Genomic DNA, 72,089 nt, shown 5'->3' with positions numbered 1-72,089 from the left:
AGAGAAGTTAAATTTTGGAATCTATTTTGTCAAACGATGTCAGACTTTTTGCCATGTAACAATGCAAGTTTACGACAATAAGTGAGGATTGTAGAAGAGCTGAGAAGTTCACTGATTTTGAAGTTAATATAAAATGTTTCTTATCGGATTTTGTGAAGAAGAAACGTTATTTTGAATACAATTTTCAAACTGAAGCATTTGTTCTGAGGATATTCCTTTATCAGTGCCTAATCCTCTTCCATGTCGTGTTTATTTGAACCCAATGAATATTTTTTTAAGGAAATCATTTTTCAATCAGAGTAAAAAAAAAATATTAATGTGCCAGAATCAGAGAAGTATTAATGTTTGTAACAGTTTCAATGCGGGCAGCACTGCACAACGTTGAGCCATATTCCGTATTTCCATTAGACATTTGCAAGGTTATTCATTTATCAACCAATCTACTGATATTATTGCTATGAAGCTATTTTACAGCCGGTATTGAACTTCGCTGTGCCGAGACAACATTTTCTGTGCCTACTGTGGAGAGAACAGAATACCAAGATTACATCCCTTGCGAGTCTAGAGCTAATGGAAATTTATTGCTGTGTTTATTTGCATAGGGAATTTTGTCAGTTTTTTTGTACAGAATCATAGGTCCCGGTGCTGAAGAGATCGGTAAATTTCAGAGGGATTGATCTCATTTAGGCATTGCTTACTGGTTTGCCAGACTAAGTTGTATGGTTTTCCTTCTTTCTTTTTTTTATTGCAGTAAAAACTGATTACGCATACTATATGCTCAACAACACAAACTGATTACGCATACTATATGCTCAACAACACATCACACAGTAAATTTGTGTATGACTAACATTTCACATTTCGTATTCATTCGCAAACAAAAGACACAAATATATTTTAAAAGAACGTTACACTTTTCAACTAACGCTGGTGCATATGGGCCACCGCAGAAGACGCATCCTTCGTGCACTCCTGCAGATTGTACTTCATCAGCGACGAAGTCTGGAATTCGCAGGCCTCCGCTACAAATGAGTGTTCATTGAGTGGAGACAAGTGGCCTTTTCATTCAAATCACGTTCATGCTCCATTGAGCAGATTGCCATTAGGGCTTACGACGTGAAACGTCAGAAAGCAAAGATCTGAGGCCGGATGCGGGATCGTTATAGTCTGGGGAATATTTTCGTAGGGTTCGCTGTGTGATTTCGTCATTAAGAAAGGCGCAGCTGATCAAGACAAATATGTATGTATCCTTGGGGACTATTCTCAACCATAAATGCAGTTTGTTTTCGCTTGGATCGATGGCATATACCAGCAGGACAATGTAACGTGGCACACAGCTCCCAGTGAACATGTGTGGTTCAAAGAGCAGCAGAGTAAGATTACCGTACTCTGCTGGCCACCAAATACAATCGAGAATCTGTGAGACGACCTCGGTGGATCTGTGTGCACCATGGATCCTCAACAGAGAAACCTAGCGCAGCTGTCCAAGGCACAGGTGTCTGCACGCCTACACATCCCTGTCGTTACCTTTCAGAGCCTCATTGGCTCTCGTCCTGCACGCTTCACAGCGGTAGGCGTTGCAGAAGATTTGTTATTCAGGCTTCTCACAGGTGGCCACATTAATGTGACAGGACAGTGAATGTGAACCATTAAATACAATAAAATCTGAGATTTACAGACTGGTAAATATAACACCAATCACAACTCTGGTTAATTCGTAGTATCTCCAACCCTCCACCGGAAAATAACGCAGAAGAGAAAATTGTCAAAGTTGGATCAGAGGTTTGTCCAACCATTAGGGAGTTCTAAAGAGTAAAATGATGGGCAAAACTTGAGAGGAATATGGTAGATATCGTTGACCGTGAAAGAAACGATATTTAAATGCAACGGGTGGCATATGTGGTAAAACTTACCTAAAAGCGTCACCATTTGGTGCGTAGTTTGCTCACAAAGTACATTAGTTGCACACGTAATATCGGTGATCACGGCACTCGCGTGCAACCACTCAGGTTGCGACCAGATTCATATTGGTGTGATTCTGTGCATAACTGCCTCGAATGAGAACTTTTTTCAGATGGGCAGGAGCGCGTGTCTCTTTTTAGTTTTATCGCCTCAGTAGTGTGTCTCCTCCGATGAAAGCGTACTTCCTGCAGCCTACTTTACTCTCTGAGAAGGCCACACTACCCTCTCCTACTGCTTTTTAGGTGGTGGGGCGAGGACGACTCGCCGACTCTTAGCTTAGTTACTCTGAAGTACGTAATGCCACCTGGACAACCCAGCGAAAGAAAGTCTTCCTCCGCAACAGCGTGTCTGCGAAACCAGTATGTTGGTGGGAAGTCACAGGTTTGCGATATACGCCCAGGAGGTGTTGACCTGTAATACCCCTAATGATCTTGTGGTTTAGTGCAAAGATAATCATCTTCAGCTATAGTTCAGGACTGCATGAAATATAGATGACAATTTAAGATAATTCTCATTTATTGTTTCGTCTCAGTCGCACATTTTTATTTAGGTTACAGGTCTCGATCGCCCAAGGGATGACGCAACCACTTATATCTGAAGATGATCCTGATTGATCGAAAAGCCGGCCGGTGTGGTTGAACGGGTCTAGGAGCTACAGTCTGGAACCGTCTGGAACCGCGCCACCGCGACGGTCGCAGGTTCGAATCCTGCCTCGGGCGTGGATGTGTGTGATGTCCTTAGGTTAGTTAGCTTTAAGTAGTTCTAGGTTCTAGGGGACTGGTGACCTCAGATGTTGAGTCCCATAGTGCTCAGATCCATTTGAACCATTTTTTGACTTATCGAAACATTATCTTAAGTGTTAATATACTTGCTAAATCTCTTATGACGAGTAAGTCGGCTATACTAAGGATTAGGATATGTGCATAGGGATAGTAATCTCTATTTCAAATGTGGTGAAGTCTGGAGTAATACGATGTGAAATGACTCTATACGTCCATGTTGTCACAAATAGTTGCGTAGCCTCGGCTGTTCTGTATAGAATATCAAATCAAACACCTTTCAGCCGTCTGAATTTATAAATTCTTACTTTGTTGAGGTACCAAAAACTGGCAGCCCAATAAAATAACAATTTGGATATTCTGACGGCTGGAGGATTTAACATTCTGATCGGAAATGAAGTTACACCAGTTACGGGATGATCTCACGTCCATCGGTAGGGGAAAGTTGTGGCACCTTGGGCCACTTTTCTGACTTGCACTGCGTCCAGTCCTTTAATAGAAGCTGGACGTTATTTTCTTATTCCATTTTGAAATAACAGCATTCACTTTATGTATGTTTCAGTCTTTTAAAAAAAATACAAAAATTACTTCGCTTGTTACAGATGTGGAAAACAGTTTGTGATGGTTCTTTATTTACGTGACCATTACGACACTCCAGCCCCAGTTCTCGATACCAGTAATATCGTACTACTTTTCTGCGAAGTAACAGACATATTTTTGTGACAATATTCACATTTGGTTTTATTAATGTATTGATACTCCGATGTATCGATATATTACAGTGATATGGTTCTTGTGTGTATTCATTTCTGTGAGACTGTCATAATCTTTGACTTACTTGTAACCGTTTTGGCTCGAATGCGCACAGAGCAGTCTTTGTTTCACTTTGCAGAAGTTAAGTTGTTATTTCGCTTTGTAAAAGAACAGTCAAGTCTTGTGTTTGATTAAAGTGGAAATTAAGTATATGAAGATTGATACAAAACTGTTTTCTTGATTATGTGACAATTAAGAAGAAGTATATGTGAATCGACAACAAGTTTAATAAAAACGTGGATCGTGAACACCAAGTCAAAAATTATATCTACCATACCATTGTTCTGATCTGGGATTGTTTGATCATTAAGAATTTCCCGAAAAACGCATTTGTTAGGTTTTCAGATTTTGCTAAAATACAGATCTGGACCTTCTAGCAGTCAAAATGGAATCACCCTAGAATCAACAAGATGAGCCATAACAACTTCGACGAAATCTACGTTGGAATCCATTCACGATAAGTACCTAAATTAATGACTTTTTTACAGTGACTTCATGATTTCCATTCTGACGACACCATCCACAGTCAATAACTTTGTTGTTGCCCGATAAAGTGAACATATGCTGCGTGATTATTAATCTGATTTCTAACCTACATTGCAAGTGATGGTATTGTTAGAAGTTCCAAGGTACAACACGCTCATGTAATTAGGCCTAATATCCTATCAAATTTAATACTGTTGCAATTGAAAAAATCTAGTCAGTACTGCATTTATAGTCTATATGCCAAATTATTAATCATCTACACACCACTTATCGGTAAATAAAATCGAATGAAGAAGAAACATTATCAGAAACCAGTCACAGGTTAAAATCATTTTGAAATGATTGGTAGCTAACAGAAATTTTCATTTTCAAGACAGGGGAAATAGCTGGGACATTAAAGAAACTTAGTTCATAGCAGATGTCACGTCTTCCATGGCAGGAGACCTCCCTCTGTTTCAAAGTACAACATCTACATCGACATGTACATTTATACTCCGCAAGCCACCCAACGGTGTGTAGCGGAAGGCACTTTACGTGCCACTGTCATTACCTCTCTTTCCTGTTCCAGTCGCGTATGGTTCGCGGGAAGAACGACTGTCTGAAAGCCTCCGTGCGCGCTCTAATCTCTCTAATTTTACATTCGTGATCTCCTCGGGAGGTATAAGTAGGGGGAAGCAATATATTCGATACCTCATCCAGAAACGCACCCTCTCGAAACCTGGCGAGCAGGCTACACCGCGATGCAGAGCACATCTCTTGCAGAGTCTGCCACTTGAGTTTGTTAAACATCTCCGTAACGCTATCACGGCTACCAAATAACCCTGTGACGAAACGCGCCGATCTTCTTTGGATCTTCTCTATCTCCTCCGTCAACCCGATCTGGTACGAATCCCACACTGATGAGCAATACTCAAGTATAGGTCGAACGAGTGTTTTGTAAGCCACCTCCTTTGTTGATGGACTACATTTTCTAAGGATTCTCCCAATGAATCTCAACCTGGTACCCGCCTTACCAACAATTAATTTTATATGATCATTCCACATCAGATCGTTCCGCACGCATACTCCCAGATATTTTACAGAAGTAACTGCTACCAGTGTTTGTTCCGCTATCATATAATCATACAATAAAGGATCCTTCTTTCTATGTATTCGCAATACATTACATTTGTCTATGTTAAGGGTCAGTTGCCACTCCCTGCACCAAGTGCCTATCCGCTGCAGATCCTCCTGGATTTCGCTACAATTTTCTAATGCTGCAACTTCTCTGTATACTACAGCATCATCCGCGAAAAGCCGCATGGAACTTCCCACACTATCTAGTAGGTCATTTATATATGTTGTGAAAAGCAACGGTCCCATAACACTCCCCTGTGGCACGCCAGAGGTTACTTTAACGTCTGTAGATGTCTCTTCATTGATAACAACATGCTGTGTTCTGTTTGCTAAAAACTCTTCAATCCAGCCACACAGCTGGTCTCATATTCCGTAGGCTCTTACTTTGTTTATCAGGCGACAGTGCGGAACTGTATCGAACGCCTTCCGGAAGTCAAGAAGAATAGCATCTATCCGGGAGCCTGTATCTAATATTTTCTGGGTCTCATGAACAAATAAAGCGAGTTGGGTCTCACACGACCGCTGTTTCCGGAATCCATGTTGATGCCTAAATAGTGAATTCTGGGTTTCCAAAAACGTCGTGATACTCGAGCAAAAAACAAGTTCTAAAATTCTACAACAGATCGACGTCAGAGATATAGGTCTATAGTTTTGCGCATCTGCTCGACGAACCTTCTTGAAGACTGGGACTACCTGTGCTCTTTTCCAATCATTTGGAACCTTCCGTTCCTCTAGAGACTTGCGGTACACGGCTGTTAGAAGGGGGGCACGTTCTTTCGCGTACTATGTGTAGAATCTAATTGGTATCCCTTCAGGTCCAGTGGACTTTCCTCTGTTGAGTGATTCCAGTTGCTTTTCTATTCCTTGGACACTTATTTCGATGTCAGCCATTTTTTCGTTTGTGCGAGGATTTAGAGAAGGAACTGCAGTGCGGTCTTCCTCTGTGAAACAGCTTTGGAAAAAGGTGTTTAGTATTTCAGCTTTACGCGTGTCATCCTCTGTTTCAATGCCATCATCATCCCGTAGTGTCTGGATATGCTGTTTCGAATCACTTACTGATTTAACGTAAGACCAGAGCTTCCTAGGATTTTCTGTCAAGTCGGTACATAGAATTTTACTTTCGTATTCACTGAACGCTTCACGCACAGCCCTCCTTACGCTAACTTTGACATCGTTTAGCTTCTGTTGTCTGAGAGGTTTTGGCTGCGTTTAAACTTGGAGTGAAGCTCTCTTTGCTTTCGCGGTAGTTTCCTAACTTTGTTGTTGTACCTCGGTGGGTTTTTCCCGTCCCTCACAGTTTTACTCGGCACGTACCTGTCTAAAACGCATTTTACGATTGCCTTGAACTTTTTCCATAAACACTCAACATTGTCAGTGTCGGAACAGAAATTTTCGTTTTGATCTGTTAGGTAGTCTGAAATATGCCTTCTATTACTCTTGCTTAACAGATAAACCTTCCTCCCTTTTTTTATATTTCTATTAACTTCCATATTCAGGGATTCTGCAACGGCCTTATGATAACTGATTCCCTGCTCTGCACATACAGAGTCGAAAAGTTCGGGTCTGTTTGTTATCAGTAGGTCCAAGATGTTATCTCCACGAGTCGGTTCTCTGTTTAATTGCTCGAGGTAATTTTCGGATCGTGCACTCAGTATAATGTCACTCGATGCTCTGTCCATACCACCCGTCCTAAACATCTGAGTGTCCCAGTCTATATCTGGTAAATTGAAATCTCCACCTAAGACCATAACATGCTGAGAAAATTTATGTGAAATGTATTCCAAATTTTCTCTCAGTTGTTCTGCCACTAATGCTGCTGAGTCGGGAGGTCGGTAAAAGGATCCAATTATTAACCTATCTCGGTTGTTGAGTGTAACCTCCACCCATAATAATTCACAGGAACTATCCACTTCTACTTCACTACAGGATAAACTACTACTAACAGCGACGAACACTCCACCACCGGTTGCATGCAATCTATTCTTTCTAAACACCGTCTGTACCTTTGTAAAAATTTCGGCAGAATTTATCTGTGGCTTCAGCCAGCTTTCTGTACCTATAACGATTTCAGCTTCGGTGCTTTCTATCAGCGCTTCACGTTCCGGTACTTTACCAACGCAGCTTCGACAGTTTACAATTACAATACCGATTACTGCTTGGTCCCCGCATGTCCTAACTTTGCCCCACACCCGTTGAGGCTGTTGCCCTTTCTGTACTTTCCCAAGGCCATCTAACCTAAAAAACCGGCCACCCCACGCCACACAACCGCTGCTACCCGTGTAGCCGCTTGTTGCGTGTGGTGGACTCCTGACCTATCCAGCGGAACCCGAAACCCCACCACCCTATGGGGCAAGTCGAGGAATCTGCAGCCCACACGGTCGCAGAACCGTCTCAGCCTCTGATTCAGACCCTCCACTCGGCTCTGTACCAAAGGTCCGCAGTCAGTCCGGTCGACGATGCTGCAGATGGTGAGCTCTGCTTTCATCCCGCTAGCGAGACTGGCAGTCTTCACCAAATCAGATAGCCGCCGGAAGCCAGAGAGGATTTCCTCCGATCCATAGCGACACACATCATTGGTGCCGACATGAGCGACCACCTGCAGATGGGTGCACCCTGTACCCTTCATGGCATCCGGAAGGACCCTTTCCACATCTGGAATGACTCCCCCCGGTATACACACGGAGTGCACATTGGTTTTATTCCCCTCTCTTGCTGCCATATCCCTAAGGGGCCCCATTACGAGCCTGACGTTGGAGCTCCCAGCTACCAGTAAGCCCACCCTCTGCGACCGCTCGGATCTTGCAGACTGAGGGGCAACCTCTGGAACAGGACAAGCAGCCATGTCAGGCCGAAGATCAGTATCAAACTGAGACAGAGCCTGAAACAGATTCGTCAGACAAACTGGAGAAGCCTTCCGTTCAGCCCTCCGGAATGTCTTTCGCCCCCTGCCACACCTTGAGACGACCTCCCACTCTACCACAGGTGAGGGATGAGCCTCAATGCGGGCAGTATCCCGGGCAACCACAGTCGTAGTCCGATCGGGGGATGCGTGGGACGAGCTGGCCGTCCCCGACAAACCCCCATCCGGACCCCCACAGTGATGCCCATTGGCAACAGCCTCAAGCTGTGTGACCGAAGCCAACACTGCCTGAAGCTGGGAGCGAAGGGATGCCAACTCAGCCTGTATCCGAACACAGCAGTTGCAGTCCCTATCCATGCTAAAAACTGCTATGCAAAGAACGTCTGAACTAATCTACAGAGAGCGCAAATTATCGACACAAAATTTAAACGGTTATTAAAATACAAGATTGCCTAGTAAATGCAGTAATGCTGCTACTTGCGCACTGCTGACACACTGCTCGGCGGCGGAAGGAGACTACGCGATTTTACACTATTCAGGTACTAAAACGCGATGCTACAACTCTCAAATACTATAATACGCCCGAAATTTATGAATTAAACAATGCAAGTACCAAAAACACGCAAAGAAAATAAGAATTAAACTATGTAACAAATGAGTGAGATAGGAGTATACGACTTGCTGCTGCAGCTGCTTATCCAACGGCGGCAGGGAGCACACTGACTGTGACAAACCGACACTGGCCATTCAAAACAAAAACAGAAGACAAAACGGCTACGCGAATTTACACTATTCAGGTACTAAAACGCGATGCTACTACTCTTAAATACTATAATACGCCCGAAATTTATGAATTAAACAATGCAAGTACCAAAAACACGCGAAGAAATTAAGAATTAAACTATGTAACAAATGAGTGAGCTAGGAGTATACGACTTGCTGCTGCAGCTGCTTATCCAACGGCGGCAGGGAGCCGACGAAGTATGTCTTAACCATCTGCATTTACATTACTACGAAAGTTGACTTAAAAGTAACTCTTCAACGTTTGGCAGCACTGATATGCGGCATGTAATGTATTGTTCCGTAGCCCCTTCTTTATGGAACCCTGCGCAGACGGTCGGTCAATGCGATTTAAGCAACGTGCAGTCATTCAATTCTTGACAGCAGAAGGTTTCACCCCAAAGCAGGTTCATTAGAAAATGAAAGCAGTTTATGGTGATTGTGTTGATGTGAGTACTGTGCGTCGTTGGGCGAGTTAGTTTAAAGATGCTGAGGCGGGGACATCAAACCACACACTTCACGTGCCACTGCAGCAGAACTTCAGAGACTGAATCTCACCAACGTACGGCATCCTCCACACAGTCGAGATTTAGCACCGTCTGACTTCCATTTGTCCCCGATAGTGAAAGGCGATCTGCGGGGACAACATTCTGCTTCTGATGACGACGTTGCGACAACTGTGAGACTGTGGTTGCGGAAACAGTGTGTCGACTCCTTCCGTGACGGCTTCAGTAAACTTGTTCATCGTTGGCAGAAATGTATCGAATTGTCTGGTGATTACGTGGAAAACTGAATATTGGTAATTAAAGATCACATTCTAAGGATTATTTCTGCGTTTGTTTTATTAAAATATTCCCATCCAAACCCAATTAACGAACGTGGACGGAACACTTTTCATTCAACCCTCGTAGTTTCCAGAATACGCACTATAAAACTCTGTCTGCTGACAGGTGTGAATATTAGCGAGCTGTCAGTTTAATAGGTCATACTTACAAAATACAAACACGAATTCTTTGCAGAAGACTGGAAAAACTGGTAGAAGCCGGCCTCGGGGAAGATCAGTTGGGATTCTGGAGAAATGTAGGAACTCGCAAATCAATATTGACCTAACGAATTTTCTTAGCAGATGCGTCAAGGAAAGCAAACCTACGTTTATAGCATATGTAGGCGTCGCCAAAACCTTTGACAATGTTCGCTGGAACACTTTCTATGAAATTCTGAAAGGAGCATGGGTAAAACACAGGGAGCAAAATGCTATTTACAAGTTTTACAGAAACCAGATGGCTGTTATAAGAGTCGAGGGGCATGAAAGGAAAGCAGTGGTTGAGAAGGAAGTGGGATATGGTTATAGTTTATCTCCAGTTTGTACAATGTGTACACTGAGCGAGCAGTAAAGGAAACCAGATAAAACTTTGGAGTGGGAATTGAAGTCGAGGGAGAAGAAATAAAAGCTTTGAGATTTGCTGATGGTATTATAATCCTGTCAGATATAGCAGAGGGCTTGGAAGAGCAGATGGAGGAAAAGACTGTTTTCAAAGGCGGAAATAAGATGAACATCAACAGTAGCAAAGCAAGGAAAATAGAATGTAGCCGAATTACACCAAGTGATTCTGAGGGAATTAGGTTAGGAAACGAGACGCTAGAAGTTGTAGATGCATTTTGCTTTTTGCGTAGCAAAAAAACTGACAATGACCGAGGTAGACAGGATGTAAAATGTAGACTAGCAACGGTGAGAAAAGCGTTTTTGAGAAAGGGAAATTTTTTAACATCGAATGTAGATTTAAGTGTTAGGAAGTCTTCTCTAAAAGTATCTGTATGTAATGTAGCCATGCACGGAAGTGAAACATGGACAATAAACAGTTTTTAAGTAGAAGAGGTTAGAAGCTGTTGAAATGTGGTGCTACAGAAGAATGCAAAAGATTAGACCGGTAGGTCGTGTAACCAATGAGAAGGTACTGAGTAGAATTAGGGAGAAAAGAAATTTGCGGCACAACGTCACTAGAAGAAGCGATCGGTTGATAGGACACGTATTGAGATGTCAACAGATCACCGATTTAGTATGAGAGGCAAGTGTAGCGGGTGGAAGACGTAGAGGAAGACCAAGAGGTGAAGACAGTAAGCAGATTCAGAAGGATGTAGGTTGCAGTAATTACTCGAAGATGAAGAGGCTTGCACAGGATTGAGTAGCACGGAATGCTGCAACAAACCACTCTTCGTACAGAAGATCACGACAACAGCAAACTCTGTCATTGAGTAGTTAACAACATCCCCCAAATAGCTTCGATGCATTAGAAAGCACTTAAATGCCTAGAATATTTACAAACGTTGCACAAAACACAACCTCTTGGCTCTCAACAACAAAAAAGGTAGAGAATACTTATTGTGGTATGTAGTACACATTCTTTCATGTGGTTTTAAAGTCAGTCACTACGTTGAAACAGCCACACTCTCTCCTACTGACGTGAATGGAATTGTTGCTTATTTTGATGAGCTTGTATTTGCGGCCTGTAGTAATTCATTGGTCACTTGGAAGAATAACTACTGTGCTGTGACAAGACAAATGTGGTATGTACAAATGCAGCACACAGTGCTATGTATTTGCTCCTTAAATGTAGGCTGCCACTGAACAGGAACCCAACAAAAGACTTGGCTGAACATCATGCGGGCTATCCCAAAGACTTCGAAGGGATACAAATGCGAGAAGCAGCCAGACGTAGATCCTATACTGCTCAAGCCATCTCACTGTGTGTAGTGGATCTCATGCACGCAAAATGCTGACTGGATGAATAAGTCGAAAAAAGAAAATGACAATAGAGGATACGTCAAATGACAACTAGTTCGACTTTAAAAGATGTAAAGGCACTATAGAGGCCTCTCTTAGCTTGCACTCGATAGCTGAGGTAGATTTAGTCGACCTACAAAGAATGTTCAACGTAAAATTATACGAGATACTGGAACCTACAAACTGTTGGGAAAGACGTGTATTAATTGGGGTGGATAAAAAGTAGCTGCAGTAGTGCCGTACTATGAAGGATGCGCATCATATGGCATGCCCGCTTTCTGTGTCTGACAGCAGAAAATCAGTTGAATGGAGCGGCGATGGCTGTGTGAGGGTCAACTGCTGTGTGTATTACCTGATAGTGCGGGAGCCCAGTTCAAGCACCCTGGCAGTAGGTTTGGGAAACAAAACCAACTCGGGTGGATCAAGACTGAAGTGGTACGTTGTCGCAGCGCACAGTAATGTTTCCTCTGGTACTGTATTCCATCATCCATCATGACAATGCACGATGCCGCACGGCGAACGTGTGCAGAGGCTCCTGCGTACGTCGGGTAGGAGATACTGGACATTCACCTTATTTACTCGACATGTGTCCATGCGATCATATCATGCTCGCCAATATGAAGGAACCTCTTCGTGATACATGCTACAACACAGGAGAACACATCATCCGTGCCACAGTGTGAACGTTAAACACATCGACAAAGATGGATGCGCTGACGCTATACGACGCTGTCCATCACTATGTGGGAGAAGGTGACTAAGACACGGGTCCATTATATCGAGGGCACATAATGCGGCGGACCTCTGTCTAGTATGAATCATAACTGTGCTTCTACTATCTTTTATCCAACTCATGTATACAAGATGTACAAAAAGCAAGACGGAACAATAAAAGGGGAAGACCATGAACAAAGAGGCTGGATTAAAAAGGATAGAAAACAGACGTTGTGTTCTCCGCTTTCTTTGATTTGTACATCGAAGAAGCGATGACAAAAATAAGACACAGGTGCAGGAGTGAGATTAAAATTCGTTGTGAGACGGTATCATTCACAGGATTCGCAGATGGGAATGCTGTCGTCAGTGTAATTCACACACACACGCACACACACACACACACACACACACACACACACACACACACACACACACACACACACAACTCGTTGAATAGAATGAATATCTAACGAGCACTGAATATGGACTGACAGTTAAAAAACCTCTTTTAAATTCCGGCTCTAAAGCTGGATCTCATATCTCTTCTATCCAGTAGGGCCAATGGCCACCACTGACGTTGGTATAGAGCTGTGCTCTATTTACTAAACTGAGATATGAGGAGCTACTCAGCTTCAGGATTGTCGGCAGTTTTGCCCACAGTGTTCTCCTGTAGTGTCTGGAAAATTATTGATTACACCCTAACCTTCAGCGTGCCACATAGGTAAAATTCAGAGGGTCTTGGATGCAGTAGAAGGAGTATAATGTCAAAAAGAAGACAAAGCAGTTTCCAGACCATCTTTTGAAACTGTACTTCTCCGGCGACTCTATAGGACTCCGTGGAACTCTTTCTGTTAACCCAAGCCGTAGTGGAAGGTTCTCTTTCACTGAAACCGGTTGTTTATTAAAGAATGCCTTTAGCAGGATCTTACGGTGATAAAAAAATTTTTTTTTTCCACTGCTTCCAAATTTCTGGACAGGCAACACGCCGTTAGTTCTTAGCTATGCATAACACCTTGTTTTTATGCGTCTCGGATGAGCGTCATATTCAGGGTGAGTCACCTAACATTACCGCTGGATATATTTCGTAAACCACATCAAATACTGACGAATCGATTCCACAGACCGAACGTGAGGAGAGGGGCTAGTGTAATTGGTTAATACAGACCTTAAAAAAATGCATGGAAGTATATTTTTTAACACAAACCTAGGTTTTTTTAAATGGAACCCTGTTAGTTTTGCTAGCACATCTGAACATATAAACAAATACGTAATCAGTGCCGTTTGTTGCATTGTAAAATGTTAATTACATCCGGAGATATCGTAACCTAAAGTTGACGCTTGAGTACCACTCCTCCGCAGTTCGATCGTGTGCATCGGAGAGCACCGAATTACGTAGGGTTCCAAAGGGAACGGTGATGGACCTTAGGTACAGAAGAGACTGGAACATCACATTACGTCCACATGCTAACCCCTTTTTATTGGTCTTTTTCACTGACGCACGTGTACATTACCATGAGCGGTGAGGTACACTTTCGACGGGCGTTTCATAGGACGTGGAGGACGCATAAATTGGCCAGCCCGTTCTCCTGATCTTACACCTCTGGACTTCTTTCTGTGGGGTACGTTAAAGAAGAATGTGTACCGTGAAGTGCCTACAACCCCAGAGGATATGAAACAACGTATTGTGGCAGCCTGCGGCGACATTACACCAGATGTACTGCGGCGTGTACGACATTCATTACGCCAGAGATTGCAATTGTGTGCAGCAAATGATGGCCACCACATTCAACATCTATTGGCCTGACATGTTGCGACACACTCTATTCCATTCCGTAATTGAAAACGGAAACCACGTGTGTACATGTACCTCACCCCTCATGGTAATGTACATGTGCGTCAGTGAAAAAGACCAATAAAAAGGTGTTAGCATGTGGGGCGTAATGTGCTGTTCCAGTCTCTTCTGTACCTAAGGTCCATCACCGTTCCCTTTGGATCCCTACGTAATTCGGTGCTCTCCGATACACACGATCGAACAGCGGAGGAGTGGTACTCAAGCGTCAACTTTAGTTTAAAATATCTCCGGATGTAATTAACATTTTACAATGCAACAAACGTCACTGATTACGTATTTGTTTATATGTTCAGACGTGCTAACAAAACTAACGGGGTTCCATTTAAAAAAACGTTGGTTTGTGTTAAAAAACATACTTCCGTGCATTTTTGTATGGTTTGTATTAACCAATTACACTAGCCCCTCTCCTCACGTTCGGTCTGTGGAATCGATTCGTCAGTAATTGATGTGGTTTACGAAATATATCCAGCGGTAACGTTAGGTTACTCACCCTGTATATGACAATTTACTATACAGATTAGTGAAGGCGCATTATGAGACCGTATAACAGCGTAGAGGTATTGAATGTATAATAGCAATGTGAAGCTGTTATTTAGTCCCACAAAAGTCAGTATTAGCTTTTACCTCCGAAAAATAGCGTTCCATTTTAAAATTATGACAGTTCCCATCAAAACAATGGAATCCAATGAAAAATAATCGTCCACCTGAGTCATAGGTCCGTAATTGGTGGTTTTAAAGGCTACTGATATCACTAGCCAGTGCCTTTACGACAGTAAATGAATCTCTGAAGCAAATTTATGAGGAGGAAACTGTATATGGCTCCGTCGTTGCATGTCACTATAGCTAGAATTTGACTTCCATAGTTATGACTCAGGTGTGGCATGTCGGTAAAGAGGTAAAAACTGATGGATTATTACTTCTCAGAAGCGGCTTAACGACGGTTTTCGTGTCTGTGGTAGTGACTGCTTTTACGATTGCCTGGTGATGGTCCTAGGTTTGGTATTTCTATCGGTTAGACGGCGACAGACAGATCGAAAGAACAGAAACATAAGGAAACATCAAATATTTTTAAAAAATTTGTTTCAACATTGATACCGTTATTTATATTGATTTTCTCCAATTATTTCTTCACTTTAAATTTTAATTTTGTCACTTTGGTAATACACAGCTCCCTAATACTTGCCAGTGATTGACTCTAGTGAAATCTTTGCTTTAATGATTTATATTCGTACTAAATTAATAAAGCTTCCATAAATTCATCAAAAAACTGGCTGTGAATCCAGTTCTTCGACAGCCGGCTTTCGCTGTCGAATGCGGAGATAAACGAGAGGAACATAAAAATGTCAGCACCGTAAGCTTGTGGGGGATTATGTGAGATTTATTACATTATACCGACGTCGATTTTACACCTGCTCTCGTCTCCCCAGATATACGGTGTGCTTCATAAACAGTATATCGTCGAAGTGAAGTCGCCTGAATGCTGATTGATAATTTTTGGATCTGTGCAGCTGCAATAAAAGTATACGCGTTACAAGATATATAATGAAGCGGTCTAGCAAATTGTAATGCACCACGAATTTGGTTAAACAACAGTAATGCAAACGTATACCTTAAAAGATCTGTTTTATGTTATTTTTCTCCAGAGTTCGCAACGTCACTTGCTAATCAACACCCTGTAAAACAGAAACGAGCATTTATGTGATACAGCAAACTGCGACGATACTTGTAAACCTGAGTTTCGAGACGCCCAGTAAATGAAACACATATGAATAACAGATGGTGTTATAGAAGAGATTCCTTCACTGAAATATGTTGTCGTTAGCCTACCAACGAACTGCCGATGTGGAAGGTATTACTGAGATCATGATGCTGGTATGGACCCCTTAGATATGTTGGTCTTCAATAATTGACTCCGTGAATCTCAACGGTTCTGAGAACCTTTAAACAGAACAAATAAACGCCACAATTTACTTTTATAGTTTGCATGATTTGTTTGTACCACTACTTTGGAGGAGAGAGAAAAAAGGCAGTTCGGACAATAGATTATTGATGGAAATGAGAAAGTGCGCAGTAGCTGAGGAAGCTATTCACGTATTTCTGCTTATGGTTTATCATAACACAAGCCATAATCATAATGATTTGGAATTTTTCTTGGCGTAGAGTGTAATACATTACATATAGGACTTATATTTCTTCCAGCGCTGTGCCGTCAGAAGAGAAAACATAATGCCCACATGCGAGAAGCTTGACAGTTTACTATTTATGTTAATGGAATTTAAAAAATAATAATAGGCTGTGTAAGATAGAATTTTATCGCACCGACCGTACACGTAAAATAACAGCTTATAGGGAATTTAAATCTGCTGTCCTGTGGTGGAGTTTTTTTCTTAAATACCTGTCACTATGAGCAAAATATCAAGGGGAAATTAACATTATGTTTTTTTGTAATTTTTTAAAATTTGTATTATTGTGTTGTTGACTTCAGCAAACATGGTTTTTCATTCTGGCATCCGCAACTCTGTCCACATAAGGGAGTTTTCAAATCGTTTTTACAAAATTCTAGTTGGGTAATCGGTTAATTGTTTTATTGTAGTTTTGTAGTAGAAGTAACTATAGTATCAGCATTTTTGTAGTATTTACTTCCTTAAAATTAAGTGACAGAAATAAGTAATTAACATAAAAAATTGTTATTAACAAAGAAAATGTTATTTGGGTGCCCTATTTTTGCTTCTTACATAGTAGGCTGTAATTGTGAAGCTGTCCTACCAAAGGGCAGCAAAAAGATGGAGCGAGCTACCTGCTTCAAAAATAAAATTATTTATCTTCCTAAAAAAAGTCCAATACTTATGGCAGACGACTTTAGCAATGTGCCTCCTTCGAAAGACCACTGACCGAATTTTAATAGCTCTAAAGAATTACTCGACCTTGAGAAAACTTTGCGGCTCAAGGATGCAAAGAAATTGAAATAATCCACTTCATTCACGTCAACTTTGGCCAGCCGAAATGATAGGATGTACATATCAGATAACATTTGTAAACGAGTGCGTACTACAGATATAACCCACTTTCCAGTCTCAGATAATTGTGCAGTATCTGTGGCGTTAAACCCACACAGACAACCTTCAACAATGTACTGAGGCCAACAGATGTAAAACACCTCCAACCTAGACGGTGAAGAATTACGTGACCTCAACACAATCAAGTAAACAAAAACATGGAATTTTATTTAATTATCCTTGGAGGACTAAACGAATTATCCAGTCTTACAAACGAGCTCGTGGAGATAAGGAGAATTAAAATGAAAATCATTAGCATCAAAATGTTTCAGTTAAATGGCCTGGAGATCAAATATAAAGCCAGCTTCATAGCAGAAACCGAAACAGTGCCCTTGTGTCACCTCATCGAAACATCAGAGCCACCACAGACACACATTTCTAAGCGAACTGCAAACGTCATAGAGTATGAATACGAAGGTATTACGAGAACCACTACTGCGTGAGTCTCACCGATGACGATTTGATAACTGAAAGCGTATACAGCAAAAGAGAGAAATCGATGAAGAAGACAATAATTTTTATAGCTGGTCTTATGGTGGATCAAGTATTTGACTTACGTGTGGCATCATCAGCCAACGAAGATCCAGGAACGGAATTCCCGAAGAGTAAACTGTGAGACAGCTTTTACTGATATGTTAAGTGATATAATTCGTAACTAGATTGGACCTAAGGAGGTAAAATCCGTAGCCAATTGCATTGCCGCCAGCTGTATTGCCGAATATAAACTGCAAAATAATCGCCAGAAATTTGACAGCAGGCTGACCCTGTTGCTTAAAACTGTAGTCAAAGCACACAAGGTTTACACCTCCAGAAGTATTATTATGTCCACTATATCTGAAATTAGAGCCGTCATTTTGATAGCCGATTCAACCACCATAAACTGCGCCCTCTTTTCGTCGGTTTCCAGAAAGCCTTAGATCGTTTCAGCCATCAAAACATAGCGAGAATAATGGAGAAAGTGAGATTAGATGAGAGTGTAATAAAAGTCATTTGTAATATGATCATGAACCATGGACCTTGCCGTTGGTGGGGCGTCTCGCGTGCCTCAGCGATAGTTAGTCTTACCGTACGTGCAACTACAACGGAAGGGTAGCTGTTTAAAGGCAAGACAAACGTTTCGTTCCTAAAGAGGGGCAGCAACCTTTTCAGTAGTTGTAGGGGCAACAGTCTGGATGATTGACTGATCTGGCCATCTAACATTAACCAAAACGGCCTTGCTGTGCTGGTACTGCGAACGGCTGAAAGCAAGGGAAAACTACATCCGCAATTTTTCCCGAGGGCATGGAGCTTTACTCAATGGTTCAGTGATGATGGTGTCCTCTTGGGTAAAATATTCCTGGGGTAAAATTGTCCCCCATTCGGATCTCCGGGAGGGGACTACTCAGGAGGACGTCGTTATCAGGAGAAAGGAAACTGGCGTTCTACGGATCGGAGCGTGGAATGTCAGATCCCTTAACCGGGCAAGTAGGCTTGAAAATTTAAAAAGGGAAATGGATACGTTGAAGTTAGATGGGGAATTAGTGAAGTTCTGTGGCAGGAGGAACAAGACTTTTGGTCAGCTGAATGCAGGATTATAAATACCAAATCAAATAGGGCTAATGCAGGAGTAGGTTTAACAATGAATAAAAAAATAGGAACGCGGGTAGGCTACAGTGAACAGCATAGAGAACGCATTATTGTAGCCAAGATAGGCACAAAGCCCATGCCTACCACAGTAGTACAAGTTTATGTGTCAACTAGCTCTGCAGATGACGAAGAGATTGAAGAAATGTATAATGAAATAAAAGAAATTATTCAGATAGTGAAGGGAGACGAAATTTTAATAGTCATGTTGGACTGGAATTCGATAGTAGGAATAGGAAGAGAAGGGAAAGTAGTAGGTGAATGTGGAATGAGGGTAAGGAATGAAAGAGGAAGTCACCTGGTAAAATTTTGCAGAGAGAATAACATAATCATAGCTAACACTTGCTTTGAGAATCTTGAAAGAAGGTTATATGTCGAAGAGGCTTGGAGACACTGGGAGGTTTCAGATACACCATAAAGGGTATGTCATAATTAATGGCGTAAAGGCATACAGTTGAAAGTACACGATACTAGAAGCAAAATAGTCTCAGTAAACATAGGGTCGAAAATGCATACCTTAAGAGCTACGAGCAATTTCTGATCTTCGATACCGTGAAGCAAATCTCTTCTACTGCAAGCTCATTGCTTTCCATATTTTGGTAAGTGATAAGGACCAAAACAAGAAAAAAATGCAAGCGTTAAAACTTGTGGGCACTTGTTCATTAGAAGAGTTGTGTTCTAAAGTACCGCAGATGAACATGTGCTCATAGCTCTTAAGGTCTGCATTTTAGAGCACATATTTACTAGACACTTTTTTCTTGTTTTGGTCCATAATATCACTTCCCAAAATATGGAAAGCAAAGAGCCTGCTGTAGAAGAGATTTGCTTTACACTATGGAAGATGAAAAATTGCTCGCAGATCTTAAGGTATGCATTTGTGGTCCTATGTTTAATGAGACTTTTTTGCTTCTAGTCTCGTGTACTTTTAACTGTAAGTGTGTACGCCATTAATTATGATACACCCCGCATAATGGTAAGACAGAGATTTGAAAACCAGGTATTAAACTGTAAGACATTTCCAGGGGCAGAACCGGAGGTTGTAAAGTGTTTCAGAAAGAGCATTACCGAGCGAGGTGGCGCAGTGGTTAGCACACTGGACTCGCATTCGGGAGGACGACGGTTCAATCCCGTCTCCAGCCATCCTGATTTAGGTTTTCCGTGATTTCCCTAAATCGTTTCAGACAAATGCCGGGATGGTTCCTTTGAAAGGGCACGGCCGATTTCCTTCCCAATCCTTTCCTAAACCGAGCTTGCGCTCCGTCTCTAATGACCTCGTTGTCGACGGGACGTTAAACACTAACCACCACCACCAAAGAGCATTAGGAGACGATTGACAAGTACGGGGGAAAGAAATATAGTAGAAGAAGAATGGGTAGTTTTGAGAGATGAAATAGTGAAGGCAGCAGAGGATCAAGTGGGTAAAATGACGTGGGCCAGTAGAAATCCTTGGGTAACGGAAGGGATATTGATGCAAGGAGAAAATATAAAAATGCAGTAAATGAAGCTGGCCAAAAGGAATACAAACGTCTCAAAAATGAGATCGACAGGAAGTACAAAATGGCTAAGCAGGGATGGCTACAGCACAAATGTAAGGATGTAGAGGCATATATCACTAGGGTTAAGATAGATACTGCCTACAGGAAAATTAAAGAGACCTTTGGAGAAAAGACAACCAGTTGCATGAATATCAAGAGCTCAGACGGAAACCCAGTTCTAAGCAAAGAAGGGAAAGCAGAAAGGTGGAAGGAGTATATAGTGGATTTATACAAGGGCGATGTACTTGAGGAAAATATTATGGAAATGGAAGAGGACGTAGGTGAAGATGAAGTGGGATATACGATATTGAGCGAAGAGTCTGAGAGAGCACTGAAAGAGCTAAGTTGAAACAAGGCCCCTCAAGTAGACAACATTCCATTAGTGCTACTGGTAGCCTCTGGGGAGCCAGCCATGACAAAACTCTTCCATCTGGTGAGCAAGATGTATGAGACGGGCGAAATAGCCTCAGACTTCAAGAAGAATATAATAATTACAATCCCAAAGAAAGTTGGTGCTGACAGGTGTGAAAATTACTGAACTATCAGTTTAATAATTCACGGCTGAAAATAATAACACGAATTCTTTACAGACGAATGGAAAAGCTGGTAAAAGCCGACGTCGGAAAGGATCAGTTTGGATTTCGTAGAAATGTTGGAACACTTGAGGCAATACTGTTCCTACGACTTACCTTAGAAGATAGATTAAGGAAAGGCAAACCTACGTTTATAGCATTTGTAGACTTAGAGAAAGCTTTTGACAATGTTGACTGGAACACTCTCTTTCAAATTCTGAAGGTGCAGGGGTAAAATACATGGAGCGAAAGGCTATTTACAATTTGTACAGAAACCAGATTACAGTTATGAGAGACGAGGGCATGAAAGAGAAGCAGTGGTTGGGAAGGTAGTGAGACAGGGACTGTAGCCTACCATCGATGTTATTCAGTTTTGTATATTGAGCAAGCTGTAAAGGAAACAAAAGAAAATCCATGGAGAAGAAATTAAAACTTTGAGTTTTGCTGATAACATTGTAATTCCGTCAGAGACAGCAAAGGACCTGGAGGAGCAGTTGAAGGGAATGAATTGTGTATTCAAAGGAGAATATAAGATGTACATCAACAAATGCAAAACGAGGGTAATGGAATGTAGTCGAATTAAATCAGTTGATGATGTGGGAATTAGATTAGGAAATGAGACACTTATAATAGTAGACGAGTTGTGCTATTAGAGGAGCAAAATAACTGATTGTGGTCGAAGTAGAGAGGATGTGAAATGTAGACTGCCAAAGGCAAGGAAAGCGTTTCTGAAGAAGAGAAATTTGGTATCAACAAGTGTAGATTTAAGTGCCAGGAAGTCTTTTCTGAAAGTATTTGTATGGAGCGTAGCCGTACATGGAAGTGGAACATGGACGATAAATAGTTTAGATAAGAAGCTTTCGAAACGTGGTGCTACAGAATAACGCTGAAGATTGGACAGATGGATCACATAACTAATCTGGAGGTACTGAATAGAACTGGGGAGAAGAGAAATTTGTGGCACCACTTGACTATAAGTAGGGCTCGGTTGGTAGGACATGTTCTGAGGCATCAAGGGATCACCAGTTTAGTACTGGAGGGTAGCGTAGTGGGTAAAAATCGTAGAGGGAGACCAAGAGATGAAATCACTAAGCAGATTCAGAAGGTTGAAGGTTGCAGTAGGTACTTGGATATGAAATATCTTGCACAGGATAAAACAGCATGGAGAGCTGCATGAAACCAGTCGCTCGATTGAAGACCACAACAACAACAATATGATCGCTCTGTGATACCCCTAGCTGTGGCTACCAGTGTTTTATTTTGCTAGAAGCTCTGCTTGATGCAGTTTGATGCACGCGAAGTAGCAAATGGTACAAAAGTGGAGCAAGGTAAAGCGACAGATGGTACTGTACATACCAGTCCAGTGGGAGAGTCCGCCAATTGTACTGAACTTCCGTTTGATTGGTCTGCGCATTCGAGTGCTAGGTGCCAAAACGCTAACTTTTCTTATTAATTATTTATATACTTATCATTGTGTTTAACCCAGTTTTAAGTATGGCAATCTCTCATGGTTAGCCTACGGGTCTATCGTTTTTCTTTATTAATTTTCACTGGTTTTGAGAAACATAAGAGTAGCGATAAGTGAACCGAAATGCTTCGGACACTTTCGGGTTGCTCTGGTACGCCTGGGAAACGAATCACTTCGGCTGCGCTAGTCAGACTGTTTCGGGCGTTCTTCAGAGCTGGGCTTGTATCTCTGTTTCTTGCGAACACGTTGTACTCTGTATCGGAAGTGGATAGGAAAGTTACCGTTCAAATAAGAAAACTATGTCGAGTGTTGTAAAAGACAGTATAAAATGTGTGAATATTTTAATAATAACCGAACAGTGAACATTAATGAGAAGTGTCGCCTATCACCATTGTGAGAACTACAGATCCTGGCCTCTGTATATGCAGAGACTAACCTGGGAAAGTGGCATCCTATAAAAGAACAATCACGGGTTCGAGATGACGGCATAGCAACCTCCGCCGAAGAAGATTCTACAACCGACAAGCTGTCTTCTGCACTGGGGACACAACTTTAGAAGACGACAGGTTGGTGGAAAGAATGGTCAGAGAGTCGTAATCAACCCCTCCAGATCTCCCCAGCTTCCAGATCTGACTTCCAAATGACGCATAATTTATAACTCATCGGGTTGTACCACGGAACAGTCTGCTCTTTATGTGATATCGCTGAAGTCGTTGATGCGCCTTTTAAAGGAACGTTGTCAGATATTTCGATGTTTACTTACATTATTAACTCATTTGAAATAAAAATTGCTATTGAAGGTACGTTTTAAAAACACGTTACATACTAATTTTAGGAACAATGGTATGAAGTTCACGTAGAGTATCTAATTTTGAGTTGTGTGTGTATCGAAGTAAATTTTATTAGATGCAGAACAAAGTTACTAGTTAAGAAATGCCGAACGTACCAAATCAAATATCCCATTTGGTTCATTTATAATTATAGCAAGAAAAAACAGCCGGTGAATAGGTTGAAAATAAAACAGTCACGGTTGTAACGTTATTTTTACTTAAAAATAATTTGTTTCCCCCTGTTAGGTACCATCAGATTATGTAAAATTGTGAAACGAAATTCATGGCGTCGTCTGGCAAAGCTCTATCTCGACCACATACACAGAAAAGTGTCTTGATGAAAATTCGGTAGTCAGAATAACTAAAAGGAACTGTGTGAGTCTTTGAACAGTTACAGCAGCAAGTAGAGCAGAGTGTAGAGACACGTGTACACCATACTGGCCTGTATGCCAAACGGCAGAGCAGGATAATCGTCTGTGACGCTAGTACCATGGCTCTACGCTGTGTTCTACTTGCTGATGTAACAAAGGTTCCCACAACTCCTTTTAGTTATTCTGACTACCGGATTTTCATCCACACTCTTTGATGCGCATGTGTTTGATATAGAGCTTACGCAGCCGGTGCAATGAACTACATTCGACAGTTTTTACATAATCTGACGTTGTGTAGCCACGGCGAAACTCGTTATTTTTATATAAAAATAACTTTATAACCGTGATCGTTTTATTTTCAGTATAACTATGAAAACCAGTTGCTGTATCAATCAGCCAACGATGGAATGGAGTGAATACTAGTATAGTCGATGAAGGTAAATCTGGTGATCGGAAGATATGATCTACGGTGAGGAGGGGGGGCAGGGGGGGGGTCAAAAAAAGGAAGTAACTTTGATTTTCAGAACAAAAACAGTCTCAGTTGCGAAATTACTTAATGTCACTGACGCGTTTCACCCTTTTGGGGCATCATCAGATTTTCTACAAAAAGAAGATACAAATGAATTTCATACAAATGGAGGAAAACGGGATGGTTCCATCTTGCTCGGCTACACGGACAAAGTGAACTAAAAATGATAAAAAAAAAGTGCGAAAAAGGAGCTGGATATGTGACCCATCAGTCATAAAACCTGAAATAATGTAAAATAAACACCAACGTCACCGGATACATAATCCATCGTGACTCATCTAAACAATGAACTGTACCTGGTGAAAGGAGAGAAACAGACAGATTAACACCTAAGTAGAAATGTGTGGCGGAAAAACTTACCACTTTTATCATATGTTACCTTGAGCACACTGGCCGGTTCCTCCGTGGCAGTACAAGATAGGGCCACGCTTACAAAACAGTGGAACAAGCCACACACGGCACAGTGTCTATATCGGCGCGCACACAAGCATTACTATGACAAGTTAGGCGCCGCGTATAGTGTAGCAAGAGGTACCCAGGTTGCGCTCGTGACCGGTTTATGGCACATCTCCGAAACAAAAAGTACGTGAACTAGTAATTAAAATGTACATAAGTAAACGAATGCAGACATGTAAAACCAAATAATTAAGTAAAATAAAAGTATCCACATATATCTGAGTAGTAATCAAACTACTCTGGGCGCGGGGCTCGAACACACTCATTTCTTAAGTTCTGAATAAAAATGACCAACAATGGCGGCCGAAGGCTTCCGTTACGAGTCACGCCCTATGTGCCAACGGCCTTGTCAAACAGGACGGAGGAACGAGCACAGATTCGGAGCAATCTCGTTCTTGGGGTAATAAACTACATCTGAGAGGCTAAAGAATCAGTAATAGTCAACTGCATGACGACGCAGATGGCAACAGAAACGACTACATTTTAGGCCACATAGTCTGTGCATAGGACATGCGGCCCGTAATTGAAAAACTGTCTTGATGACCTCTCTGTTGGCAAAAGACTCCGAAATAGTTCCCCATTTGTATTTCTAGGAGGGGACGCTACGGGATGCGACCATGCATAATAGATATAGAAGTGATGAAAGGGTAACATTTTACGAGTCGGAGGGTGGAATATCGGTACTCTGAACGATAGAGGGAACCTAGAAAATATGAAAAACAAAGCCTCTGGTTATGTATATTGTGGACAATGAAGTGAAATGGAAAGAAGATAAAGATTTCTGGTCAGAGAAGTATAGAGTAATACCAACAGCAGAAAACGGAGTAATATCAGCAGCAGAAAATGGTATAAAGGGTGTATGATTCGTTATGATTATGAAGGTAGGGCACGGCAGATAGTGAATTACTGTGAATATTTCAGTGATGAGATTGATTTCGTCAAAATCGACGCCAGAAACACAGTTCAGTTACACAGTAGAAGACGAAGAGAGAGAGAGAAAGTATATTAGATGTTACGTAAGTGGGCAGGCTTTCACGTCCGTTTTGAAGGTAAAATCTTCTTGATTGTTAGGCTGCGCCATGTTACCTATATATGATCGACGTTTCGACCCTTCTGCTGCGACCTTCTTCAGGATCTTGTGATCCCCACGATTAACTGAGAGAAATTCGTATGTAAAAGGAGATGATAATCTTATAATCAAAGTGAACAGGAAAGCGGCATTATTGGAGGGAAGGGAAGAAAAATTTACGGTAGAATATGAGCTTGATTAATTTCTACAATAAAATCTGATAGTAATAGCGAAAACATGGTTAAGAAATTGCGGCAGAAGTACGTATACAAGAAAATATCCGGAGACACATGAAGGGACCAGCTGGATGACATCATGGTCAGACAGAGGTTCTCAAACCAGATACTCGATTGTAAGGAGTACTCAGGAGCGATACAGACTCATATCACAATTTAGAAATGAAGAGCAGAATGAAGGTTAAGAGCATACTCAGGAAGAATGAAGAAAGAAGCGGGATACTGAGGTAATGAGGGATGATGAGATGTGTTACTGTTCTCTAAGGCTGTAGATACGACGAGGTGCCAAAGGTCATCGGATAGCGATATGACCATATACAGATGGCGGCAGTATCGCGTGTACTAGGTATAAAAGGACAGTGTATTGACGGAGCTGTCATTTGTATTAAGGTGATTCATGTCTAAAGGTTTCAAACGTAAATGTGTCCACACGACGAGAATTTACAGACTTTGAACGTGGAATAGTAGCTGAAGCTGGAATTTACAGACTTTGAACGTGGAATGGTAGCTGAAGCTAGACACGTAGGATATTCCATTTCGTAAAATGTTTGAGAATTCAATATTCCGAGATCCTTAGTGTGAAGAGTATGACGAGAATACGGAATTTAAGGCATTACCTCTCACCGTGGACAACGTAGTGGCCGATGGCCTTCACTTTACGACTGAGGGCAGGGGCGTTTGCGTAGAGTTGTCAGTGATAACAGACAAGCAACACTGCGTGAAATAACCGTAGGAATCAATGTGGGACATACGACGAAAGTATCCGTTAGGTCAGTGCGCCGGGATCTGGTGTTAATGGGCTATGGCAGCAGACGAAGGATGCCAGTGCCTTTGCTAAAAGCATGAATTCGCCTGCAGCGCCTCTCCTGGTCTCGTGGATCCTAGACGACTGGAAAACGGTGGCCTGGTCAGATGAGCGGCAATTTCAGCTGGTAAGAGCTGATGCTAGGGTTCGAGAGTGCCGCAGACCCACAGAAAGCCGTGGTCACAAGAAACCTGGCGGTGGCTCCATAATAGTGTGGACTGTGTTTACATGGAACGGATTGGCTTCTCCCGTCCATCGCACTCGATCATTAATGCTCCATATCACCGTACCACAGTTGTTCGCGATCGATTTGGGGATTATTCTTGACGATTCGAGCTAACGATCTGACCACATATCGGACATTTAGGACACGAAATCGGCAATACTTCCTCGTTTATGGACGGCTGTAGAGGCAGGAAGGCACTATAACCTCCAACGACGTGTTGACTCCATGCCTTGACGAGTTGCTGCACATAGCTGCGCGTAATGAGGTCCGATGCGATATTAGGGAGTATCCGCTGACTTCTGTCAAGTGAGTATATGTTGCTGTATCCTTACATTGACTCTCTATCCATTCCTGCTTAGCCGTTTTGCACTTCCCATCAACCTCATTTTTGGACGTTTAAATCCCTTCAACGAGCTTAATTTGTTCCATTCTTGTATTTTCTCCTTCCATCGATTGATCTTCTATCATATCGAAAGTTTGTCTTTACGTATATTTGATCCTCTGCTGCCTTCACTATTTTGCCCTCAAAGCTACTCTATTCCTTTATTATATTTCAGTAAACCGTTGCCTAATCCTCCCTCCGAAACTCTCAACAACAACTTTGTCTTTCAACTTATTCATGTTCTACTACGTTAATTCGCTTCCTTTTTGCCATTTATCGAGATTTAATATACCGCTTATAACCCATAATTGGATTTCAGTCAGCATGTTCCCCTGGGAACGTCTTACAGTTTAAAATTTGGTTCCGAAATAGCTGTCTTACCATTATACAGCCAATCTGACACCTTCTGATGGGATATCTCCAAGTCTCTTCCACGTATACAACCAACCGTCTTTGTTGACTCTTAGGCGATGATTAATTTATGTCCTATGCAGAATTGTACCAGGTGGCTACCCCTTTCATTCCTTTCCTCCGGTCCATATTTACAAGATATTTTTCTTCTCTTTCTCTTCCGCCACCAGAATTTCAGTCCCCCATCACAATTAAAGTTTCTTCTCTTATAAGTATCGCAATAAATTGTTTTATTTTCTCATAGATGTTTTTCAATCTCTTCATCGTCTGCGGATTTAGAGGGCTTATGAAATTCTGCTGCAGTGGTGAGTGCTTACTTCGTATCTATGTTCGCTATGATTAAGCGTTCGCTATGCTGTTCATCGTTGGTTATCCACATTCCTGTTTTCTTATTTATTATTACCCACATTTGATTTTGTATTTATAACACTGTACGTACCTGACCGGAACCCCTATTCCTCCTGCTCGGTGATGACTGGGTGTTGTGTGATGTCAAAAATGGCTCTGAGCACTATGGGACTCAACTGCTGTGGTCATAAGTCCCCTAGAACTTAGAACTACTTAAACCTAACTAACTTAAGGACAGCACACAACACCCAGCCATCACGAGGCAGAGAAAATCCCTGACCCCGCCGGGAATCGAACCCGGGAACCCGGGCGTGGGAAGCGAGAACGCTACCGCACGACCACGAGATGCGGGCTTGTGTGATGTCCTTAGGTTATTTAGGTTTAAGTAGTTCTAAGTTCTAGGGGACTGATGACCATAGATGTTTAAGTCCCATAGTGCTCAGAGCCATTTTTGAACCTCCTGCTCGGAACTTAGCTAATTTCTCCTGTCTCTAACGGCAACCTACTCATATTCATTTTTAAATTTTCCAACCTACCTGCCCAGCTTAAGGATCTAGCACTCCACGCTCCGTTCCGTAAAAAGCCAGTTTTGCTTCTCCTCACAACGATATTCTCCTGAGTAGTCGCCGCCCAGGAATTCGAATGGGCGACTATTTTGCCTCTGGAATATTTAACTCAAGTTGATGTCATCAACACTTAACCATAGAGTATAGCTGCAAGTCACCGATAAAAATTGAGCAGTAATTTCCCCTTGCAATCAGCCGTTCGCAGTACCAGCACAGCTATGCCATGTTGGCTGGTATTATAACGCCTTCTCCACCGCAACTACTGGAAAGGCATCTGTCCCTGTTCAGTGATGTTTGTCTGGCCTTTCGACAGATATCTCTCCGTCGTGGTTGTAGTCAGGGTATGGCTCTCTGTATCGTTGAGGAACGGAAGTCACCCCACCACGGCAAGGTCCATCGTTCATATGCGGGGTGGTCCATTGATAGTGACTGGGCCAAGTATCTCACGAAATAAGCATCAAACGAAAAAACTACATAGAACGAAACTTGTCTAGCTTGAAGGGGGAAACCAGAAGGAGCTATGGCTGGACCGCTAGATGGCGCTGCAATACGTCAAATGGATATCAACTTTATACAGGAACCCCCATTTTTATTACATATTCGTTTAGTACGTAAAGAAATATGAATGTTTAAGTTGGACCACTTTTTCGCTTTGTGATAGATGGCACTGTAATAGTCACAAACGTATAAGTACGTGGTATCACGTAACATACCGCTAGTGCAGACAGTATTTGCTTCGTGATACATAACCCGTGTTAAAATGGACCGTTTACCAATTGCAGAAAAGGTCGATATCGTGTTGATGTATGGCTATTGTGATCAAAATGACCAACGGGCATGTACCATGTATGCTGCTTGGTATCCTGTACTACATCATCCAAGTGTCCGAACCGTTCGCCAGATAGCAACGTTATTTAAGGAAACAGGAAGTGTTCAGCCACATGTGAAACGTCAACCACGACCTGTAACAAATTATGATGCCCAAGTAGGTGTTTTAGCTGCTGTCGCGGCTAATCCGTACATCAGTAGCAGACAAATTGTGCGAGAATCGGGAATCTCAAAAACCTCAGTGTTGAGAACGCTACATCAACATCAATAGCACCCGTACCATATTTCTATGCACCAGGAATTGCAAGGCGACTACTTTGAACGTCGTGTACAGTTCAGCCATTGGGCACAAGAGAAATTACGGGACGATAACAGAAGTCTTGCATGCGTTCTATTTAGCGACGAAGCCTCATTCACCAACAGCAGTAATGTAAACCGGCATAATATGCACTATCGGCCAAAGGAAAATATACGATGGCTGCGATAAGTGGAACATCAGCGGCCTTGGCGGGTTAATGTATAGTGCGGCATTATGGGAGGAAGGAAAGTTGGCCCCCATTTTATCGATGATCGATGGCGATCTAAATGGTGCAATGTATGCTGATTTCTTACGTAATGTTCTACCGATGTTACTACAAGATGTTTCACTGTATGACAGAATGGCGATGTACTTCCATCATGATAGATGTCCGGCACATAGCTCGTGTGCGGTTGAAGCGGTATAGCAAATTTCATGACAGGTGGATTGGTCTTCGAAGCACCGTACCACGGCCCGCACGTTCACCGGATCTGACGTCCCCGGATTTCTTTCTGTGGGGAAAGTTGAAGGATATTTGCTATCTGCATCCACCGACAACGCTTGACAACATGCGTCAGCGCATTGTCAAGGCATGTGCGAACATTACGGAAGGCGAACTACTCGCTGTTGAGAGGAATGTCGTTACACATATTGCCAAATGCATTGTGGTTGACGGACGTCATTTTGAGCATTTATTGCATTAATGTGGTATTTACAGGTAATCAAGCTGTAACAGCATGCGTTCTCAGAAATGATAAGTTCACAAAGATACATGTATCATATTGTAACAACCGAAATAAAATATTCAAACGTACCTACGTTCTGTATTTTAATTTAAAAAACCTACCTGTTACCAACTGCTTCGTCTAAAATTGTGAGCCATATGATTGCGACTATTACAGCGCCATCTATCACAAAGCGAAAAATGTGGTCCAATTAAAACATTCATATTTCTTTACGTACTACACGAATGTGTAATAAAAAATGGGGGTTCCTATTTTAAAAAACACAGTCGATATCCGTTTGACCTATGGCAGCGCCATCTAGCGGGCCAGCTATAGCGCCATCTGGTTTCCCCCTTCAAGCTAGACAAGTTTCGTTCTTTGTAGTTTTTTCGTTTGACGCTTATTTAGTGAGATATTTGGCCCAGTCGTGATCAATGGATCACCCCGTAGTGTTCAATTTAAAAGAGTCTCCCATATTTCAGTGGCTAAGTGAATACTATTGCTGAAATGCATGTACTGGCGTGACATACGCCAAATAATGTTTATATTATTGGTGAAACTGGGGCTGTGTGTTGCCTGCACACTTAAGTTTAGTCAGTCACTGTTGAGCTTGGTGTTTTGAACGTAATCGTGTCTTGTTGTATGTAAAAATGCGGTTAACTGTTGAAAAATGTATATTCATGATTGAAACTTATTTTGTGGTGAAATCTCATGATGCGTGTCGGTGAAAGCTCACGGAGAAATTTGATAAGGAAGCATCAGCGAGAAGTATTATTCCGAAGTTAACTAAAAAATTTCGATTAACAGATTCAGTGCTAAACAAGAAACGTGCCAGAGAAAGGACAGTTCTAACGACGCAGAACATTCGGGATATGAGAGCGGCACTTACATCTCCCCAAAAATCTGTGCGTGGATTGAGCGGGGAAAAACATATTTCACTTTGTTCAGGCGACACTAAAGTGAGCAGGATACTGCAAAATTAGCCATAGAGCATGCAGCTTTTCCGTGAGCTGAATAGTGCTAATTCTGTCTGAGAAGACACTACTGGCAAAGTTCAGACCCTCATTACAGGCAACATGGACATTTTAGATCAAGTGTATCTCACAGATGAAGCCTCGTTTCATCTTGGTGGGTATGTTGATAGCCGTAACTACGGGACCAGGGTTACTGACAACCGTCATACATTCATTAAGTTTCCCCAAAACCCACAAAAAATTGACGTATGTTCTATGGTTTCAAGGCGATGGATAACAGAACGTTGCTTTTTGAAGCAACTATGGATGCAGGCGTCTACCAAGACTTTATCAAACAGTACACAGCTTTACTACAAGAGGAAGAGTGTGACTACTAGTTACAAGAGGTCAACACCACTTGCCATACAGTTCACTGTACCATAGATAAGACACACGATTTTTTGTTGTTGTTAGAATCATTTCGACAGGGTTGTGGCCACCGCGATCTCCTGATCTTAGTAGTACAGACTCCTTTCTGTGGGGCAACTTAAAACATATTTACTATCAAAAACAGTCTTGATCACAATTTATTTATTACGGTGACCGGTTTCTACCACTACTGTGGTCATCTTCAGACCAGTAGTGACTCTCCAGCAGAAGGAGGTCCTTACTCATTGGTCTGAAGATGACCACAGTAGTGGTCGAAACCCGTCGCCGTAAGAAATAAATTGTGATCAAGACTGTTTTTGATAGTAAGTATTTGTAGTGATAGTAAATATTTGATATTGTAGTGATAGTAAATATTTGTATTGATTCTCCAGCAGACGGAGGTCCTTACTCATTGGTCTGTAGATGACCACAGTAGTGGTCGAAACCGGTCGCCGTAATAAATAAATTTTGATCAAGAATGTTTTTGATAGTAAATATTTGTAACACTTCGATCACTGTTCACTCCTACAATGTATTCAAAACGAATTAAAAGATATTGTTTATAGGGGCGATCTATATGCCCTGCAGGAAATTAAGACGAACATTAATAACACCATCAATGAAACAGACATTTTAAAGCTAACAAAAGTAGCCAGGAACATGGTGAAAAGTGCCTACAAGTGCTTAGAAAGGAATGGACAACATTTCCAGCACCTGCTGTTATTTATAACTTAAGATTAAAGTTTGTCAGTAAAATAATTGTTATAAAGCAAACGAAGTGATGAGACCTCCGTTAAGTTGAGCAACCTGTTGTAGATATACACTGAAACCTACCAGTTTGTTCACTTGTGTCTTGCTTTGTCACAAATGCTTGCGAGGCCTTCACGCATTGCGCGTGTAACTCTGTGTAATGTTTTACCCTCATTTGGTCCATCCACGACAACTTTCAGCTGATGAAGAATGTGTTGCCGGGAATTTAAATGTATGTTTTGTGTCGCTGCGGCACGTGGGCCAGGCTGCGGAGGATGACAAGTAGTTTCCATTACGGGCGGCAGTAGCCGTGGGCGCGGCGTGGCGCTGTCAGGGCGTCGCCCCCCCCCCCCCCCCCCCCGCCCCCTGGCCTACGCTGCGAGCTTTTCAGGCGCGCGTCGCCGCGACCGGCACCCGCGCACGACGGCGCCATCCCCACCCCACCCCCACACCGACCGCCCACCACGCCGGCGCCCCGGGCGGCGGCATCTGCTGCTGACAGAGCCACACTGCGCGCGCTGCCCTAGCCTGCCTGCCGCCTCCGGCCGTCGCCGTCTGCTGTGGACGAGCCCGTGGAAAAGGGCGCTAAAAAACTCAGCGCACGAAATTAAATCCCAGTTTTACGCGCCGGACCAGGAAAAATTTATTGGTAACGTGGAAACCATTCGTCCAGGGCAGCATGCGGTCTCTGCCAGCACAAGTAGTCCTTGTATTTGATGCTGTAACGCACTCTCTGTTACGAAACAGAAATCACAGATACAGTGAAACACAAAAAGAGATGAAACTTCCTGGCAGATTAAAACTGTGTGCCCGACCGAGACTCGAACTCGGCACCTTTGCCTTTCGCGGGCAAGTGCTCTACCATCTCAGCTACCGAAGCACGACTCACGCCCGGTACTCACAGCTTTACTTCTGCCAGTATCTCGTCTCCTATCTTCCAAACTTTACAGAAGCTCTCCTGCGAACCTTGCAGAACTAGCACTCCTGAAAGAAAGGATACTGCGGCGACTCTCTCGCAAAAAGGGCTCGGGAGAAAGATGGGCAGTGAGTCTTACTGTGCCAAGATAGTTTGCAAAATGGAATGCGGATGTTTTAATCAACTGTCAGGAATCGCAACAATTTATTATATTTTTTTACCTTATGTACTGAACAACAGAGCATCCATACCGACATATATGTCTATGCTCTGCAAACAATCTTTCTCCTAGTGTTAGGTTTGTGGGAAGAGACCAAACTGCGAGGTCATCGGTCTCGTCGGATCAGGGAAGGAAGTCGGCCGTGCCCTTTCAAAGGAACCATCCCGGCATTTGTCTGGAGCGATTTAGGGAAATCACTGAAAACCTAAATCAGGATGCCTGGACGCGGGATTGAACCGTCGTCCTCCCGAATGCGAGTCCAGTGTGCTAAACACTGCGCCACCTCACTCGGTGCTGGTGCTGAAGTGTCCTCCTGGTGCCATTATAATTTCCAGCCGTTCCTATTCCGTGGAAGATAGGTGTGTCAGCTATTGCGTAATGACCTTAGCAGCTCATGCATGAAACTTTCTGACAAAAATAATACAAAAGATGAAGATCTGTTAGGCAACGATCAGATACGCTATAGGGAAGGTGAAGTCTTCACAGATACAGTTTTGACTTCGTGACTGTAATGAAAGCAACACTTAAGAAAAAGAAGGCACATTCGTAAGATTTGTCGTCATAGATAAGGCTTCATAGACTGTAAAATGGAGCAAAATGTTGGAAATGCGTGGAGAAATGGGTTTAGGCTCTAGGGAAAGACGGATAAAATTCAATATCTGCAAGAACTAAGAGGGAGAAATAAGAATGGACGGCAAAGAATGAAGTGCTTGAATGAATATTTTCGTCTCTATTGTTCAGTCTACTTATCGAAGAAACAATGACGAAAATAAATTAATGTTCAGAAGTGGAATAAAAAGTCATCAGAAAACGACATCAATAATAAGATTCGCTGACAACGTTTGTAGCTTTGGTGAAACGGAGAGTGAATTGCAGGACACACTAAATGAAATGAACAGTCCAATGAGTACAGAGAGTAGATTGTGAGCAAACCGAAGAAACACGTAAGTAATGAGAAACAGAAGAGACCACGAAGGGAATGAGTTAACTGTCTTGAAAAGAAAATAACACATAACAGATGAAGCAAGGAGGACATGAAGAAACAGCCTAAGACATGCAACATTGAATTCCTGGCCAAAAATTCTCCTGGTGTCCAGCACCGGTCTTAATTTAAGGAATAAATTTTTAATAATATACATCTGCTGCAAAGAATCGCATGAAAGTGAGTTATGGACTGTAGAAACAATGGAAAAGAAGGAAATAGTAGCGTTGGGGAAGTGATACTACAGAATGAGATTGTAAATTATATGTATTAAAAAAGTAATAAATGAGTAGGTTCTCTGAAGATATAGCTAGGAGAAGTACTTACGTAACATGTTGACAAGACCGTCCAGAATATACACCATCCGTTAAAACATCAATCGACAGCATCTGTGGCATCTAAAAGAACTGCAGGCGGGACAGACATTAGAATACATCCAGGGAATATCTGAGAACGTTGAGTGCATGTTGTACTCTGACACGAAAACGTTAGCACAGGAAAGGAATACGTAGCAGGTATCTACATTTCGATAACCCAAAATAAATCCTGTTCCCTTTGCAAATGGGATGTGGCGTAATATGATACGAATACATCCAGGGAATATTTGAGAACGTTGCGTGCATGTTGTACTCTGACACGAAAATGTCAGCGCAGGAAAGGAATACGTAGCAGGTATCTACATTTCGATAACCCAAAATAAATCCTGTTCCCTTTGCAAATGGGACGTGGCGTAATATGATACGAATACATCCAGGGAATATTTGAGAACGTTGCGTGCATGTTGTACTCTGACACGAAAATGTCAGCGCAGGAAAGGAATACGTAGCAGGTCTCTACATTTCGATAATCCAAAATAAATCCTGTTCCCTTTGAAAATGGGACGTGGCGTAATATGATTCGCTTAGAAATGTGTGCGAGAGCGCGCTCTCAATAGCAGTGGGCTAGTCTGAGAAACGGAACAAGATTCTACAGATGACCAGCCTTATCACGTGGCTGTCCAAGCACACATACACAATGACTGACGTGTCGATTTTATGGGCGCAGGCCACATGCCCTGACTTCGCAAGGTTCTCTGAGTGTTAAGATACCACCAATTACCCATCGATAGTATACTTATTGGAAACTTGCTCCACAATTGCTGTGGAAGTAGAAAGTGCTATTGATATGCGGTTTTCACAGAATGTATTGATAGTCAGGGGCTCGTACTGTTATCCAAACAACCGATTGTAATAATGCTTAGAAACTGTACTTTTCGTGCAGACATAGACCTTTTAAATGGTACACAGCCTTTGACATTATGAAATTAAATTAGCCTAAATTAGAATGTTAGTGGTGTGTGTTGAAGGATTCTACAGTGAGTCGTTTATGAGAAATTGTATTTTGAAAAGTTGTCAGACCGACACTTGTACAACAGTTGTGGCAGCACACACTAAAGAACAATACACATGCATACGCTAGTTGTAAGGCATCCGGATTTTACAGACCTTACATAAACTTGATCCACAATGACTGTACGATACAGTATGAGATCCTCAGAAAATAATAATTATGCTATATCAACAAAAGGCTATGGCAGTTAATCTCATGTACTGAAAACTAACGAAACAATATCTACCAATATATGGAGAGGAGCATGAATAAACAAGTTAAAGTGAAACGAATTTTGGAGATGAACGATGCAGGCGATTAACGGCACCGCTTCAGTACAGAAAGGAATAATAACAGAACAATAAATTATTCCTTTTAATGTAAATATGGCCGGGACCAAGGGTAAGTAGCTGCATGGCATTAACAGGGCTAGGCTGCAACCCAGCAAGAAAAATAAAATTCACCTCTAGCGAGATGGTCATTGGCTGAAGCCATACTGGGCGATGCAGACATGAGACGGTGGCGAGATTCCCATTATATAAAAGCATTTTGAGAACTAAAATGACTAGATCTCTCTCTCTCTCTCATCTTGCAGCGGACAACACAAACGTGTGGAAAATAAGCGAGGGTGTTGAGAGCTTTGCTTTCTGCGAAGTACGGAGGATACGCTTCACATATCATGGAAACATAGCAAAAAAGTAGATAATTATTCCTGCGGGAATTTTTGTGGGCAAAGAAATTGTGCACATCGCTCCAACCCTTGGTGAGTGTGCAACAGCCATTATTTTGACTAGCGAAAGATTAACGCTCTGTGGAGAGCAGGGAAGTTAACCTACACTTAGTTCGTGAATATCAATAGGCATTGCTCTATTTAAAAAGTGTATTGAAACAGAAAATGAATTTCCTGAATTATTAGAATATCTTCGTTGGCTAACAGAGTGAATTCAGTCAAGACCAGATCCAACACTAATGCCGTTGCAGATGCCACTTCGTGAAGTACCATCATGCATTAGGCCACACTAAATGTTTAGTCTAGATTTGGTTCACTCCAGCTACACATTGACCATTGAATATCAAACGTTACGATACTAACCTACCCTTACATAGAGTGCATAAGAGTTTCTTCATTGGTACAAAAAGTAAATTTATTCTCCATCAACTCAGTGCATTGACCAGCTAAGACAATGTAGTTGTAAATGAGTTGATGAAGATTTTTAATCATTCTTTCCTGTGATTAAAAAATTATGTGTAGAGTTAACGATTTTGACGATCGTCTATTCAATATCTCCAAGAGTTAAATATTGTGTTATTGAGTGTCAAAGGTAACTGGACATGATTGTTGCATATCACCTCACCCTGTAAAGCCCAGTTGATAAATTATATGAAGAATAAAAAAGCGAATAGCTGTTACAATAGGCTCCAAGCTTTCACCTTTATTAATTAATGCATTCTAATTACGTGACAGCAGCATGTCTAAAGATTTTTGTTACAATCCGCACCTGATATTAGCTGCTTTACAGGGCCAAGTTCATATATAATTAGAGTGTCTGTTTAACATCATAGGCTTGAGAAGACAGTTCAGATATTTTGTACATTTGCGCACTAAGTGGTAAGCTAAGTTTGCACACATTAGTACGGTCACTATGCAGATGCAGAAGCGTGGACGATGACATAATTATGTGGATTATGGCCAGTAACGAGACAACAGCGTCGCCTATCGCAGGTTGTGTTCAAAATGACGTCCGACAGCGGCAGTAAGCGCTTCCAGTCTGGTATGGACGACTGTGACATAAGTACCAGCATTTCAGCGGAGACTTCGGAGCAGGATGCAGTAATATGTAATTGTACATTACCAGCGTAGCTGGTAAGTCCTTGTAGACAGCGTCTTTCAGCTATCCCCACAGAAAAAATGGTTTGCTGACGTCAAATGCGGGGAACGTGCCGGCCGCTGTGGCCCAGCGCAATGCTGCTACGGTCGCAGGTACGAATCTTGCCTCGGGCATGGATGTGTGTGATGTCCTTAGGTTAGTTGATCTCTCAATGTATTCTTTTACATTCTTCGCCTAGTTGCTCTCTGGCTTCCCAACCTTTATTAAAGTTTATGTAGTTGTAAGTCTAGGGGACTGATGACCTCAGATGTTAAGTCCCATAGTGCTTAGAGCCATTTCAACCCTTTTCGGGGAACGTGCTGGCCAAAATACAGTTCCTCTGCGTCGAATCCAACAATTTGGAAACCATTATTGAAGAAACGTTGTAGTACGTCATGCACTATGCATCATGTTGGTATCACGGGGTCCTCCTAGTCTGCAGAGGAACGTCTTCTATTACCTGTGGAAGATGGTCTGGTAAGAGGCTGCGATACCTTTCTGCGTTAGTTGTTGTGTTTGTGAAAAACGCGCGTATGAACTGCTGGTTGACTATCCCACACCACACCTTTACACTCCACGTATGCTGACGTTCGACCTAGCAGAAACAACGGGGACTGTCAACAGATCAATACCGCATATTTCGGCGATTTACCTGGCCATCATTTGTAAGTGTGGCTTCACCGCTAAACAATAGCAATCTTACATCTGAAATATTCTGTCTTAATGCCCACGTACAGAACTTAACACTATTCTCATTATCGTTTCCATGCAGTTCTTGATGGAGAGATATGTGGTAGGGATGGAACCTATGTCGATAGAGAATGCGTAGGACACTTGTCTGACTTACGCCACTTTCTCATACGATTGCGCGGGAGCTAACGTGCGGATCAACTGCAAAAGCACGAGGAACTTTGATTTTCCCCTCTTCTGTCGTTACTTGTTTCCTTCTATTAGTCATCTGCGCATTACGCTACCATTTCTAAACAACTAGTTGAAGACGTTGGTAAATAACTGCCGAGATGGTTGACGGCTATTGGGATATCTTGCCGCATACGCCGTACAAAAAAAGCTGCATTCTTCCCACACTCTCCATACATCACGAGCGTGTCGCCTTTTCCTGCATTGGTAAATTCCATCTTCCACTCACGACCTACTGCTAGGACTGTCAAACACAATGCACTCAAGGAACGTAGAAGTGCACTGTAAGCAAACACAACAACGTACCTACCACTTTCAAACAAACAGCGCCGACATGGACACCTTTCAAAATACGATATGTTATACACAGTTTGCACTAGAATCCAGCAACGATCACCACTGACATTCTGATTTAACCTACACTTAGTTCGTGAATATCAATAGGCATTGCTCTATTTAAAAAGTGTATTGAAACAGAAAATGAATTTCCTAAATTATTACAATATGTTCGTTGGCTAACAATACGAACCACTGACTACCAATCCATTCTGTGAAAACTGCACATCAATAGCACTTTCGATTACCGCATGTTCGGTGATTCACCCTCTATTGTTAAGTGGCAGATAATTCTCAAAGAGAATTTGACTATCAAGTAAATCAAAGCAAATTTCTTGAATAGTAGGAGAGGCGTTCAGTAAGAAATGCGACAAATTTATATCCTCCGCCAGTTTCAACCAAAAAAATGCGAAACATCGCCTGGCCCCCTACTATTCCATGAACTTCCGATAGATGGCAGGCGTTATAGGCAGCCTTCAGAATGGCGTCTGTATCTCAACTGCGTTCCAGAGCAGAGAGCTGTCGTTGAACGTCTTTCGGCGGAACACCAGGGTGTCGCAGATATTCAGAGACGCTTGCAGAATGTCAACAGAGACCCAGCAGCGAACAAAAGCACACTGAATCGTTGGGCGAGTCTTCTATTATCATCACAATAAAGGCACGCAAACATGTCCGACGGCCGGGGGGTCTGGACCCCTTCACCATCCTCCACACTTATAAATCCCTCATCCGCCCTATCCTTTGTTATGCCAATCTGGCTTGGATCTCGGCCCCCCCTTCCTTTTATAAATCCCTCCAAATCCTTGAACGCCATGCTCTCCGCCTTGCCTATCGCATCCGTCTCCCCTCCCCTACGCGGATCCTGTACGATCTCATCCCCTTCCCCCACCTCCTCCTTTTCCTTGAAAGGATACGGATCCTGTATACCTCCCGCAAACTCGATCCTCCTCACCCGCTCGTCTCCCCAATCCTCTCCCACCCCCGCCCGCTGCCGCACCTGTATGCCCACGTCCCACCTGGTCTTCATCTCTCCACCCTCCTTACCCTCTCCCAAGGTGGCTTCGCCAGCTCCCCCTCCCTGATGATGTCCTCCTCCCCTCCATCTACCCCTCCTATCAACTTTGACCCTGCCCCACCCCCCACTTCCGGTGTCCTTTCCTTTAGGCACCCTCCCTCCCTCCCTTCTCTTCCCTTCCCTTCCCTTCTCTTTCCTTTTCCCCCGTCCCCTCCCTCCACCCCTCTTCCCCCGGGCTTCCCCTCCCCCTTCCTCCCTCCCCCCTTTCTCCCCTGCCCGTGGCATCTCTGCTCTCCCCTCTCCCTCTCCCACTCCCCTTCCTCCTCCTCCTCTCATGGCAGGTCCCCGGACTCGCACACGCATAGTGAACATTCGCGCGCCGGAGATCATCGCCATCAGTGTCTAGTGTGTGTGCTTCGTTTTGTGTTTCGTGCAGTTACAACTCAACTGTTCACATGTGCCGTCGCCGTTCTCCGTGTTTTGTGCGCCGTGTCAACAAATGTTAGTGTTTTTATCGTCCAACGTGAACGGCTTCTTGTTTTTTGTTTTTTGTATCTACTTTCTTTGCCCGCCATTTTTTGTATTGTCTGTGTCACCTATATCATATTATTGTACCCCTTAAGGCTGAAGAGCAGCGTATTATGCTGCTGCCAGCCCGCCTTGTATGAGGTGATTAAAATTACAATAAACGAAAAAAAAGAAAAAAGACGGCCGGGCGCATACTGCTGTGACTCCTCCAATGTTGGAACGTGCGGACACTCTCATTCGAGATGATCGACGCATCACAATCAACCACCTCTCTGCACAACTAGACGTCTCTGTTGGTAGTGCTGTCCCACTCGGTGTGTACCCCCTGTGTTCCTCACCGCCTAACAGACGGTCGTAAAGAGCTATTCTGCGGAACTGCTTGCTCGTTACGAGGCTGACCGTGGAAATTTACTGTCGAATGCGACACATGGAATCATCGTTACGCACCGGAAACAACTACACAGTCTATTATGTGGTGCCAACACCGTCTCCTCCGAAGAAAAAGTACAGAGCCGCATCCGCATCTACATCTACATCCACACTGATACTCCAAAATTCACCTCACTGCGCGTAGCAGAGGGCACTCGGTACCACTACTAGTTATTTCCTTTCCTGTTCTACTCGCAGATAGAACAAGGGGAAAACTACTGTCTATATGCCTCCGTATGAACCCTAATTTCTCGTATCTTATCTTCCTGGTCGTTACGAACAGTATATGTTGGAGGAAACAGAATCATTCTGCAGTCAGATTCAAACGCCGGTTCTCTAAATTTTCTCAGCAACGTTCCTCGAAAGAATGTCGACTTCCCGTCAGGGGTTCCCATTTCAGTTCCCGAAGCATCTCAGAACATGTACATGTTGTTCGGACCTACCAGTAACAAATGTAGCAGCCCGCCTCTGAAATGCTTCGATGTTTTCCTTCAATACATCCTGGTACGGATTCCAAGCACCCGAACAGTACTCAGGAACAGTAGCACTACAGTCGTATATGCGGTCTCCACAGATGAACCATGCTTTCTTAGAATTCTCCATATAAACCGTAACCATTCGCCTTTCCTGTCACATTTGCTCATTCCATTTCATATCGCTTTTCATTGTTACGTCCAGATGTTCAAACGATCTGACCGTGTCATGCATGATACTACTAATACTGTCTCCGAACATTAAGGGTCCGTTTTCCCTACGTATCCGCATCGACTCACATTTTTCTACGTGTAAAGCTACATAGCTGCCATTCATCGCACCAACTAGAAATTTTGTCTGCTTCATACTGTGTCCTCCTACTTCGACACCTCACCGTACACCTCAGCATCATCAGCAAACAACCGCAGATTGCTGCCTCGTAGCGATGTTTATGTTGGAGTGAAAGGTTAGCGTAACACTTTCAGTTTTTATCATTGTATATCTGTCGCTATTTTCGTCTCTAGATTGTTCAGTTTTTCGAGCAAAATTTTTGATAGATCTTTACTCTCTACCCATTCGTCGCAATAAATGGTGATGTCTCCAAACGAAGGGAAACACTGGAACCCGTTGACGATGAAGCTATTAGATATGGTGCAGAAGCTCCACCATAGAACGAGGAAAGAGACTGCCTTAACCCTCTGCTATGCAACCAAGTCAACATTTGCATCAGTCGATTTAGAGAACCGACGGAAAGGCTAGGAACAGGTATCAACCCCCCTCCACCGGATATGACTTCAATACTGTAACCACTGCGCACCTCACACTGTTGTTGTGTCACTCAGAGATGTAGCACTGGTTGTTGTCTGAATTTGTTTTCATTGTACAAGCTAGAGCTAGTTCTGTATATCGATGAAACGGCACTCGATTGTCCATCTTGTCAGGCAGCATAGCTTTTGATACTGCAACATCTTTTGATTTCGGTGTCGAGAAAAGCATCGTTTCCACGGTAGATGGTGCTTACGAATGAAAGCTCCTCTGACGACGTGCCGTGTATTCCTTCTGTGCCACACGCTGTGTTACTGATGCAGTGTACTGTAAGCAGCGGAATGGTCCGGTATTCATGTCGGGGACACGCCGAGATGGTGACTGTATACGGCCAAGCAGATGGAAACTGTTGAGAGGTAGCACAGTTATACCAAAACAAGTGCTCTCACAGACACCAACCACATCACGTAACATTTCAAGATATTTTTGTGCTTTCCTGTGGTCATGGGTCCTTTCAGACAGACGAACGAGCATGGAAACGGCGGACTGTGCGTACAGCAGATTTGGAGGACCGGGCTCTACTGTATATTGAGATAACCCTTGCTACTAGCTCCTGGCAATTGGCCTGCCAACATGGTGTGAGCCAAAGTACGATTATGTTTATCCTGAATGACAACCGCTACTATACCTAACACCTGCCATCACTAGTGGATTTTCCCCTACGAGAAGGATGTTGTCGGTGGTTTTTGCTCCAAACCATCATAATTATGGGATTTCTGTCATCAGTTCTCTTTACCGACGAAACGATCTTATCACAACCATCAATCTATATAATATTCATCTGTGGGCTACAGACATGGCACGTGTTCAGGGAAACTGTCATTTGTCAGGCCATCTACCGTGGAAACGATGCGTTTCCAAACTTTTATTCATAAGACCTTTTTTTCTCCATTTCCAGTCATGAATAACAGAGTAATATGCAATCACACGTGGACAACGAGAGTACTGAAATGTAAGACCTTTACTATATCCTACATAAAAGAAACAATCATGAATTGAGGAACAGAAATTAAGGACATTTTACGTGTACTGTTTCTCTGTGTCATTAAGTCATCCAATATATTTACATTTCTGGCAACTGACGTACTACAAAAGGTGTGGATGTCGAGAAAAGAATGTGTGCCCATAATTAATAGTTACAAAGGTTAGACTCGGTGAACACAGTTCTTGCAAAAGTCTGAAGTGGGCTCTGCTATTTTCAACACGAGCAGACATAAAGGTTAAATAGTACATTACATATTCACATAGGATTAGATAACTTTCCGACTTTCTTACGCAATTAGAACATGCTCTAAATAAAATTTGGGTCTTCTAAATAATAAGTATTGTATGAATTACACTGCGTTATACAAAATTCTACCGTTTAACCATTATGTCTAGTCGCGCCTAAAATAGAAGAGCCCGCTTCAGACACTTTCGCAATACTTTGTTCATGAAGTCTATCCTACGGTACTATTAACTATGGGCACATATTCCTTTTTCGACATCCATACCTTTTGTAGTAAGTCAGTTGACAGAAATGCAAATATCTTGGATGACTTAATGATACCGAAGAAAACATTACACGAAAAATATCCTAAATTACTGTTCCACAATGCATGATTATTTCTTTTATGTAGGATATAGAGAGGTCTTACATTTCAGTACAGACAGCAATAAATTATGTCAAGGTCTTTTCGATGAAGTCTATGGATGGTGGCAGTGATTTAAATCACTGTCTTCCCCTGCAGTTCCTACTGTCTACAGTTCCATCAAGTACCATGGAGTTATTCTCTGATGCATTAACACATGTCCGATCATCCGGTCCCTTATTCTTGTCAGTATTTTCCGTATGGTCCGTACTTCACCGATTCTTTAGGTTACCTCCACACTCGTTATATATCTGTCCACCTGATTTTCAACACTCTTCTGCATCACCATATGTCAAACGCCTCGATTATCTTCTGCTCCGCTTTTCCCGCTGTCGAAGAGTCCCTATCTCACAATCTATGTCCCAAACAAACAATCTCAGACATTTCTTCCTCAAATTAAGGAATATTTAGTGCCAGTAGACTTACTTGGCAGGAAATGCCCTGATTGTTTGTGTTAGGCCGTTTTTATGTTCTTCTTGCTGAGTCCGTCATGGGTAATTTTTCATCCAAGGTAGCAGAACGCCTTCGTCACCGCTTCATTCTCATTTCTGATGTTACGTTTCTCACTGCCCTCATTTCTGCTACATCTCATTACTTTCATCTTTCTTCATTTTACACCCATTCCATATTCTGCACTCATTAGACTGTTCATTCTATCCAACAGACCTTGTAATTTTTCCTCACATTTCCTGAGGATAGCAATGTCATCAACGAGTCTTGTGACTGATATTAATCCGAGCATTTGGTTCTTTGTCTTCCATTGTTATTGTACTCTCTTGGTTCTTGTACATATTCCGTATAACTTGTCGTTTCCTATAGCTTACTCCAATTTTTCTCAGAATTTCAAACATCTTGCATCATTTTCATTGTCGAGCGCTTTTTCCAAGTCAACCAATGATGTGAGTGTGTCTTGTTTCTTTTCCAACCTAGCTTTCATTACCAAGCACAACGTGAGAACTGCCTCTCTGGTGCCTTTACCTTTCCTAAAGCCAAACTGATGGTCATCTAACTGATACTTTATTTTCTTTTCCATTCTTTTGTATATGTCTGCCGCTTGGGTGCATGAACTGTGAAGCTGACTGAACGATAGTTTTCCCATTTATATGTTCTTGCTATCTTCAGAATAATGAGGATGACATTTTTTCGATATTTTACTGATGGTACGTCGGCAGTCTCATGGATTCTACACGCCAACTTGAATAGTCGTTTGGCTGCTACTTTCCTCGATGATTTTAGACAAATGCCGATGATATGTTATCTAATCTTCTGCCTTATTATATTTTAAGTCTTCCAGAGCTCTTTTAAATTCTAATACTGGATCCCCTATGTTATCGCTATCGACTCCAACTTCTGTTTCTAATATATCTGACAAATTTTCCCTGCCATAGAGGCCTTCAATGTTCTCTCTACACCTATGTATTCTCTCTTCTGCGTTCAACAGTGGAATTCCCGTAGCACAATTTAATGTCACAACTTTTTTTATTTTTTTTTACCTTATCTGAACCACTTCTCCTGTCTCCGCGCGTGATTTAGCCGAGCGGTCTGGGGCGCTGCAGTCATGGACTGTGCGGCTGGTCCCGGCGGAGGTTCGAGTCCTCCCTCGGGCATGGATGTGTGTGTTTGTCCTTAGGATAATTTAGGTCAAGTAGTGTGTAAGCTTAGGGACTGATGACCTTAGCAGCTAACTCCCATAAGATTTCACACACTTTTGAACATTTTTTGAACTTCTCCCGACAATCATTTCTTTTTCGATATCTTCACATCTTTACTGTAGCCACTTCGCCTTGGCTGTCCAGTTTTTGTTATTTATTTCCTTTTGAGGGATCTAAATTGTTCCACTCCTGTTTTCGTTGTGGCGAGGAAGCAAATGGCCTCCACATATTATCTGCAGAAATTATTGCCATGCCTGAATCACTTGGTATGCCAGTTCATGATGATTGTTGTCTGTAGGCTGGTAAGAAAACAGATGTCACCCCATCACTTTTCAGACACTCCTCACAATTGAGAAATAAGGGAACCCGTCTACTCAGTCAAAGATCCATATATTATTCAACGCGTTCGCGGTGTCTACGGCAATGTGGGTTCCGACATTATCCAGGTGGAATATGCCATTAGGTACCTCAGTTAAAAAGAGTTTCATTTTCGCTTCATACTGGCGAACCGTTAGACTCCCTTCAACAAGTATCAGATCAAGTGTCAAGTCTATCCTGTGGTCATATACAGTGGCTCCCACAACATGATTCCAGGAGTAGGTTGCAGACACTCTTGGCATCAGGCCGCGATGTATTGCTCGCCGTGATATGCCGTACAACGCCGACGGTTAAAGGAGGAAAGTGCGAACCGGTGGGGACAGTTGAGGACGAGCATATGAAGGTGGTGGTCTACCACGGAACGGATTACACTGATTCGTCGAAGCTGAGTTTACTGCAGCTACGAGGTGGTGTGGTGTCGAAGCGTACTTTTAAACTTGTAGTAGGCACCAGTGGAATCGGAGCAATGTCGTGACTTGTTACTAAGCTATCGTATACGTGTTTACTTGGAGATACGGTTCTCCTTGTAAATGAAGTTCCTCGTAGCAGCTGGTCGAGTTGGCCCTTGCAACTACTGTGGTGCGGCATTTGGTGGCTAGCTACGAGTGGAGTACGGTCGATGCCAAGCATCTTCAGTTGGCGTTACGGTGTAAAGGTGTTGTGCGCTGATCGAAGGTTATTTTATGTTGTTGTACACAATTCAGCTTTGCTTCGGCATGATATGGGTGAGTATCTCGAAGTCTATAAAACTTTGTTCATTGCCCTTGCTTTAATTGTTTAGTCTGTTTTGCCCTGCTCCTAACAGCAAATGTTCAAATGTGTGTAATGAAATCTTATGGGACTTAACTGCTTAGGTCATGAATCCCTAAGCTTACACACTACTTAACCCAAATGATCCTAAGGACGAGCACACACACCCATGCCCGAGGGAGGACTCGAACCTCCGCCGGGACCAGCTGCACAGTCCATGACTGCCGCGCCTTAGACCGTCCGAACAGCACTGAGCATTTTTAGCCTTACGTTAGTTTGGTATGTCAATGTGTTCATTGCATTTCAAAAGGGTGTTTTATATTCATAATTGTTTAAATTTCCTTCTAAAGTTTTTCTGTGATTTCCGTTTTGTTGAGGTACCTTAAGCGGGCGTTTATCGAAAATACATCCTTATTTAATAATCATAAATTTGCAATCACTCGCCATTAGCTTATCACAGCAACCGTTCACTAATCGTTTGTTATCGGACGGCTATTGCTAGAGTTCACTGGATGTTTCATATAAAATAACTGTTGAGTTATTTTGCGGGACCATCAATTGACGTCGCGCGTATTTTATTTTAAGTTGTGTTTAAAATTGGTCTTATTTGTGAAAATATTTTATAAATTATAGTTATCGCCATTGTGTTGCAGAATCTGAAGCACGGGGCCGCTGGTGGGGTTGTGAAATCATTATGTATGTTGTTATATGTAATCTCGTTTCTTGTTTTAGAAGCTTTCTGTTCCATCGTGTAGGCACTGTATTCGTGACACGGTAGTCGGCCGCAGTTGGCATTATATGTGGCCTGTGGCGTGCTGTTCCGTTTGTAACAGCCATGCAGTTAACAATGTTTTCTTTCGTTACAGCTATTTATTTTATAAGAAAGACTGTAATGAAGCACTGCCAATTTAAAATTGTAGCCACTAGCTTATGTTTCTATGCAGTCTCGAGCCTGAACATAATTTTGTCGTCTTGTGTTCATGATTGCTCTTGGTCTACATTTAATTTGTTTAATATATAAGTATATGCTCAGGATTGTTCTTGGGCTGTGTTAAGTTTGTTTCACATTTTCATGTTCTATTTTGTTAATGAAAGAGAGAGACAGTCCAGGTCTTGAGAATCACTACTTCCTATCACTATAGCAGAATATGTAAAAACTTTGTGTGCTGCCTTACGGCAGATATTATCATGGGGGAAGCCTCGTCAGAGAGATCTACCGCATGAGCGTCTAGGGAAGTGATTCCAGTGGTGATTTCCCGTTGCCTTCCACTCATGATGATGAAATGATAATAAGGACAACACGACACCCAGTCCCTGAGCGGAGAAAATCTCTGACCCCGCCGGGAATCGAATCCGGGCCCATTGGCGTGACAGACAGCCGCGCTGACCACTCATCTGTGAGGGCGGACATAATATGTAGAAGCAAGTGATGAATTTCTCCTGTACAGACACGTTGGCGTCGACCTCAGAACTAAAACAGGTGCCAAACTAAACAATAAACACAACAGAAAGCCATTCTATGTCCCAGAACACCCTGGCTTTCTACTATGCAAGTTTCCGTTGCATGTGGAATGGTGTTAGCTCCAAAGTATGCACAGCAACTCGCGAACTCTAATAACTTTCCAGTAATCTGTACCCCACGGTTTGTGGTGACATTCTATATTTACTCTCTGTCCGTGTACCTCCTGTTGTCATCCTTCTATTCGTTACAGTCAGTCGAACAATCCTACGATCTCTTCGTGTTGTTCTCCATCTGGAAGGCCCCGTACACACTGCTGTGGCCACGCTGTTCTACTGTGTCCATCCCACCAACACTCGTTCTGGAGTCACTTCATTACATTCTGTCTGCGCGATCCGTCGGCACGTTGCTAACATGTCCACATGCCAATGAGTCGACGTTTGTCAAAGTCAATACCGCCCCTGTCAGCTACATCGTTTATGTGTATATAAACTAACAACAGTCCCAATAAAATTCGTGAAACAAAATTATAGCATGAACCCAAGTATTATAACCTACAAAACAAGCAGAAGAAGACAGTTGTTTTGAATAGGTATTATTTGATGTATAGCGGTTGGCCTAAAAAATTGTGGACTTGTGTAATGCTCTCTTTCAATCCCAGAAGGTTTGTAAGCAATAGTTTTATTCGTTTGGGAGCAGAAATATTGTCAAAAGTATTTTAATTGAGAAAGTAATTGGCCACAAGCAAAATGTATTTATGCCGTTTTGTTCTGAGTTCTGTTTTGGGGGATGTAATAGCAGAGCTCATAAAATGATTACCTTTGAAGAATTTGAATGGGACAGCTGTTATTTTTTGTTTACACGAATGAGCTGGCGATAGTTTAAGTAGCAGTCTGCGGTTGTCTGTGGTGTATGGGAAGTTGTCTTCGTTGAGAGATAATAGGAGGATAAAAGATAGACAAAATTTTTACTCGGTGTGATGAATGGCATCCAGCTCTAAATGTAGAAAAATACAAACCATGCAGATTAGTATGAAAAACATGCCCAAAGTGTCCCAATTCAGTATTAGTCGTGTCCTGCTTGATACAGTCACGTCGATTAATTGGTTTGTATCTAGGCATAACGTTACAAAGGGATATGAAATGGAGTGAGCACATAAGGGCGGTTTATTGGGATAATGTAGGTAGTCTATGAAGAAGACTGCCCATACAACATTAATGCGATACGAACTCAAGTATTGCTGATGTTTTTGGAACCCCCACCAGGTGAGTGTGCGATGATTGTCGTACTTGTCGGCTCTTCTTATCTTCGGGATTGTAAGGATGATATTTTTCCGAAAGTCAGATAGCATATTGTCAGTCTTACATATTCTACACTCTAACGTCAACATTCGTTTTGTTGCCACTTCCTCCAATGAGTTTAGAAATTCCGAAGGAATCTTTTCTATCCCTTAAGTCGTCTAAAGCTCTTTTCCAAAGCTCTTTTAAATTCTGATCCTGATATTGGATCCCCTATCTCTTCTATATCAACTTCCGTATCTTCTTCCATCATGTCAGGCAAATATTACCACGCAATTAACAGTGGCATTCCCTTTCCATTCCTTATTTTACCATCTTCGCCTGTAATTTTACCAAAGGCTATTTGACGTTTCTGTATGCTGAGTTATTCCTTTCGACGATCATTATTATTCGACTTCCTCACATTTTTCAACCAGGCCTTACGACTTTGCTTCCATGCACTTGGCAAATGGTTCAAATGGCTCTGAGCACTATGGGACTCAACTGCTGTGGTCATCAGTCCCCTAGAACTTAGAACTACTTAAACCTAACTAACCTAAGGACATCACACACATCCATGCCCGAGGCAGGATTCGAACCTGCGACCGTAGCAGTCCCACGGTTCCGGACTGCGCGCCTAGAACCGCGAGACCACCGCGGCCGGCCTCCATGCACTTCATATTTATTTCATTCCAATGTTCCTTCATTTTTGTATTCCTAAATTTCCTTAGCACTTCCTTTCTTCGTCGATCCACTGAAGTTTAGGTTCAGAGGTATATGTCCAGTTACCTTCCTTGTATCTATATTTTCTTTCGAACTTCTGTGATTGCCCTTTTTGTAGATGTTCCCTCGTCTTCAACTGAATTACCTACTATTGATTATCGCAATATCAGTAGTCTCAGAACTCATCAAGAGTATGTCTCCATTCCTTAGTATTTCCATATCCCACATCTTTGCTCAATGATTCTCTCTGATTAGTCTCGTAAACTTCAGCCTACTTTGCATCATTACTAAAATGTGACCTGATCTATATCTGCTTTTGGTTACGCCTTCAGTCCAATATCAACTTCAGGAATCTCGGCCTGACCACGATGTAATCTGACTGGAATCTCCTGTGTTCTGACATTTTCCAAGTATTCCCCTTCCTCTTGTGATTCTGGAACATTCACTATTACGAACGGAAATTTACTGCAGAATTCAAATTTTTTCCCCTAGTACAAAGCCCATATCCCCTCTTGTCCCTTTTTGCTACTCCTTTCCCTACAAGCACATTCCGACTGTCATTTCATCTCCCCTTTCGTACTGCATTACTCGTTCAGTATCATCATATACTTTATCTATCTCTTCATCTTCCGCTTGAAACGTCGGCATGCATAACTGAACGGTAGATTTCGGAGGTGCTTTGCTGTTGAGTCTGGTGAGAACACCGGTACCACTGAACTATTCACGTAACTCACTCTCCGTCCTACCTTCATATTCATAACAAATCCTGCACCAGTTCTACTATTTTATGCTGTTGTTGATATTACGCTATGCTATATACTATACACTGTATACTATAGTTATCATTACACTTCACTGACCCTCACTATATCTACACTCCTGGAAATGGAAAAAAGAACACATTGACACCGGTGTGTCAGACCCACCATACTTGCTCCGGACACTGCGAGAGGGCTGTACAAGCAATGATCACACGCACGGCACAGCGGACACACCAGGAACCGCGGTGTTGGCCGTCGAATGGCGCTAGCTGCGCAGCATTTGTGCACCGCCGCCGTCAGTGTCAGCCAGTTTGCCGTGGCATACGGAGCTCCATCGCAGTCTTTAACACTGGTAACATGCCGCGACATCGTGGACGTGAACCGTATGTGCAGTTGACGGACTTTGAGCGAGGGCGTATAGTGGGCATGCGGGAGGCCGGGTGGACGTACCGCCGAATTGCTCAACACGTGGGGCGTGAGGTCTCCACAGTACATCGATGTCGTCGCCAGTGGTCGGCGGAAGGTGCACGTGCCCGTCGACCTGGGACCGGACCGCAAGGACGCACGGATGCACGCCAAGACCGTAGGATCCTACGCAGTGCCGTAGGGGACCGCACCGCCACTTCCCAGCAAATTAGGGTCACTGTTGCTCCTGGGGTATCGGCGAGGACCATTCGCAACCGTCTCCATGAAGCTGGGCTACGGTCCCGCACACCGTTAGGCCGTCTTCCGCTCACGCCCCAACATCGTGCAGCCCGCCTCCAGTGGTGTCGCGACAGGCGTGAATGGAGGGACGAATGGAGACGTGTCGTCTTCAGCGATGAGAGTCGCTTCTGCCTTGGTGCCAATGATGGTCGTATGCGTGTTTGGCGCCGTGCAGGTGAGCGCCACAATCAGGACTGCATACGACCGAGGCACACAGGGCCAACACCCGGCATCATGGTGTGGGGAGCGATCTCCTACACTGGCCGTACACCACTGGTGATCGTCGAGGGGACACTGAATAGTGCACGGTACATCCAAACCGTCATCGAACCCATCGTTCTACCATTCCTAGACCGGCAAGGGAACTTGCTGTTCCAACAGGACAATGCACGTCCGCATGTATCCCGTGCCACCCAACGTGCTCTAGAAGGTGTAAGTCTACTACCCTGGCCAGCAAGATCTCCGGATCTGTCCCCCATTGAGCATGTTTGGGACTGGATGAAGCGTCGTCTCACGCGGTCTGCACGTCCAGCACGAACGCTGGTCCAACTGAGGCGCCAGGTGGAAATGGCATGGCAAGCCGTTCCACAGGACTACATCCAGCATCTCTACGATCGTCTCCATGGGAGAATAGCAGCCTGCATTGCTGCGAAAAGTGGATATACACTGTACTAGTGCCGACATTGTGCATGCTCTGTTGCCTGTGTCTATGTGCCTGTGGTTCTGTCAGTGTGATCATGTGATGTATCTGACCCCAGGAATGTGTCAATAAAGTTTCCCCTTCCTGGGACAATGAATTCACGGTGTTCTTATTTCAATTTCCAGGAGTGTATATTGAGCTTTAGCATTCCCCTTTTCAGATTTTAGAGCTTCCCTACCACGTTTAAACTTTTCACATTCCATTCCCCAATTTGTAGAACATTACCATTTCGTTGTTTATTCAATTTCTTTCTCATGTCACTTCCCTCTTGCCAGTTCCTTCCCGAAGTTCCAAATGTGGGAATAGGCCGGAAGCCAACCGCTGTGGCCGAGCGATTCTAGGAGCTTCAGCCCGGAACCGCGCTGCTGCTGTGGTCGCAGATTCGAATCCTGCCTCTGACATGGATGTGTGTGATGTTCTTAGGTTAGTTATGTTTAACTAGTTCTAAGTCTAGGGGACTGATGTCTTCAGATGTTAAGTCCCATAGTGCTTAGAGCCATTTGAACCATTTGAATAGTCCGGAATCTTATGCCAGTGAAGAGATCATCGTGACTATTTCTCAGTTACAGGGCACATGTCCGGCAGATAAACATTATGTGTCTTTAATGCACCTCATGCCGTTGATCACCGCTGATTCTTCCGCCTTTTAGGGATAGTGTCCCAGAGTAAGGGAAGAGAATACCCCCAACGTCTTTCCGCTTCTTCGTTTTGTCAGACAAAGCCGATGCCGGAACGACTGTGACTCCTCGTGCCGGAAGTCGTTGCCGCCATTGAAGACGATTTTCATTCAAAATTGGGTAGTGGCGATGTTTGAAAGGACGCTTTGGTTATTAGTCAAAGACGCTACCCTTGCACCACGGATGCAATAATTTTCACAGCTCTACAAAAATCCATAATCACAAATGTGAGGGTTATCTCTATGGGGTTAGGAATCCGTATAGAGATAAAAATTATATTAAACTTTTTAGTCATATTCAAAAACACTGTGAAATAAAAATTTATTTTTATTCAAACAACTACTTTCCGCTATTTTGTCTTTTGCGCCTGAATTTTTTCGGTGTATTATAAACATATGAGATAATAAGAGACGCTTTTACAATTAAACTGGGTGAAATCTGAGGTAAGATATCTTAAAACAGTTTCGACTTGATGAAGGGAACGTCTTAAAGATATCATCCTACATATTTCGGATGAAGAATAATTACGTTGGAGAATATCTAAGACTGTCATCAACATTTCCCGGCAATATCTCAATAAAAATAGCGATTGTTCTTCCACTAGTATGAAAAGAGCTTCCCGCGAAGTATTGTTTTATGCATATGGATAAAAATATTCTATAATGGTCTTAATACAATGACCAAGATCCCCTAGATGTAGAGGTCAATATTCTAACATCCTGAGCTTGTTCATCTACATCTGGGTCATCAAATACGTTCTGTAGTTTACGTGCCTCTCGCATTTCATTGACTGAGGCACACACTGAATAGATGATGCTTTTGTTCGTGATAATCTTTCGTCATAGTCATCTAAATGCAGTCACATATTTATTGCTCATAATTAATGTTGACTTTCCTGTTGGAACTCGGAGAAACATAATTATTAAAAGGAAACATCACATCTTTTCATACACTTCTAATTATTTATGTTTATGAGACCTAGGTTTCCTGTTAGTAGTATATTATCTGCAGCAGTATCGAGAACGACAGCTACAGTTACAGTTTGCAATTATTGGTTTGATTGTTTGTAGTACTTGTCCACGATCAGTACAGTTTATACTTCGTAAGAAAAACAGGTGTATCAGTTTTCAGCAGACATAAAGAACGCTAAGAAGCAGGCAATGGGTGAGACGGTATCCACCTACGCTCAACTTTTTTGTATGGATAGCAAGCTTAGTTACGTAACATAGAAACACTATACTTTTTTCACAAGGGACAAAAATTATCTTTTGTGGAAATATTAGAAATCATTAGGCACCATAAGACCCATTCTTAAAAGTTACGTGATGAACCAATATACTTCAGTTACCCCGCACTCCTAGCGGAAAACCTGAGAATCCAATCCATCATTATTAAGATGTGCATCATTACAAATATGAGTAGATTTGCCACTAATGTACACTCCTGGAAATTGAAATAAGAACACCGTGAATTCATTGTCCCAGGAAGGGGAAACTTTATCGACACATTCCTGGGGTCAGATACATCACATGATCACACTGACAGAACCACAGGCACATAGACCCAGGCAACAGAGCATGCACAATGTCGGCACTAGTACAGTGTATATCCACCTTTCGCAGCAATGCAGGCTGCTATTCTCCCATGGAGACGATCGTAGAGATGCTGGATGTAGTCCTGTGGAACGGCTTGCCATGCCATTTCCGCCTGGCGCCTCAGTTGGACCAGCGTTCGTGCCGGACGTGCAGACCGCGTGAGACGACGCTTCATCCAGTCCCAAACATGCTCAATGGGGGACAGATCCGGAGATCTTGCTGGCCAGGGTAGTTGACTTACACCTTCTAGAGCACGTTGGGTGGCACGGGATACATGCGGACGTGCATTGTCCTGTTGGAACAGCAAGTTCCCTTGCCGGTCTAGGAATGGTAGAACGATGGGTTCGATGACGGTTTGGATGTACCGTGCACTATTCAGTGTCCCCTCGACGATCACCAGTGGTGTACGGCCAGTGTAGGAGATCGCTCCCCACACCATGAGGCCGGGTGTTGGCCCTGTGTGCCTCGGTCGTATGCAGTCCTGATTGTGGCGCTCACCTGCACGGCGCCAAACACGCATACGACCATCATTGGCACCAAGGCAGAAGCGACTCTCATCGCTGAAGACGACACGTCTCCATTCGTCCCTCCATTCACGCCTGTCGCGACACCACTGGAGGCGGGCTGCACGATGTTGGGGCGTGAGCGGAAGACGGCCTAACGGTGTGCGGGACCGTAGCCCAGCTTCATGGAGACGGTTGCGAATGGTCCTCGCCGATACCCCAGGACCAACAGTGTCCCTAATTTGCTGGGAAGTGGCGGTGCGGTCCCCTACGGCACTGCGTAGGATCCTACGGTCTTGGCGTGCATCCGTGCGTCGCTGCGGTCCGGTCCCAGGTCGACGGGCACGTGCACCTTCCGCCGACCACTGGCGACAACATCGATGTACTGTGGAGACCTCACGCCCCACGTGTTGAGCAATTCGGCGGTACGTCCACCCGGCCTCCCGCATGCCCACTATACGCCCTCTCTCAAAGTCCGTCAACTGCACATACGGTTCACGTCCACGCTGTCGCGGCATGCTACCAGTGTTAAAGACTGCGATGGAGCTCCGTATGCCACGGCAAACTGGCTGACACTGACGGCGGCGGTGCACAAATGCTGCGCAGCTAGCGCCATTCGACGGCCAACACCGCGGTTCCTGGTGTGTCCGCTGTGCCGTGCGTGTGATCATTGCTTGTACAGCCCTCTCGCAGTGTCCGGAGCAAGTATGGTGGGTCTGACACACCGGTGTCAATGTGTTCTTTTTTCCATTTCCAGGAGTGTATTTCAGATTTATGAATGAATAAGTTTGTATACTTAATGTTTGCAGTTAACTAATGTGATACTTGCAAATTAGTGTTTTCCAGTAATACTATACAACGTTCTAATAGCAAGAAATATAGGTCGGATACTAAATAATAAACAATCAGTGAAACAGTGGCCAAAGAATATCAGGAGGATGTCGTTATCAGGACAAAGAAAACTGGCATTCTGCGGATGGAGCCAGGAATGTTACATCCCTTAATCGGGCAGGTAAGTTTTAAAATTTAAAAAGGGAAATGGATCGGTTAAAGATAGATACAGTGAGAATTAATGAAATTCGGTGGTAGGAAGAACAGGACTTTTGCCTATAAATACAAAACCAAATAGGGTATATGCAGGAATAGGATTAACAACGAATAAGAAAATCGTAATGCGAGTAAGCTACAATGAACAGCACAGTGAACGCATTATTGTAACAAAGATGGAAATGAAGCCCACACCCACCACAGTAGCACAACCTTATATGCCAACTAGCTCCCCAGATTATGAAGAGACTGAAGAAATGTATGACAATGTAAAAAAAAAAAAAAGAATTATTCCGATTCTTAAGGGAGACGAAAATTTAGTAGTGATGGAGGACTGGAATTAATTTATATTTCCCTAATAATTGATTTAAGGATTAAAAAATAAGGTTGTATACGTGTAAGAAACCTGGAGACACTGGGAGGTTTCAGATCTATTATAGAATGGTACCATAGAGCTTTAGGAACCAGATTTTAAATTGTAAGACATTTCCATGGGCAGATGTGGACACTGACCTCAATTTATCGGTTATGAATTACAGAATAAAACTGAAGAAATACGAAAAAGATAGGAAATTAAGGATAAGTTGAAGGATCCAGAGGATGTTGAACGTTTCAGAGAGGGCATTAGGCAACGGTTGACTAGAACAGGGAAAAGATACAGTAGAAGACGAATGACTAGTTTTAAGGGATGAAATAGTGAGGGCAGCAGAGAACAAATAAGTGTAAATACAAGTCCTAGTAGATAAACAGCACAAGAGATATTGAATTTAATTGATGAAAGGAGAAAATATAAAAATGCATCAAGGGAACTAGATGAAAGGGGATAGAAATGTTTAAAAATGAGATTGACGGAAAGTGGAAAGTGGCTAAACGGAAATGGCTAGAGGACAAATGTAAGGATTTAGAAGCAGTTTCACTAGATCAAAGGTGTATACCGCTTACAGGAAATCTAAAGAGGCCATTGGAGAAGAGAGAACCACCTGTATGAATATCAAGAGCTTGGATGGAAAACCAATCCTAATCAAAAACGGGAGGGCAGAAAGGCAGGTGCAGTATAAAAGGGTCTATACAAGGGATATGTTTCTTTAAGGTAATATTATAGGAAGTTATGTGCACGTAGATAAAGATGAGATGGGAGATATTATAGTACGAGAAGAAATGGACACAACTATGAAATATCTAAGTCGAAGTCCCGGGAGTCGACGATATTCCGTCAGAATTACTGATATTCTTGGGAAATGCAGCCATGGTAAAATTCATCCATTTATGTGAAAGATGTGTGAGACAAGCGAAGTACCCCCATACTTCAGGATGAATGTAATTATTCCAATTCTAAAGAAAGCAGGTGCTGACAGGTATGAAAATTATCGAACTATCAGTTTAATAAGACATGGCCACAAAATACTAACACGAATTCTTTGCAGAAGAATGGAAAACTGTTAGAAGAAGACCTTGGAGAAGAACAGTTCGCATTCCAGAGAAATATAGGAACAGGCGACGCCTTGCTGACGCTACGACTTGTCTTAGAAGATAGGTTAAAGCAGGCAAACCTACGTTAATGGCATTCGTAAACTTGGAGAAAGCTTTTGACAATGTTGACTGGAATACTCTCCTCGAAATTCGGAAGGCTGCAGGGCTAAAATACAGGGAACGAAAGGCTATTTACAGTTTGTGCAGACACCAGATAAAAGTCGAGGAGCATGAAAGGGAAGCAGTGGTTGGGAGTGAGACAGGGTTGTAGCCTATCCCCGATGTTATACAAACTGTACATTGAACAAGCAATAAAGGAAAGCAAAGAAAAAATTTGGAGTAGGAATTAATGTTCAGAGAAGGGAAACAAAAACTCTGAGGTTTTCAGATGACATCGTAAATTTGTCAGAGACAGCCAAGGGCTTGGAAGAATAGTTAAACGAAATGCACATTGTCTTGAAAGGAGGATATACCACCAACAAGAGTGAAACAAGAATAAGGCAATGTAATAGACTGAGGGAACCAGATTAGGAAACGAGACACTTAAAGTGTTGTGTTTTTCTATTTGGACAGCAAAATAACTTATGATAGCCCATGTAGAGACGATGTAAAATTTAGACTGGCAATGGCAAGAGAAGCATTTCTGAAGAAGAGAAATTTATTAACACAGATTATGGATTTAAATGTTAGGAAGTCTTTTCTGATAGTATCTGTATGCAGTGTACCCACGTGAGGAAGTAAAAGATAAACGATAAACAATTTTGACAAGAAGAGAATTAGAACTTTTGAAAGTAGTGATACGTAAGAAAGTTGAAGATTAGTCGGGTAGATCAAGTAACTAATAAGGAGGTATGGAATAGAATTAGGGAGGTAAGAAATTTGAGGCACTACATGACCAAAAGAAGGGGTCATTTGATAGGATAGTATTGGAGGGAAGCGTGGAGGGTAAAAATCGTAGAGTGAGATCAAGAGATTCAGAAGGATGTATGCTGCAGTAGTTATTTGGGAATGGAGTGTCCCACAGGGTAGAGTAGCATGGAGAGCTGAATTAAGGCATTCTTCGGATTGAAGACCACAACAACAACAAAATTTTAAAATAAGTGGAAAAGAAAAGAACTGTAAGTAAATGTAGAATTTAAGTAAGTAATGCGTCAGTAACCGGTCTGGTCTACTCAGAAGCGCATATCAGAATACCGTTTTGCAACTGCGGTCAGTGATTTAAATTGGTGTATACATGGACGTAGAGGGAAGGAGTGGGAAGAGGAAAAGAAAGCATGGAGATGATGGTGGAGAGGTCATGAGTTCAGCAGGAGAGGTCATGCTATTAGCAAATAATTACGTAAATATTCTTGTTGGAGCACTGACAGTGCAGAACAGAGGGTGTGTAAAATGTAAACAGCATAAAATAGTGAAATTATAAAATAGGTGATGGGGAATTAAAAGAGGTCCAATATTGCAGGGGTGGACGAAATGCATGAGGTGTTACTAAATATTATGGATTTCAAGAAAACATTGAAAATATGAAGCCCTAAAAATACAAAACAATAAATTATAAAAGTGAAACTGTGTGCAGCAACTAAAGTTATCGGGAACAGGATGTTCTTTATAGCTTTACTTACTATACATGGTTTCATTTTATAATAATATTGTTTTTTATTTTATATGGATTTGTACTTTCGAAGTTTTCTAAATATTCATTATGTGTTCCCTGTAACTTTAGTTGCTGCACGTATTTTCACTTTTATAATTTATTGTTTTTTATTGTTCATGGCTTCATGCTTTCCATGTTTCTTTTAAAAATTCATAATATTTAATTACACTTCGTGCAGTTCTAGATTCTCTAAATAATTATACTTCTGTAATTTAAATATTTTAAAGGTAAAAATCTTTGCACAGCTTTATTTTGTAGTATAAGAGTAAGAGCTTATAACTGCATCTTTCCAAAATTTCACACTTTGAATGTCTTCCGATGCTAATTCAGTTTTCGCTAATTTATTTGCACTTATAATCTACTTATTTATCCCCCTTTTTAAAGTGTTTAGATTCATTCTAGTAACTTACCAGAAACTGTTTTACTTTATTGACTCCTTGTAACTGTTGTACAACATCCTCTCTCGTTAAATCTATAGCATCCCTGCCATTATCCATTTCTCCCAGCCTCTCTTGCCTTCGTGGCCGATCTCAGTCTCCCCCGAGCTTCATTTTATAATTTCACTTTTTTATGCTGTTTTCGTTTTAGATACCCATTGCTCTACTCTATTAGTGTTTCAGCGAGAATTTTTGCATAATTGTTAAAATCATGACATCCTCACCACCCTCTCCCTGCTTTCTAACCCAGTGAGTCTCACACTGTTTCCCCTTCCTCCCCCCTACCTCCAACATACACCTATTTAAACCACTGACTGCAGCAGCAAAACACAGAACTCTGATATGTCGCTCTGAGTATACACGACGGGTTGTTAGTAAATTTTACATTTATGCACCATACTTTTCTTTCCTACTCATCGAAAAATATTAGATGGTGCATTGTTATTTTTACATTGATTCAGTTCTGAAAGTGATCCTGAGTGATCTAAACATGTAATATAATAAAAAAAACGTGCGTCTGAGAGAAGCATTAAACGAGAATTGTCTTGAAACGCCCTTATAATAAAGTTATAGGATATTAAAAGTAGTGTGTACTACACAAATGATTCAGGTAACGAAGAGATATTATGAGTGGCATTGTCAGTATGTTTTCCGAGGGTATTTATATGCTGTTACAGGATGAATGCTAAATGTTTCGAGAGGCCAAGTGTTTAGCTGATTACGAAAAACAAGTCACCAGTTATCAGGGGGCGCGCAAATATCACGTAGCTTACTGTTCTGATGAATACATATTAGTCTACAACAGCCTGTGGAACTCACGGCTGTGTTACGTAAACTAAACGACACTGCAATTTTAAGCTTCATGTTGGCAGTAGTAAATGTACTCGTTCGAAACAGAACTCTCCACGTTAATACTCGAGCTACGTATTCCAGCACGATATTTATTAAGGCATTTTAAAATAGAATTGTTCTCACAGTTTGCGAAAAGGACTGGGGAAATTACGGTAACAGCAAACGCCGGATTCAAGGGTATTTACAGTAAACATCCGGAGACTAATACAAAAAATGTCAGGGAACGGAATTCAGTGCACTGTAAACGAATGACTTTTAGTGTATATCATTTAGCAGTAAACTCTGATCCTTTAAACAATCAAGCTTCCATGTGTAAAACAGCCTCAAACGTACTAATCAGTTAATGTTTTAAATATTTGATGTTTATGAAGTAAGACGAAAGGGCAGCCTTAATAGAGGGAATAGTGAAAGCAGCAAAGGACCAAATAGGAAAAAAGTAATACGTAGTAGAAAACCTTGGATAGCAAAGGAGATATTTTTTTTTAACAGGTGAATGGAGGAAATCAGGCGAAAAGGACTACAAACGTCTAAACAACATGAGTGACTGGAAGTACAAAATGCTAAGCAGAAATGCCTAGAGAACAAATGGAAGGATTTAGATGCATATTTCAGTAGAGGAAAGATAGATACCGCCAACAGGGAAATTAAAGGTGCTTTTGGAGAATAGAGAAGCAGCTGTATAAATAACAAGAATTCTGATGGAAAGGCAGCACTAAGCAAAGCTGGGAAAGCTGAAAGGTGGAAGGATTATTTAGAGAGTATGCACAAGGTAGCAATATTACAGAAATTGAAGAGGACGTGGATGAAGATAAGATGGAGATGTGATACTGCGAGGAGAATTTGACACAGCACTGAAAGATAATTCGAAAGAAGGCGCCGAGTGTAGACGACAGGCCGTCAGAACTACTAATAGCCTTCGGAAAACAAGTCGTGATAAAGCTCATCCATTTGATGAGACAAGCGAATCACCATACTTCAATAACAATGTAATAATTCAAGTTACAAAGAAAGCAGGTGCTGACAGATATCAACATTAGCGAACTATCATTTTAATACATCATGGTTGTAAAATACTAACATGAACTCTTTACAGAAGAAAGGAAAAGCTAGTAAAAGACGACATCAGGGTAGTTGGTTTCGTACTCCGGAAATATTTAGGAACTGGTGAGGCAATACGGACTCTACGATTTATCTTAGAAGATAGACGTACGGAAATCTGTCGGCAAAGTTGACTAGAATACACTCTTTGGTATTCTGAAGGTAGCAGGTAAAAGACAGGGAACGAAAGGATATTTAAAATTTGTACAGAAACCAGAAGGCAGTTATAGCAGTTGAGGAGCAGGAAAGGGAGCAGTGGTCGAGAAGGAGTGACGGATAGTTGTAGCATATCCCCGATGCCATTCACTCCGTATATTGAGCAACCAGTAATGGAAACCTAAGGAAATTTGCCGGCCGCTGGTGGCCGAGCGGTTCTGGCGCTACAGTCTGGAACCGCGCGACCGCTACGGTCGCAGGTTCGAATCCTACCTCGGGCATGGTTGTGTGTGTTGTCCGTAGGTTAGTTAGGTTTAAGTAGTTCTAAGTTCTAGGGGACTTATGACCTCAGCAGTTGAGTCCCATAGTGCTCAGAGCCATTTGAACCTAAGGAAATTTGGAGTAGTCATCAAAGTTCAGGGAGAATTAATAAAAACTTTCAGGTTAGCCGATGACATTGTAAATCCCTCAGCGACAACAAAGGACTTGGAAGAACAGTAGAACGGAATGGATATGGTTTTGAAATGATGATACAAGAGCAACAACAACAAAATAAATACAAAGATAATCGAATGTAGTCGAATTAAATCATGGAATGCCGAGGGAAATACATCTGGAAACGATACACTTAAAGTAGTAGATGGGTTTCGCTATTTGGGGAGCCAAACAACTGATGATGGTCGAAGTAGAAAGGATATAAAATGTAGACTGGTAACAGCAAGAAAAGCATTTCCGAAGAAAGGTTTGCTAACTTCGAATATAGACTTACATGTTTGAAAGTCTTTTCTGTAGGTATTTGTCTAGGGCTTAGCTATTAATGGAAGTGCAACATGGATGCTAAACAGTTTAGACAGTAAGAAAACAAAATATTTTGAAATATGGTGCAACAGGAGAATGCTGCAGATGAAATGGGCAGATCACGTAATTAATGAGGAGATACTGGACAGGACTGGGGACACAAGAAATTTGTAGCACAACTTGACTGAAATGAGGGATCGGTTGATAGGACACACTGTGAGACATCAGTGGATCACCACTTTAGTAATGGAGGAAAGTGTGTGGGTAAAAACTGTAGATAGATTCCAAGAGACGACAATAGTAAGTAGATTCTGAAGAATGTAAGTTGCAGAAGTTATTCGAAAATGAAGAGGCTTGCACAGGCTTGAATGTGATGGAGAACTGCATCCAACCAGATTTTAGACTGAAGACCACAAAAACAACAGCAAGTAAGTGAAAGAGTTTAGAAAAGGTTTGAAATTGTGTTTAAAGTTCGTTGTCAGTAGCTAACGGCGCTCCGAATCAAGCGCTGGATGAGCAAGTTCTATGTAACTAGCGCTCCATTTTAGGCAGAAACTGGTTTTTCATACATGTCAAAGTTCATGACCTCATATCTTCGGATCTACGAGGATGTGTCGTACAAAGATATAGCTTTGCAGGCACATTTGGTGACTTATAAAGAAACTGTCTGCCAAATCTGTTGCGAATAGGGTCAGTAGAAAAAAGGTAATAAAACGCTATGCATGACACTGAAGTCTTACTGCATGAACAATGAAAATGTATTAAGCAATAAATTTCTTTCCTTTCATCATTTTCTGGAAGATGCCAACGAGAGAAAGTGACGTAAAAGTTTGAAACTGAATGTCAGATTTGTAGATAGTCCCTGTGTGTTGTTGTCTTCAGTCCTGAGACTGGTTTGATGCAGCTCTCCATGCTACTCTATCCTGTGCAAGCTTCTTCATCTCCCAGTACTGCTACAGCCTACATCCTTCTGTATCTGCTTAGTGTATTCATCTTTTGGTCTCCCTCTACGATTTTTACCCTCCACGCTGCCCTCCAATGCTAAATTTGTGATCCCTTGATGCCTCAGGACATGTCCTACCAACCGGTCACTTCTTCTTGTCAAGTTGTGCCACAAACTCTCCTTCTCCCGAATTCTGTTCAATACGTCCTCATTAGTTATGTGATCTACCCATCTAATCTTCAGCATTCTTCTGTAACACCACATTGCGAAAGAATTTATACTCTTCTTGTCCAACCTATTTATCGTCCATGTTTCACTTCCATACATGGCTACACTTCATACAAATACTTTCAGAAACGACTTCCTGACACTTAAATCTATACTCGAAGTCAACAAATCTCTCTTCTTCAGAAACGCTACCCTTGCCATTGCCAGTCTACATTTTATATCCTCTCTACTTCGACCATCATCAGTTATTTTGCTCCCCAAATAGCGAAACTGTTTTACTACTTTAAGTGTCTCATTTCCTAATCTAATTCCCTCAGCATCACCCGACTTAATTCGACTACATTCCATTATCCTCGTTTTGATTTTGTTGATGTTCATCTTATATCCTACTTTCAAGACACTATCCATTCCGTTCAACTGCTCTTCCAAGTCCTTTGCTGTCTCTGATAGAATTACAATGTCATCGGCGAACCTCAAAGCTTTTATTTCTTCTCCATGGATTTTAATACCTACTCCGAATTTTTCTTTTGTTTCCTTCACTGCTTGCTCAATATACATATTGAATAACACCGGGGGGAGGCTACAACCCTGTCTCACTCTCTTCCCAACCACTGCTTATCTTTCGTGTCACTCGACTCTTATAACTGCCATCTGGTTTCTGTGCAAATAGTAAATAGCCGCATTCCAATTTTCCTATTCATTATTAAACCTACTCCTGCATTACCCCTATTTGATTTTGTATTTATAATCCTTTGTTCACCTGACCAAAAGTCTTGTTCCTCCTGCCACCGAACTTCACTAATTCGCACTATATCTAACTTTAACCTATCCAATTTCCTTTTTAAATTTTCTAACCTACCTGCCCGATTAAGGGATCTGACATTCCACGCTCCGATCCGTAGAACGCCAGTTTTCTTTCTCCTGATAACGACGTCCTCCTGAGTAGCCCCGCCCCGAGATCCGAAGGGGGGACTATATTACCTCCGGAATGTTTTACGCAAGAGGACACCATCATCATTTAACCATACAATAAAGGTGCATGCCCTCGGGAAAAATTACGGCTGTAGTTTCCCCTTGCTTTCAGCCGTTCGCAGTACCAGCACAGCAAGGCCATTTTGGTTAGTGTTACAAGGCCAGATCAGCCCCTGCAACTACCGAAAAGGCTGCTGCCCCTATTCAGGAACCACACGTTTGTCTGGCCTCCAACAGATACCCGTCCGTTGTGGTTGCACCTACGGTTATCTGTATCGCGGAGGCACGCAATCCTCCCCACCAGCGGCAAGGTCCATGGTTCATTTGGGGGGAGGGGGCTATGTGGGGATAAGCGGATAAGCTACCTGGTAATCCAACATGAAAGTTCAGTGTTCAGCACACTGTGTCACCTCGCTGTGAAAGATTGTGAATACGTAACTTCGTTCACAGTCTCCTTTCCTCATATCTACGACGCGATGAAAAACTTATACTTATGAAAACATGTCTAAATAGCCATTGCGGCTGATAATAAATTAACTGGCGCTATTGTCTGTAGAAAGAATCCAATACACGTACTCTTTAAGCAAGAATAGTCTTCCACAGCCTCATAAACCATGCCATGTACCGCGCACTATCCACAGTATCTCCTCGTCGATCGGTATGACGACTGACTTGGGTTAGCGAAATTGTCACGTAGAGTAGCATCATCCCTGTTTAGAAGTTGATGTTTCTACGGTCAAGATATGTTCACTCTAATATACCCTACGAGATTCTGAAGTTATCAGGTAAAAAATACAAGGATAGAAGCCGTATCTATCGTTTGTATGGAAACCACACTTCAGTTATAGAAGTCATGAAGAGGAGGAGGTAATGGAGACGGGAGTGAGACAGTTATGTAACACAGTCCTCCTGTACATACGGGATCAGTAAGGGAAATAGAGGACAAATTTGGATAAGGGATTGAAGTTTTGAGAGAAAGAATAAAAACCTTATGGATTGCCGTGGCACTGTAATTTAGTCGGAGGTGACAAAGGACATACATGACCATTGGAAAGGAATATATATTGTACTGAAAAGAGGATGTATGATTTACATTAACAAATATAAAAGAAGGGTAGTCAACTGTAGAGGAATTAAATCACACGATGAGCTGGAAATTAGATTAGAAAATAACACTTAAAAGAAGTAGATGAGTTTTGTTATTTGGCCATCAAAATGACTGTTAACAGCCGAAGTTGAGAGGACATAGAACGCAGAGTTGCAATAGCAAAGAAAACGTTTCTGGAAAAGAGACATTGTTGTCATCCAGTAACAATCGCTAGAAATTTTTTTATGGTTTGTCAGTTATGCATCCTTATACTAAAGTGAAACATCAACGATTAAATACTATAGACGAGAAGGGAATAGAAGTCTAAGAAATGCGGTATTACCAAAGACTACAACACATTCGATTGGTAGATCGACAGACTATTGAACGTCTAATGTGTCAACATGAGGAGGAAAGAGTTTAATGCCATAACTTAACGAATGGAGGACGGGGCTGATGGGACGCAACCTGATGTATCGAAGCATAGTTAATTTTGTGATGTGGGGAATGTGGAAAAGTGGGGAGAGGGTAAAAAGTATGAAGGCCGACTAAGGCTTGACTACACTAAGCAGTTTCAACTGAATGTAGATTGTAGTAGATACGCAGAGATGGAGAGGCTAGTACAGGAAAGACTAGTTGGAGAAAAGCAACAAATAACTCTTGGGAATAAAGACCATCACAATGACAACGCTTGTTAGTAGTGTTGAAGTCGTTGCCATCAAACTCAGACATCGTGCTTCCCACATACTTTCCTCTTTAACTGTTGGAAGCGTCGCAAGTCACCACCCATGTGACCCTGTGAAATGCCAAAGCGGATGCATTTATTTTAACACAACTAGGGATATGGACTCCGCCTGTCGCATAGAAGAGCTAATTGGTGTTGTCGGCTAACTTTAGCGAGCGCTCCGGATTCCTTCTCTATGTGCCAGGTGAAGCCTGAAATGTGGAAACAGAAAGTGAACTGAAACGCACGCAACTTGCCTGAGTGCTTGCTGATTACAGCACAATGTCGCCTTTGACATTTAGTATTCATGAGGCAATATTCCGGTCCAGTGGCGTGAGAGTAAGCAATTAAGAGCCATCTTTCCGTTGGCAGCGAACCATTTTGTGCTGCTGTAGCGCTTCTGTATTTACGGCAGCTGTCTGAGTCACTTACGAGTACGTTGTGTGTACTGTCAGTGAAGACAATTAAACGAAACAGCGTGGCCTGTGGTTCTATTGCAAGGACAAAACGCATCTAAAACGCAAATACGCCATCATGTATTAATGCTAGGCCTCAGAGCTATACAATTATACCTCAGATTACACTAATTTACCAAGACATTGCCACACACTGTGACTTAAATATAGTAAATTAAAAAGAGCACATCATTCTGCCACTGCCACAGTCCATTTATGTAAACCCCTGTTTTTATTTTTCTAGTAGTCGAGTAAAAGTATTCATACGCCCTAATAATTAATTCTGGTTTTCTATATCTACATCCATAGCTCAGTAATCACCTTATTGTGGGTGGCAAAGGGCTCTTCATGCACTAATGTCAGTTCCTTTCCCATTTCCTGATCCTGACGCAAATGGCGTGCTGAAAAAAGCGATTATTAGACAAATTCCGTGGGAGCTCATGTCTCACTTACATGTAATTACAGCTCACCATATGAGTGCCTTGGAGGAACATACCTTATACTAAGACCTTTATTGGAGTGTCCCTTAGTATACTACTACGCAATGTGTACTGTGAGGAGCTACAACTTTATGACTACTGCATACTCCGAGACTGAATCCGTCTGAGGACGTTGTGGGTAGGTGACGCGATAAGGTAAGTATGAGGGCTAGTTTTTTCAAGCTCCGATCGGTCCCGAAGTGGAAACCATGGTGAAAATCAAAACTCTTTTATTTGCAACATTTAGCGACATCTCCCAGGCACTTCTCTTTGTAGTCACAGCTCCGAGTTAGACATCTGTCGCAGCGTGGTACCGACTTTCCTATACGCTACTCAGAGAAGACAAAGGCCTGTTATTTCAGACATTTCCTTATGTTGGTCTGCAGCTCGTTGTCTGTGCCAAAATGCCAGCGGTGAGCAAAGGAGCCAAGCCCTGGCTGTATGACAGGTGACCAAACACTATCCATCGAAATAACATTAGGAGCATCATTGTTGCATCTACACTGTGAGGCCGAGCATAGTCATGAAGAAGGACATGCGTGACTGTTCCGTTGTCTGGACTGCATGAAATCAGGCAGAACCGCGCAGCATGGAGATCACAGCTGCTGGGAGACACTTTATGGTTTAGACATATTTACACACTGTGCATTCACAACTGGAAAGTCTTAGTATGTGACGCGATTGACGACCATACGGGGACACTGCGCAACACAGCTGTGCAAAGCTTCATCGGATTATCACAGTGGTATTAATTTCACCACCGATCGGAGCAAAAAAATGGAGTAGCTATTTTAGAAAATCGCAGCAAAAACGAGTGTGGATTCCTTCTACCTACAGTGTGGACCGCAAATGGGGAAATCCACTGACACTTTTGACGAAGAGCGAATTGGTATGACCCCGTGTCTGGGAATGACCAACTCGGAAACCTACAAAGCTGTTCGGCTATTCTCCTGCTACCGTCTTGAGCTTCTATGGGAAGTGTTTGAAAGGCAATGAAACCACACGTAGGCGACAAGATATTGGGCTTCATCACAGAACCACGGCGGTCGGAGGCCTGACATGCGGTAAAGCAGGATGAGTGTCGATCTGTGTGGTAGATGTGACGACAGTGTACAATTCTGATGCAGAGGCGAGTGCTTGTAACCCGCCATTCAATGCTCGCTGGAGACATCGGAGCTTTGCAGCAGACGAACAGTACGAATTACCATGCTGACCGAATGATACCGTTGCACAATTGCAATAGGAAGGGGATCATCGGAATTGGTCATGGATCAAGGGAAGGAATTGTCCTAGTCGGATGAATTAGGTTTTTTGTTAAAAGAAGACACCTAGACAAACGGTGACTCAAAACATGCGTGACACCCAATGATGCAAGCTGATGGGGCAGAAGTTTCATGAGATGTGTGATAGTAACCGTAAACACCACAATGGTTGTGGGCTGGATATTTTAGAGGCTTCCATCTCGGCTGTTGCTAACAAGTATTTAGTTATTAAAGCTTACACTTTTGGTTCAGTTTCCAACTTTCAGGACACTTTAAAGTGCAGTGGATCCTAGTATACTGTAATATTATCCAGTTACCACATATCATATAATATTTCAAAATACTGGCACCTAACGCGCTTGAGAATGGCCTGTAAGGACGCAACTGACCAGTTGTGTGAACTATAATAAAGAGGCTACTTGTCAGCAACGTCTGAGGTGCACACCTTTAAAACGGCTTTTAGCAAATATACGGCTGTGGTTCCCCAAATGAACAAATTTTTTTGGTTGTAGATAAAGTGACCATTATTGTAGGCCAACTGTTTCGCTTCATGAATGATGTCTTACCAAATGCCAATCTTCCAGCAAGATAACTGACCGTATCATAGGGTTCAATCATTATGCAGTGGTTTCAGGAGCATTTTCTTATTTGAGCCAGAGACAGATACAACACACTATTATGTTAGCTACCCACCTGTGTCCCTCTTGGAACACATCGGGAATGCTATCGGGTCCTACCTCTGGGCCCACAAAGCATCGTCCCATAGTGTACGGGAATTGGGTGACAGAAACCTCCGGAAACTTAGCAAGGACATATTGAGTCCTAGGTGCCTGCAGGCAGGCTATGGTGCTGCTCCTGCACCTGCAAGTGGGTATGAGGGATTGGATGGGTCTGAGCGGTTACCTGCCTGCAGGTGGCTAGGGCGTTCCTCACAGTTTTTCTGCGGACAGGTAAATCTTTAAACTGCTCAACAAAAGTTCTCTGATGGCACCGGAGGGATGCCCATAAGGAGAGGTGTCAGAGGGACCCTTCGCCATTCCATTTACGCAAATGTCAATGTCACACGTCTCTGTGATGGACGAAACAGGAGAGGCGAAAAAGCATAAGCTCCCCTTGGTGCTTCAGATCGCGTCCAGATTTGGTCGATTAGTTTTGAACAAAACACTAGTGGGTCCATCCTCTACATCAGAACAAAGACTGCCGTCGTGCTGCACTCAAAATGGGTGCAATCACGTTCAACGGAGTTGCTGGCCCGTAGTGTCTTTATGCAAGCGTTGAATCGTCTGGCAGGTGTCAACAGTGCCAAAACATGCCAAGAAAGTCGTCCTATTGCTTATCAAGTTGTGATCTGTCGCTTTCAACTGCTAATCAACGCCCCCAGAAAAAGGGTGGTTCCATTGAAGCCCTTTATGCTATCCCCTAAGACCTTTTCGTCTTAGTTCTGAGCAGCTGTGTGTCTGAAATGATTTCCACGGCCACCCATGAGGAAATCGCGTGACTTCAATGCTAGGCATCGTGATTCTGACCTTAATCGCAGAGCCAACAAAAGAAGGCGTGAAAATTGTTGAAAAATTGGTGTGGCAACCTTTCCATCGTGTGAAACTTTGCGGTGGCGTTGGGGAGAACTCGCTATTTGAAGCGTCGCTGAGCACGAGGATGAGGACACAGAGCACCACGCTTTTGCACCATTACAGAAGAAGGTTGGAGAAACGTATGACCCAAATTTCGAACGTTATCGTGGGAGCCAATGGAGTTTCGAATAAGGAATTCATTAGCTGTGTTGCGTATTGCAACTGGAATTTCGACGATCAAAGTATCTCAGTTCAGGATGCCTTCAGCCACCAAATTCCCTCACCTCTTCTTTACAAAGAAGCTACAGGGAAGATTAAGAAGCCGACCGTTGTAGCCGAGCGGTTGTAGGCGCTTCAGCCCGGAACCGCGGTGCTGCTACGGTCGCAGTTTCGAATCCTGCCTCGGGCATGGATGTGTGTATGTGTGTGTGTGTGATGTCCTTAGGTTAGTTAGGTTTAAATAGTTCTAAGTCTAGGGGACTGATGACCTGAGCTGTTAAGTCCCGTAGTTCTTAGAGCCATTTGAACCATTTGAAGATTAAGAGAAAAAAATGATAAAGAAAAGGCATACTCTGTATTGTCTTCAGCCAGATATACACTGACTTCAATTACGCTTAAGGTTCATAATAAAGACAACATACTACGAAGAAAATAAAAACAGTTTATAGATTTTGGAACAGAAGAGTCGAGAATCAAAGTACTTTTGATACAACTAAAAAGCCGTGTGTAGACAGAAAGTAAAGGAAGTTACCATAGTTAGTGTTACTCAAGCCCTGAAATCTTCAAACAAACATTTCTAAAACGCTATGTGAGTTGTAAAGTTGAATACAAATAGTCACAAACACACATACTTTCATAAATTCAGCGCAACAGAAAATAAACTGGCGTTGCATAGCTTACACTTGACTGTTGAAGAGTGAGTACTTATTTTTAAAGGACAGTGCGTGAAAATGAACAACTGTTAACTTTCTGTTTACAGCATCCAGTTTTGCAGTGAGGAGGTATCGTGAATTTTGCAGGTGTTGGCTGCTAATATAACGAATTTGTAACCCATTTGACTTAAAAAGTGATTCATGTGTATCGCTTTCACTTGCAAAATCCATCTGATCTATATACAGCCAAAAATTATCCTCGAAATGGGCCCCAATCACTTATCTCGAACGGACCTGAAACTTAAAACCATGGACAAAAGGCGTTTGTTATCAACATCTCGTAAATCCGAAATTCGGTGGCTAATTTTCGATATAATACGAGTGATTCTGTGTTGAAAAGCTAAGCCACTAAATTCAATAAGATTACGCCCACACAACGTCGCACAATTCAGTGGCATAATACAATTTTACAATCTCTTACATTTTGCACTAAATCGTCAAGCAGTGGATTCAATAGTAAATACATTGTAAGTGAACACAAGTAAACGACTTTGCATCCCTCCGGTTGTACTCAGACCTACGATTACAAGTTTATGACAGGCAATAGTGTCATCTTATTTCATCTCCTGTGTCTTGTATAAGTAAAAACTGCTAAAAACTGTTTCATACTTCAATAGAGAGTAATAT

This window comes from Schistocerca nitens, chromosome 6 (genome assembly GCF_023898315.1).
Source record: "Schistocerca nitens isolate TAMUIC-IGC-003100 chromosome 6, iqSchNite1.1, whole genome shotgun sequence".
NCBI lineage: Eukaryota > Metazoa > Arthropoda > Insecta > Orthoptera > Acrididae > Schistocerca > Schistocerca nitens.
The sequence above is the reverse complement of the archived record's forward strand: the minus strand, read 5'-3'. Positions refer to the sequence as shown.